This window comes from Haliotis rubra, unplaced genomic scaffold (assembly GCF_003918875.1).
Source record: "Haliotis rubra isolate DU_JTF1 unplaced genomic scaffold, ASM391887v1 Scf1978, whole genome shotgun sequence".
Taxonomy (NCBI): Eukaryota; Metazoa; Mollusca; class Gastropoda; order Lepetellida; family Haliotidae; genus Haliotis; species Haliotis rubra.
The window spans coordinates 659-72747 of record NW_025765978.1 but is presented as its reverse complement, the minus strand read 5'-3'; the positions used below and the strand labels follow the sequence as shown (position 1 = coordinate 72747).

Genomic DNA, 72089 nt, shown 5'->3' with positions numbered 1-72089 from the left:
TTTGCGTCCGCACTAACCAATATTCCAGCTATATGGCGGGCTGTCTGTAAAATAATCGAGTCTGGACCAGACAATACAGTGACCAACAGCATGAGCATCGATCGCGCAATTGGAACCGATGATATAAAATAACCAAGTCATGAGCCTGACCACCCGATCCCGTTAGTCGCCTCTACGACAAGCATGGGTTACTGAAGATCAATTTTCAACCCGATCTTCACGGGTATTACATGGATAAACATGATCGAAGAGGTTAAAGGATTCTATAACCCACAAAGAATATCTTTTGAATACGAAAGGTACGCTTTTGAACTCAAACGACTGAACGTTGAAACAGTGACTGATCACCTCATGTTTTGAAACTCCACCACACTAAATAATCCAATCTGACCAGACAACCCAGTGATCAAATACATGAGCATTGATCCACGCTAACATTGCGATACGATGACACGTGTCAACCAAATCTTACAAGAAGTTTGGGTTGGGAACCTGCTATAACCCGGATCTTCACAGGTTAGCTATGCTGGAGAACACCCTGGACCAGACCCGGAAATGTTTGACTTCGAGTTAGATACGAAGACGCAAAGTTCAGCTGTGTTTAGTAGCATATATAGAGACATTCACAAAATATCGACAATTCCCAAACAGCTTTGTCTTCATGGCGAAAATACAGTTTCATACTGACCCGTGAAGATCCAGGTTATAATTGATCTTCAGTAACCCATGCTTGTCGTAAGAGCCGACTAACGGATCGGGAGGTCAGGCTCGCTGACTTGGTTTTCGGACACATGTCACCGTATCCCAATTGCGTAGATCGATACTCATGTTGTTGATCACTGGATTGCCTGATCCAGACTCGATTATTTATATCTGGAATATTGACTGAGTGCGGCGTAAAGCTAAACTCCCTTTCATTTTGATATGACACAAACATGACACAATTAAACTCTTACCAAAACATAATGTTATGTCAGTGCTTGAGGGCAGTGACAAATCCCATTTGGGATCAAATTTGAACATGTTTTAAACTAATACGACTCACATAATCACCCCAGTGCATTCCCAGTCCGCCATAACGTGACACTTTGATATTAGGATCGAAATACGGTGTGAATCGCCGTTCACTAACCACTTCTACCTTTTATCCCAATGGATTTTACAAACCTAGCAAAAGTACCAATGGTCTTTATCTGCGTCAGAAAGATATTTCTGAATTCAATTCTCTGGATACCACATTAAAACGTAAGACTTAATTAATTTCTACCGAGAAACAATCATGTAGAGGAGGAAACTTCCCGGGCCAGCTTTTGACATGCCAAGCAGGTAGTTACACGATGCGAGTAATTGCCTTTGATAACATGGTTACATCATAAACGCTGTGCACTCTATATATACTCGTACCAAGGAATAGAACTCCTCTAGTTTTTATAAAGCAACAGTGTCGATATTAACATTCCTCGTGACATCAAAATGTCACGAATACGTGCACACAAGCACACGTTTCTTTATTAGTTAAAAACGCAAACATCGGCAAATGGAAACGTTTATTGGCCAACAAATCTTGATATGAAAGTGGTCTCGTCTTCGCTTTTGCCATTATGCACATATATACTGAGTCAAAAAGAAACTTCACATTCTTCTTCAGGGCACTATAAAAGAACAAGAGATGGTAATATGGTTAAACTGTTATTATTTCATTGCTGAGATCTGTGTGATGTACTCCGATAACAATTGACAGTGCCATAATCAGCTCCATTAGGCTACACCGCCGTTCCAAATGTCAAGTTAAGTCACAAGAATAAAAAATGCGAAATTCTCTCTCAGTTCAATATCGTGTATGTATCGCCCCGCGCATTCACCACCGCAAAATACCGTCTCCTCATCGACCGCCTGATGCTTGTGAACACGTGGGATTCTGTGCCATTGCTCTTGCAAGGCAGCGCCAAGTTCCTGCAAAATTTGAGGTTGGTTCTTAAGACTACTTCAGCCTTCTCCCAAGTGCATCCCAAACGTGCTCTATTGATTAATGTCAGGGGACCTCGATGGCCAGTCCATGACGTTGATTCCAGCGCTCAGCTGGAAATTTCGTGTCAACATCGCGGTATATGCGGCTGAAAGATATCATGCTGGACATGTAGACCTGGGCTATATGTCCAGCAGAAGTGGTGCCAGTTTGTTGTAGACGACCTCGCAAGTCATACACAGTACGACGGCTGCATCCCATTGCCTTTTGCGACGTCAATAACTGATCTTCCCGCTTGTAAAATGCCAACGGCACGTTCACGTTGCACATTTGACAATCGTGGCATTTCAAGTACCGTTAGAACTGTGGTTTAAAAGTGTTTTTCAATTCTTGAGGCCAATGCATACACGTGCATATGAAGAAAACTTCGATGCGAAGATCACGTGGATCGACTGTACGTGCACGTGGCACTAACGTCATTTGCACGACGAATCGATGGGTTTGAGTGGGTTTTGCTAACGTTTTTCTAGAGTCGAAAGATAGGATCCCATTTCCTTGATACATAGATGTATCATCAGGAGAAAAATTATTCATTATTTTAAAATTACATTTTGGCGAAGTTTCTTTTTGACTCAGTATATAAAAAAAAGCTTGACCGGATTCACTACGTCGATTGTACTTCGATAGAAAATCTCGAACATGTTATAAGAAACTGAAGCATATAATCCAAAAGCCATTTCCATAACATGGGTGCGTTTGGAAGCCGATGCGCGTTCGCTCGTCGCGCCGAAAACCTGGGTTCGATTCCCCACATGGGTACAATGTGTGAAGTCCATTTCCCTTCCATATAGACAAGGAAACTCTGATTAAAGAAAATCAATTGAACGAAGCCGACTAGATAATGAATTATGTCCTCGTGAATGGCTATCAGAATGTGAGGGTTGTGAAGACCTTCTCTCTCTAACCCGGATCTTCTTCACGGGCATAAAATCCGTGACTCAAGTGGGGATCGTATGAAAACACCCCTCTGAACAAGGAAGTAACGCGGACTTTTTAACCACCTTAATTGACCCTCATTCTTATCATGTATTTCTTGGACGTTTTCGGAAAACAATTCGTAGTGGTTATGATGAAGGCAACCCGATTGTTCATCGTATACGTAAGTAGGAAAATGACAGTTTAAGCTTAACGAGCGCCTTTAGGAGGTTTGTTTGCTTGCTTGCTTGCTTGATTGATTGATTGCTTCAACTTGTATACATCACGACCCGGGGTAATTTTCATACAGAGGTAAATAGGAATCAGTTACACATGGAACAAACATGATAATGCCCCGGCACTCACAATTACATTACACTACCCTGAGCAATAACATCTCTTCTTCATCTAAAACGTTAATTCACCAGAAAAATAGTCTGGCGTGAATCTAGTTATGGCAATTAAATAAATAGATTATCTAAAAATAAGTGATGACACCAAGAGTTAAACATGTCCTTCCGCTCTTAATAATAATAATAACAATGATAATAATTCATTTACATAACGCCAAGCACAGCTCAAAACGGTAACGTGCGTAAAATATGTGTGTGTTGTCGATTGGCTATCGCTTACATCACGTAAGTACTGTTGTATGAATAACACCCTCCTGCTGTAAGGCCATAAATATTAACGTGTAACCTTTGACAGAATATATAAGAACACATATTAAATGATATATTGCCCAGTCCAGGGCGGAAACCTCCAGTGGACTGTTTTATACCCGTATTGCCATATCATTTACCTTGATGGGGAGATCGATATACGCATTACAGGCTCCATCTGTGGCAAACTGTGTCTAACTGGTCTAACACCTGCTCACTGATCCAATACCTGACGACAGAGTTGTTGTCAGAAGGTAAGAACAACGTTATCTTTGATGGTACATATTGCTAGTAGAACACCAGTGCCAATCGATCTACTGCTGGGTTGTCAGTTATATTTGAAAATATTCAACACTGTCTCAAAATTCATGAATCGAGTAACCATGGTCCGGAAATTTATCATCCTGTTAGATTAATTATCCGTTTTGGTAAATAATTGATGGTATTCTATGGTGTAGAATAACAGTTTCCCTAAAAATGAAAACAGTCTTGGTAGAGGTACAAACGGATTTAGTAAATATTCTACCACTTTCGATCACGGTTCACACTCTACAGGACCCGTGAAGATCCGGCTAGAATACTGATCTTCAGTAACCCATGCTTGTCGTAAGAGGCTAACGGACGATGCTCATGCTGTTGATCACTGGATTGTCTGGTCCAGACTCGATTATTTCCAGACCGCCGATATATAGCGGGAATATTGCCGAGTGCGGCGTTAAACTAAAGTCACCACACCTCTACAGCCCAATCGAGTTGTTCAAAGCAATGAAAGAGGCAATTGTTGGAGTTGTTTTATAGATTATAAAAGTTTTTTATTGTGTACGGAGAAATGGTCTTTGGTGTAAATCATCGGCCGGGGATTACCGGGAAATGAATTAATAGATCAATGCATGATGATATCGTATGCGACTGAGACGTAGAATCGTTGTTATTTTAACGTTGGAGTTAGACATAAAGGCAGTTTATCGCCAGTCCTTTTTCCTTGCACTTGAATGATGTAGAATCATACACAATGCCTTGGTAGATATTGCCATAGTTTTATTTATACTTCTGCATGCAGACTATAATGGTTCTTTAATCCCGATATGTTAGACCTACAAGCATCAGTTAATCATTTTAAAAACATATTGTTAATTTGTGCAAAATTAAAGATGAAACGAAGATTCCTATTTTCGGTGGTGCCAAAATTCGATAAAAAAGAAGCAAATGCATTTTGAATGAAAACTATGTGGACTTTGTGGATACATTATAGATATCTTGGTTTTGATATCCAAAACCACAAAACAATTTCTAAATCTGTTAATACTCTGTGCTACTAAGCAACAAAACATGTATATTATCTCAGGTAATTCTGCAATCTCTCAATTTTAAAATGCCAACTCTATCTCTTTGATGCTATGGTAAAACCATCACTACTGAATGCATGTGAACTAAAATGAAAAAATGTAAGGTTAATGTACAGTTTCTCAGATTGGGTTTTTACTGTTAAAGAAAAGCACACCTTTAACAATGTTCGAATTCCCATTATGAACTTGGTAGAACCCAATTTGCCTAAAAATGTTAAGTAAAGTTCTAAAACCTATGGTCAAATCTTATGTCTGGAAAATGTTGCAAACAATCGTTTGTCAACGGACTGATAAATGGTTGTTTTTATTCAAATTATATGTCTCAAAACCTGTAACTGATAAGCATACTCGACAATATTGGAATGCAGATATTTCCAAATTCTAGTAAGTGCTAGAAACATTATTAATAAACGTGTTCACAATTTTAGTGAGACCTATGATGACGAATATGGTGCTGACAAATCTAGAACCACAAACCAGAGCAAGCAGGGATTCGAACTCACGATCACAGGTTTCTACTACGCCGTAGGGCAGCAGGGGAACCTAGTGGTTAAAGCGCTTTGTCGTCACGCCGAAGACCTGGTCTGAGTACCCAAATTCACATGGGTACAATGTTGTGAAGCTAATTTCATGGTGGCCCCTGATATTGCTGGAATATAGCCAAAAGCGGCGTAAAACTAAACTCACTCACTCACTCTTACTGCCCCTTAGGAGACTTGCAACTCCCCAGACTACTGGGCCAGACGTGGGAAACATTAATCTCTTTGATCAAAATTACTGTTTTAAACAGACAGTTCCTACATTTTCACCCAAACCGTACATTCGATGTAACTTCAAGAAAACCACATTTAGAAAACATTTTGCAGTTCTGTTAGTCAAAGATGCCGTTATCTTATCGTGTGTGTTTTAACGTCTAAGTGTCAACATGACCCCCACTGACATTGTAACACTTTATTTATAGTAAACTGGGTGAAGTAACTATCAGTTTAAGGTTTAAAATATTTCACTCAGTTTGCTTTGGTTCCAGAAAGATCTGCAATGCTCGGTTACAAGGATCTGTGTTTCTGTGCTTCTGGTGTGGTTGTTCAATAGGTAAACTGTTCACTATTCACTGTGTCCTATTCAGGATTATACTGCCTCACAGTCACTGAACCATATTATTTTCCATACAGCCTGAGCCTCTCTTTGCAATGCTAAAGCTCTAAATTAAGCAAGTCTAGATTTCTTCAGGTTCAGGAATCTCTGGGTCTCCCTGGGCTCCTTTTCAATTTGAATGGTTTATTTGTTACTATGAAAGTTATATATATTCAGAGACTAAGCGTTAGTCTATATTCAGGATATACCATTCACTTTACACTCTGCCCTGTTTCATCATTACCCTTCTGTTCCCTCATTTACTGTTAGCATAAATGTTGTTTGTGTTCGTTGTTGCTGTAAAATGGTAGACTTCCCTAATGGCACACCACCTCCACTCCACTCCACTCCACTCCACTCCGCCCACCCACCCACCACACTACACCCCACTCCACTCCACTCCACTACACTACACCCCACTCCACTCCACTCTAGCTCTACAGGTTTAGTTATTAATAAGGCGTGCTTAACAACTACCTATCTGCATTGAATATTCATAATTTTCAGCACGAAAAGCGGCATTACATCTAACGCACTCACAATACCCTCCCCTTTTCGAATCAGGGCGGTGGGGTAGCCTATAGTGGTTAAGGTGTTCGTCGTCACGCCGAAGGTCTTCGATTCCCCACATTGGCACAATGTGTGACGTCTACTTCTAGCGTCCCCGCCGCGATGTTGATGGAATATTGCTAAAAGCGGCGTGAAACTTAATTTATTCGCTCACCTACCCCTGAATCAGTTGGCATGTATTACCGTATATTTCCAAGCTTCACTCAGGGCCGTTCGACCTTACCTATAGCTATTCAATCAGAATATATATAGTCAGTTCCTTAGGCTTTTGGTCTGTATATAATTTTAGTGATTTCAAATGGAGTCGTATGATGATGCAGATCCGCCAGGATGATATGCTGATGTAACATGTACTATTATGCATTTTGTGGTCATTTCATAGATTCTTCCCAAATCGTCAAATATCGACGGTTATCAATTATTCATCTAGTTATATGGATAACTCCGGTAACCGAGTCCTTACCGGTTGGGGACAGCGACGCTCGTTATCGATTCCTCAACAGTTCCGGTGGAGACTTCGGTAAACTGATTCCTTATCGGTAAGCGACAACGACGTCGGTTATCGATTCTCAACAGTTCCGGTGGAGACCTCGGTAACCGATTCCTTATCGCTTAGGACAGCGACGCCGGTTGTCGATTCCTCAACAATTCCGCTGGTGGAGACTTCAGTAACTGATTCTTTATCGGTGGGGACAGCCATGCCGGTGATTGATTCCTCAACAGTTTCGCGGGAGACTTTGTTAACCGATTCCATAACAGCGTCGCCGGTAGTCGATTCGCATCAAAATAGTCCAACGCCATCCTCGGTAACCGATTCCCTCAACTAGGACAACGGAACCAGAGACAACTCAGCGTATGTTTTGTTTCCTTTGTTTGGGTTTTGTCTTTATTTGTTTTGTATTTGTTATTAATACCTGGTGTTATCTGACTGAGATATGTAATACTCTAAGTCTTGACCGTTTAATCAAGTGATCGATGTCATGAGCCCATATTTTACAATAGTGGAGATAAGCATTTATTGAATCAACCAATCAGCAAACCTGACCCACTGATCACTTCAGTCGCCTCTATTACAACAAGCATGGGCTGTTGCAGACCTACACGGGTCTAGGAAGACCAACATCGGTCAAGCTGCGCCAGACCTACACGGGTCTAGGAAATATAAATATATAATAGACTTGTCTTTATCAAGCTATTACTGTCGGGGGCGTAGGGTAGCCTAGTGGTCAAAGCGTTGGCTCGTCACGCTGAAGAGCTGGGTTCAAATCACATACATGGGTACACGTTTGAAGCTCCATTTCTGGTGTTCTCCGTCGTGATGTTGCTGGAATATTGCTAAAAGCGGCGTAAAACCGATTCTCCAGTCAGTCAGTCAGAAAGTATTACTATCATTGTTTCTTTACACTTCTTTCCGGCCGATTACTAATGAAACATATATCCATGTCGTGATGTGAGAACACGATATCATTGGTTGTCATCATGATTCAACAAAGAGTCACATGACCTTCGTAAGTACAGCACCGCCAACAACGCGACCACCGCAGTGACATCTCTACTCCAAACCCAATCTGGGTAAGTGTTTCACCAGAGAGTTAGGACTTGGTTGTTGTTTAACGTCGCACTCAGCAATATTCCAGCTATATGGCGGCGGTCTGTAAATAATCGAGTCTGGACCAGACAATCCAGTGATGAACAGCATGAGCATCGATCTACACAACTGGGATACGATGACATCATGTCAACCCAGTCAGCGAGCCCGACCACCTGATCCCGGTAGTCGCCTCTGTACGACAAGCATGGGTTACTGAAGATCAATATTCTAACCCTGATTTTACGAGTCAGAAAGTAAGGAGTATATGATATACTCTTCAAAAAGACTTGACATGCTGTTTTGAGCTTACTTACTGAGTGCATATAAACTGATTCAAACATGACATCATTGCTCAGTTACGCAGTAAAGTCATCACTTTACACATTTCCAAAACATGATTATCCAGAAAGTGTTTGGTAAAACTACCGAGGGCTATTAAAGCCGCTTGGTAAAGAATAAAATGTCCGTCAAGTAACTGGTGTGACCACCATGAGCATCGATAACAGCTTGGCAGCGGTGACCCATAGAAGAAAGGGATGCCGAATGCCGTCTTGAGGATTGTTTTTGAAGTGTTGTGTGCAGTTCTGTAGTGTCTGGAGGGAGGTGGCGGGTTACTGGCGCAAGCGTCGGTCAAGAGTATCTCATAAATGTTCAATGGGGACAAATCCGGTGATCGAGAAAGCCAACAACTGAACATTGCTGGAGGAAAAACCTGTGAAACACGTGCAATTGAGGTCGAGCATTGTCATGCTTCAAAGATCAACCGTTGACGTTGAACTGGTCTTCGGGCAAAAAGTATGGCTCCCATAACCACCGTTGCGCACTATTTGGTCGGAGATTCGGCGCAGTCCAGGGATTTGGATTGTTGTGGATGATGCGGCCGTGGTGTTTGAACGAAATGTTTTTAACCGGATGTAGCGATCCTGGAGCGGCGGTGGTAACTCCAGGTCGACCTGACCTGGGTCTGTCATTAACACACCAAGTATTTTGTATCGGGTCCATAGGGTTGAGATGGTCTGTCTGGACACGCTGAAGTGCCTTGTCACATCATGCTACGATGTCCGTCCTTGTAAACGGCCGATGGGGTTGTGTCGTTCAGCTTCTGTCGGTCTGTTCATTCTCTTGTCGTCTTTAGTGGCTTAAAAGCAATGCATGTGGGGTATCATTGATGTAGCTTTTTATAGCCTACAGTCATAGGCTTCAGCTCAGGGTGATACATAATTTCATGATGCTCGTGCATTTCATGTAAGGCGCGTTTTAGCGATTCACTACAGACGTGAGTGTAGCGTTGCGTTTTTGTTAAACGTTTCTGTTTTTAAACGTTTTGTCGTCGGCACCCATTCACCCACATGCTGGGATTCAGCATGCATTGGTTTGTATCACATTTTCTACAATTCAAATTTGTCCTATGTCACGTTTGTTTTTTTGAAGAGTATATATGGACTTTATCGCCCAGCAATAGTCCCTATGTAACTTGTACCCTGTTTTATGTCCTTCACAGATACGGCATTGTTCGAATTAGATATGAAAGTAGAAGTGGATGCGGATTTCCCCAGAGCTGATGAACAACACATCGCAAGAGTATGAGAAATGGAATCGCGAGCTTATAATTAAGGTAAAGATCCCAGGTAAGGTGCGAGGAATACAGAATTTTGTATGTTTTATTCCGCGGTAATATTGAACATCCTATATGATCTCCGAACTTTTGGTTATCACTGGACCTGTGGAGGATCCGGGTTAGAATTGGTCTTCAGCAAGCCCATGCTTGTCGTAAGAGGCGACAAGGGATCGGGTGGTCAGACTCGCTGACTTGGTTGACATGTCATCGTATCCCAATTGCGTAAATCGATGCTCATGCTGTTGATCATTGGATCGTCTGGTCCAGACTCGATTATTTACGGACTGAGTGCAGCGAATAGTGCTGTGCGGCGTAAAACTATACTCACCTTTCACTCACTGTTATCACTGAAAACCAACTGTACATATGTCTGCAATATAGGAACGTGTTAAGCATGAACTTGTGCACTCGTTTATACATACGTTATTATGATGAATTTATTACCTTTTTCTGTACACGCATACATTCTTTATTATATCTTTTCAAACTTTCATTTTGTCTCCCTGTGCACATCCGGAAACCTTGCGCTCGGGCGCATTTATTATATGCAATCTCCCTACACCAATTTTGCCTCGCAATTACCTAAGTTAAATGAGTTAATTTCACTTGTTATCCGATTATTTGTAACGCGTATGGGAAGTTAGACAAGCTTAACTCGTAGTGTTTATATGTAGCATATAAAAATGTTGTACAGGGTTCCACACAACCGACACAGTCTTAAAGATACAAAATACACAATACCATTCATGTCGACCATGAATGTATCTTTTATCACTTTATCCTAGATTTAGCAGATATTCCCATTAACATCATTTCAGTGTGAGAATAACATGCGTAGACCCGAAACGTCCTGCTAAATATAAATCATGAATCTCCTTTCCCGATGAAGATCCGGGCTTGAGTTTCTGCAATCCATTCCAGTCGTAAGAGCGAGTAACTGGATTGGGTTGTCAGGTACTTTGATGGTGGATCACTAACTGCAACTCAATCATAGGTGAGGTGAGGTGAGGTGAAATTGTCAACGTCGTGCTTGAGAATATTTCGCCTCATATGACGATCGTGCATGCGTGTATGTGAACAAGGCTGCTTGTACTAGCCAGACCGAAGCTGGTTTTGTAGTGTTAGCCCACTGAGATACCATGCCGCAGTGAAGCATGAATACCCAACTCAGACACATTATACTGACTCCGAGCCGACCAGTCCTTGTTGTACCCATTAATGCCGAGCGCCAGACAGGGACAAACAAGTACCATATTTTAACGTCTTTTGGTATGACGCGGTCGGGGATCGAACTCCCATGACCTTCCGTTCTGTAGGCGGATGCTCTAACTGTTTCATCCAGGTTTCATCCTGAACAACCCCATATACCCAACAGGTGCCGCTAAACCCGCATCTTTGCCAAAGTTAACACCTTTCACTTAATGCATCCTCTTTGGCTCTCGGAAATGCATTGAATTCCATGGAAGGGGAAATGTTTCATTCGCATAGACCTTGCGATGCAGCAACAGCTTATTAGCTTTTCAAATTGCGCTGTTTGTATGAATGATACTTGTTCCCACTAAAACCTCTATATCTGATTTTGGCCAGAAAACGGTTAAACGGAGGGTGGGTTTCGGCTGAACGGAAGTCACGTTACGCAGTTCGCTGCCACGATAGCTCTACGCCCACTGACCGTTTCGCCTTTGCCATTCCAAGCGCCATCGCAGTACGCAGCGTTAACATGAACCATCCCAGCCCGGCAATAGTTTCACCGTTAACCACGAAGCCGTCCATTTCAATGTTCGCCCAGCCCAGTTCCGCAGCAATGTCATTCCGGCACGCATCAAACGCGGCATATCGCCGCCCCGGTAGTTATAGTCAGTTTCCGAAAGTAGGTAGTCGGGTTGTTACGCTGGCCAGTTCGAATGGCAGCTTGGGTTCGGTTACTGGGCCCGGCAAATACCGTCAGCCCGGCACCAGTCAGCCCCAGCAACAGCCAGTCTCGCTTAAAACGACAGAGCCCAGTTCCCAGCAACACGTCTGCGGTACATTTGGGTCGGTGAAGATTGCTGGTCTGGAACATAGCCAGTCTTAGTATATAGTCAGTTCGTACGAACAATACAGCCAGTTCTAGTAATACAGCTTCAGTTCCAGGAACATTTTCGTCAAGTAACATCGTCGGTTCCAGGAAATACAGTCAGTTCTAGTAATACAGTCAGTTCCAGGAACACAGTCAGTTTTAGTAATACAGCTCGCCCTTCTAGGAACACAGTCAGTTCTAGTAATACAGCCAGTTCAAGGAACATTGTTCAAGTGACACAGTTGAAACCAGGAACATTTGGTTCAAGCGTAACATTGCCGTTCCAGGAACAGCCAGTCAGTTCTAGTAATACAGTCAGTTCCAGGAACACAGTCAGTTGCCTAGTAATACAGCCATAGCTTCCAGAACACAGCTAGCCAGGCAATAACAGTCATTATTCCAGAAACGGTACAGTTATTGGCCACCATCAAGTCAACATCCGTAAAACGAACCGGCCGATGATGTGTTGATGCCTTCAATGGTACCTTCTGCAACCGAGAGATGAACAACCCGACAATATTAAAACCAAGTTGGGAACCGTTTACAGGGACAAACGATATCTCACAAAGTAATTAACCTATTTAGTTAGATACTCTTTAGAACATTCCATTTAGTGAAACTGTTCCAGATTGTGTATCTAATAGTCCACTGTTTGGTTTTTCGTGTGAATCACACGAAAAGCGATTGAATCAGAGAGACGTACATTTGCCAGACAGTGTATACTTCATCACGATAGGGCGTGGGGTAGTCCAGTTGTTAATACGTTAGCTCGTCCAACAGAAGGTCCGGGGTCAATTCCGTACCCTGAGTGTCCCGTCCTGATATATTGCTGAAATATTGCCTAAAGCTGCGTAAACCATTATTTACTTTCACAAAAGTACTCGCAGAATTGTAACCATAGATACGTCAGGAACTATCATGTGAGTCGTTATGCTAAATTGGGATATGTATCATTGGGCTCCCAACAGGGTCAGGAGAATAGAAACAAGGTGCAACATGTCAGAATGACTACTGCAGGTAATAAATAATGGGAAAATTTATGGATGTCAAAATTTCTAACCTCATCAGGTGAATGGCAGCTGATGATGATTTTTTAGATTTTACGTTCTCTTTCCAGTATGATTCACCATTTCTGTTTGCCTTCGAAAGTAGGATGATTATGTGATCATGTTTCAGTTCAGGGAAACCATTGGGGACAAATGCCAAGCGACAGGAATATGCCAGAGAGGTTTTAACTGTTCTGGTGGTAAAAGTGAACAGGTAACGTGCCTGTCAACGTGCCCAGGTGATGCATGTCAACATGGGCAGTGCCACATAAATTCGGACGGAGATCACGTGTGCAAGTGTTGCTGAGAAAGAAATCTTTGCTTGTCCGTGCAGCTGGCAATGATAGAAACATCAGCTGACGTGGCTCTCTCGTTAATATGAATATTATTTAAATATGATTTTCATTTTGGTGTACAACGCCGCACTCAGCAATATTCCAGCTATATGATGGCAGTCTGTAAACAATCAAATCTGGACCACACAATCACGTCATTGACTTCAAACGATCAACAGAGTTGGGATAAGTTGACATGCATCAACCAAATCAGCCAGCCTGGTCCTGTTAGTCGCCTTTTATGACAAACATGGGTTGCTGAAACCAAAATTGCTGGTATCTATTCATTTAACATCTGTCCGCACTAACAGCCTGGTTTTTAGATTCTATTTCATCATTCCGCATGTAGACGCTATATTTTACAGGTGTGATATATCGGAGGATTTCGTATACAGCGGTGAAAATGCGATATAAAGACAGAAAAGCTGTCAATGGAGATAGGCGCCATCGCTGGTATAGCTGGAGGTCTTGGAGGGGAATAATCCTGCTGCTAGTGGTTGCACTACTGCTGACGTGTTGTTCCAGAAGAAAGAACAAGAACCGAAAGAGGTAGGAACACGTTTTCTTTTGCATATAACAAATGTTTTCGAGCATCCAGTTGTTTGTTGTTCCATCTTTGTATGTCATTCATATGGATAATGAGTGAGTGAGTTTAGTTTTACGCCGCTTTTAGCAATATTCCATTATTATCACTGAAACTGGCTATGTTACTTGAACCCAATGTTCCTGGAACTGACTGTATTACTAGAATCTGTTCCTGGAACTGCCTGTATTACTAAAACTGACTGTGTTCCTGGAACTGACTGTATTACTACAACTGCCGGTGTTACTGGAACTGACTATGTTACTTGAACCCAATGTTCCTGGAACTGACTGTATTACTAGAATGTGTTCCTGGAACTGACTGTAATACTAAAACTGACTGTGTTCCTGGAACTGACTGTATTACTAAAACTGCTAGTGTTACTGGAACTGACGATGTTACTAGAATGAGTGAGTGAGTATGTTCTAACGTCGATTTTAGCAATATTACAGCAATATCACGACGAGGGACACCAGAAATGGGCTTCACACATTGTACTCATGTGGGAATCAAACCCGGGTCTTCGGCGTGACGAGCGAACGCTTTAACTACTAGGCTACCCCATCGGCCCTCAAATCTGAATAACTGATATTATGGAACTGGCAAGGGTTACGTAAACAGTCCTGTCATAAAAATACAATAGGTGATTGAAAAATATGCGACTGTATCATGGGTTATTATTTGCTTACGTCGCTCAACACCGATTCATACGTCTATCTGACCCAACCAAACCAGGGTCCACATAACTCTACTCTATCGAATCCTTTCCCAACCCAACCGACCCATATCAACTCTGCACTATTGAATCCCTACCTATCCCAACCCAACCGATCCTCATAACTCCTACTCCAAACTTAATCCGTACACAACCCACCCGCTGACACACACTCTCTCACTCATCGCACGAAAACAGCTTTCAGCAGAGCTGCTGATGAGAACGCTCACAAAAGATCTTGACCATATTGTGTATTTAAATCATTTTTATAGAATCTTTTGTCTTCCGAAAACATATATGGAGTGTTTAATATCAAAATAGCCACAGAAACGTCAGTTATAATGTATCGAAATGTTCACATAAGGGGGTATTATAAATGTAAAGAATGCAAATACTATCTAAACATTAATAAAGGCTGTTCATCAATCCTAGCTCTGATTTTCCTCCTGCATACACCATAGTGAGGATGAAATCCACCTGACTAGTTAGAAGGATGTTTGGGGCAGGGACGTGGGGAGGTCAACCCTGCCGCCGACACGAAGAAGGGGGTACGGCTACCGGGGTGTACTTGGTGAACACCAGAGCTACCTCAATCAGTAAGTATTCACAACGGAACATCTGTTGTATCCAGTTCTTTCTTACAACAATGTTTTGGTAGTCAAAGATTTTATACTTCCTTCGAAAATAGCTACCGAAATACCGGATTTAATAGGAATATAATTAATCTGTAATGGCGGGATAAGGTGATGAAAAATTCGGGATTTTAATAGTATTATAGTTTCTTTTAATCCTTTAATAGTCCGTGTCCGAATTGGTCCAAAATCGTTCGTATGCGGTATTGTGACCAGCGTATTAATTAATAGGATTCCGGATGAAGAGACTTCCCGAACTTACGCAGGTTCAAGATATGTAATGACCCATCACCACGGGTATGATAAAAACAAAAGATCATAAAGAAGAGTCTGGGATTAGAAACCAAGACCAACGCATCCTGGCAATATACATTTATCTTCACCTTAGACAGCTGGTCCATCCGTTCCCAACATGATGGGGAAGACCAACAAGAAACTACAATATGCGAGACTATACTAGATTTCGCCACCTACGGACGTTGACAGGTTACAGATGATTGGTTTGGTTGAAATGTAGGACTAACTCACGCGTAATCTCGATATAACAGTGGCTGATGCAGCAAGAAAACCAGAACATAGTTCAAAGGGACAAAGCAGAGCAGACGACTTCCGGCAGGCTAATAATGGCGGCTATCCGCAACCGGTACCATGGTAATGAGAGAAAGAGTGGAGCAGATGGAGCCTGCAGCCTTATTTAGTAAGTTTCATGCTGTTAGTAAGTAACATAACTATGTTTGGAATGTGTATTACGTCACGAAAAGTTTAAATACGTCTTGTCGTACAGGGCGCGGCAGAGGTCCTCCTTCCTTACACAATAACCGTGTCCGTAAACATGCTGCGATTGTCCAGAAACGGACTGACAAGAAACAATCAGTCAGAACGACATAATAATAAACGAGACAATATGTTTGAAATTTGTGAAGTGTACACAACCATGAAACGTGTCTCTAAACATGTTTACAGGTCGCCCCGTCGAAGGGTCATCTGGCTTGGGGACTGGTCACTACCACGACGACATTTCTCCCGATTATGACAACGATGACGATGACGGATATCAGTTTGTGGATGGTGGACAAACATAAGGACAATTGGTAAATGTTCAGCATAGCTTAGTAGTCCACTGTGCATTTGTCGCTAATTGATGTACGTTTTCCTAAAGTTGAAATATGTCTTAATAGTCACACATTATTGTAACTTCTTTGACGACATTAGACGCTGACGCTGAAGAAGAAAACATGTTTATGGATTAGCAACTTCTTGATTGCAATAGAGACCCGAGAAGATCTAGGCTAGAATCCGGCCTTCAGCAACCTATGCTTGGTCGTAAGAGGCGAATTAAAGGAATCGGTGGTCAGGCTCGCTGACGTGGTTGACACATGTCATCATGTATCCCAGTTGCGTAGATCGATACCATGCCGTTAATCACTGGATGTCTGTTACAGACTCGATTATTTACGGACCGCCGCCATAAAGCTGAATATTGCTGGAGCGGTGTTAACCAACAACCAAATACTAACTCTCTGGTAGAGCAAGCCGAGATGCCCTTGACCTCTATAAAGAAAGTTTTACTTTGGTCTACATTCAGCAATAAATCATGAAATTAACAAGGCCTTTAATGCCTTAGGTATTGCATTTTGTTCCTTTTTGATGAAAAATGAATCATACTATTCCACACATATTCAGAATAAGAAACAAAATTAAACATACATCAAATCACACACATCATCTAGCTTCCCATGTTTCTCTTTTCAAATTTGAAAAATAACTGACATTTTTTAAGCAGGTTTTACCTCAGGTAAAAAAATCAATACCCCCAAATAAACACATTTATTTGTGAGACAAAAACTTCATCTTTTCTCTTCATATTTCCTCAAAACAAATCCAACGATCTGAAATCCTGTCTCCGGATCACTCCCTATTTCGAACATTACGCTGCATAACACTTGATGACTAATTGTCACACACGTAGTTTAAGACAGGCCAAGTACTTGCACGAGCAGTTAACATCTCCATCATCAACTTGAAAACGCCTCCTAATTTAAAGTCAGGTGCTGGCACCCCATTAGGGGTCAAAGGACTTGTAAAAAAAACAGACTTGTCTTCTCATTACACATCTTAACGAAGAGGTGGGATATTCGACAAAGCGTGACACAAGTAGACGCCGTAGCCCCAACGCTCTTCGACCCCTTTACAATGTACAATGCCCCAATGACTCATCAACATGCAGATGCTGGAATTACTACATTAGTCTTAACTCTGGTTCTCCTCACCCGACAGGTATTTCCTCAGCTAAGGTTACATGGCTACAGGTAATATATAAACAATTTTCCTGAAGCTTTGAATTTGAATTACTTAAAACGTAGTTTCACAACTTTCAGTTGGTTGTTTTTCAAAATATTTAAATTCAAACAATGAGCTGTACTGGTCATGTAAATATAATATCTTCTGACACTTCAACAACATATTTAATCTGTTTCTGTCATAGATTTTCAGTAGAACTGTCTAGCTGATTTTACATTTCTAAAATCTACTTCAGGTTTCATGCATTGCTCTTTTGGAGAGATTTCGCCTACAAAATTAGAACATCATCTAAGATCCAAAAAATATTTACAATCTGACATTTTATGTCCAAATGAGAATTTATGACAAAAAACGATCACCCTGTTTCTTTCTAAGAACAGCGCTTTGGGTAAACAGGTAAGCCTATTTGATCAATGCATTTCAGCCTTCTCTCATGAAAATTCAAATCAGTAAAACCAGCTTAAGTGTGCACAAACAAGATTATGTGAAAACTAAATATAACACTATAATAAAAGGCCATAAACAAACACGTAACCTAAATAAGCCTATATTAAAAACTATCACCCATAAGACTACATAACACATAGGTATAATCGTGATGAATCCTCTATCTTTATCACGATAAGAACACACCTAATATTGTCAAGAAACTCACTACTAAATATTAATTCTTCACATCTCAACTGCAACCAGACAACAAATATGCCACAATCTCCCCAGTACACATTTAAACCAAGAAAAAGCCAAATAAATGTAACAACATTTTCAAGTGAAACGGAACAATTTGCTTTTGTCTTCCTGTTGAAAAATTCTCAGCTGAAACTATAAATGCAACATTAATACAGTATCGTTATCACCTACCTGCATTCACCAAATAAAATTCGTAATATGTCAGTTTTCCATCCCTCTTCTATAAATCCATGCCGGTGTATGTCACAGCATAATAACTATGTACCGTTATTTGCAGGACAACGTGACCTAAGGGATTAACTTGCAGGTGAGGGGGTTCGCGAAAATCGAGATAATCGCAAAGCAGTGAATCACGACCCGTCCCCCCCAGCGTCTATCGGAAAGTTGGACAGAATAATGTCCTATTGTGAAAATCAGGATTTTATTGTCTGCTTGCGAATCCCAGACTGTATGACAAACGGCTGTTGTTTTCTTTTCAGTCTTGTGTGCGAAAACCAAAGCAAATATTACATTATCACCAAGCGTAGAAGTCAGCGCATGTGGCAAGGGTACATTGGCTTCTAGGTGGTAGGAATTGCATCACATGTTGGATATAAAGTTTATTACACGTTTTATGTAGGTGTTAACTGTCGTATAACACAGGGGGTAGGTAGTTTGCATGCTACAACTGCTAATACTGTTGTCAGTTTTAACAGGGAAGCTGGTAAGGTCCCTGATAAAACACTTTTCACAGATTCTGCTGAATAATCAGTTTTTGCTACTCACAAGATGAATACAGTTTTAGTTAGATTTCCAGACAACAAACCATCCTTACATTTACTTTCAACTACAAAACAAATATCATGATCAAAAACAGTACTTCATCTTCAAAATCAAGACTTTAAGCTGTAAGATTCTCAATTTAGTACAGTTCAGTATTTCATATTTGTAATTTAAAGATCACAGTTCTTTTCCAGTTGGGTTAAAAGACTTGATCACTATATTTAGTTGACATAAGAATTAATTTGGTAAACTTTATATGATCTAAATATCTGTACACTCATTGGTAAAGAAAAAATTAGAACGTTTTTTAAGCAGGATTAACAAACACCACTCCACTGTGTCACCTGACATGCCATGATGGAGTTGGAAACATTTGTACCAATATGTACTGTATTTCATTTTATATCAATTTGAAAAGTTATGTGAGATTTTATGTGTAGGTTTTAAACGAGCTGGAGTGATACTGCTCCAAAAATTTATCATGACAACATATTTTTTATATGCCATTGTAAAACAATAAACATGAAATTGAAAACTGATAGAAAAAAACAGCTGTTCAATTGAGCTAAGGTTAACTCATGCTGTCATTGACTTTCATTGACTCATGAACAATATGCAGATTTTTTAACAACGGCCTGGTGCAAGAGATTTATTGTCCCTGTTTAGAAATCCGTTTGCATAATGATCTTGATAGAGAATTAAAAATACTTGTCAATTTTAGCTTTGTAAGGGAAATAACAAACGTATATATCAAAATAAGTTTGAGAATCTTAAAGTGTAGCAAAGAAACCCATAGAAACTTACGGCAAGAATACCTGTTTGTTAAATAACCATACTGGTGAAAGTCACAGAGGCAATCACCAAGTCAACCACAGAAAAATATTTGAAAGGATATCTTGAAACATTGTGTTGCGTAATATGTACCGTATCGCCCACCCAGTGTATAAATGACACCTGTAAATCTGCCAGAGTTGTTCCATTGAGATGATCTTCTATATTTGCTTCTGTATGTTTAAACATCAAACAAGTCCTACCATTAGCCTCTGAGAGTGGGTGGAAGCACACATTAACATAAAACATCTTGACAAAAGGCACTGTAGCTTGCTGGAATATGTACCAAAGTCGATGTACACAGAATTAAGCTGTATCAACCTTCTATTTGATTTCTATTCAAAACATCAACAGGTGAGGGTCAATCTGAGTCTGAGGTTGCTTTATTGAGCTATCGTTACATCGACACTTGTCTTGATGGTGTCACCCACGACATGGAGTGGGATGTGGGATATAAGGATGTACCTTGGCAAAAAATGCTGAGCGAAAAAATATAGGTCCAATTTCACCATTTGGTCACTGAAATAACGATACTTTGTGAATCTTTTCCTTAAATAGTCTGGTTCAGTTATGGCTTTTTATATACAAAAGGATCTGGATCAAGTGAACCAGAGACTGTAAGCATCAGAAGCAACTAGCTCCATCATGGTACAGTCAGTCAAGTCATACATCTTCTTTTTATTCTTGAGCACAACGTTTCAGGGCTTGTTTCTGGCCGCAGTCTGTTCAGTTTTACCTGATGATGGGGCCAGAACAAGCCCTGAAATGTTGTACTCAAGAATAAAAAGAAGATGTAACCTAGAAAAAATCTCTATGTTCATCAAAATTTCTTGTATGTTAACATTTTTGGCCAATATATACATTAGGATTTTTGTTTTTGAGAAGGGAAAATTGATTTTTATTATTTTTTATTATTCTTGAAAAATACGCACAGACGGATCCGTAAAACAAAGAAATAAAAATTGGTCTGGCCTTAAAAACGTTCCAATACATGCTGACTTGGTGTCACCGTGTCCCAGTAGCAAAGATCAGTGTTCATGATGTCAATCAATGGATTGTCTGGTCCAGTGTCAATTTAAATACAGAATACAGAACAGTTATCTGGACAAAAAACAATATGGTTAACGAAAATTTCAAACAACATCCACCTGTATAGAACTCTCCATCTGGCACAAACCATGTCATATACAGTCACAACATATCTATGCTTGATATTCCCTCAAGCACAAAGATAATATGAGCTATTTATGAACACATTATGGTAATCACACCATGCTATTGCCTTGTGATGATATAGCCCATACTGCCCAGTGTGCTCGATGAGCTTTAATGGGATAGTGTATTGCCTGTCTGGCCTTTCTACTGAATTGATTGGTCCTAACAGTTTTATTATGACCCAATCACCTTGGGAAACAAAACCGACTTATGGAGGTTTCAAATGTCCCCGAGTCAGGATAGAGACTTGAAAGGGTCATATAGGTTCATGACAGCTATTGTAGATCGTGCTCGATTTGTGAACAGACATAACCATGAAATTACAAAATGGAGATAAACTTTCATTGCAAGGATTCATCACCAGTTCCGAGAATCTGGGGTGAGGTATGGAATCGGGGGGGATTTCAAGTGATCACAATTTTGCACTTTTATAGTGATGTACATGAATGTGTGTTTCTGAATACAGAATTACTGTTTAACATGGATATTGAAATCAGAAGCAATGTACTGACTATGGTGAGCCCAGTCCCTACATTACAACAGCCAGAGATGACATGGCCAAGGCACAAACCACATCTGACCCTCTCTGAGCCTGTTTTCAGCCATATTCCAGCTATGAGGTGTTATCTATGGCTGTCAATAATGTCAGTCTGAAGGTTTATCAAACGAAAGTATTTACAAACACGATCAATATGAGAAAGGTTTTACAAAGACTTTCAAATTTATGTAATCATTTCCAGCAAAATAAGCTAATGGATTGCAATAGTCTTTCGGCATCTCAATGCATGTGGAGTTGTTTGTTTTCCACTGTTGCCACATTTCTTCTGATCCACCGAATCAGTGATTTTAAGATTCAGATTGTTTTTTTGGTTACAATAGGTTCCCAGCAATCTTTAACTGTTGTCATAGATAACAACATAAACTAGGTGGTCAGACTTAGTGACTTTGTCATTGCAATCCATCAGCATACACCCATGAAGGTCCAGGTTAGAATTGATCTTCAGTACCCCATGCTTGTTGTAAGAGGCGACTAACACGATCGGGTGGTCAGGCTCACTTACTTAGTTGACACATGTCATCGGTTCACAATTGCGCAGATTGATGCTCATACTGTTGATCACTGGATTGTCTGGTCCAGATTCGCTTTTTTTTTTACAGACCGCCGCCATATAGCTGGAATACTGCTGAGTGCAGCATAAAACTAAACTCACTCACCCATCAGCATAAGATTTTGCACATCTTATCAAATCATTGGTTGGTATGGTCCAGACTTGATCATTAACAAGCGACCATCATATTACAGCAATGATCCTGAGCATCAAATAAGATCATAGCAAAGTCATTTCCAAAATAAACTGTTAAACATAAGGATCACTAACCTGAAGCACATATGTCTGTACCCTGGAGAAGCATGTAAAAGAGTGAGAACAAGTGCACGTTCCTACTTCACTCATTAAGCGAGTACACACACTGTGAAAGACAAAACTGCCCTATTTGACTCAAATGCCTGCATGTGCCCACTTCACATTTCACAAGTTGCCACAGGTGTTTCTTGCAAGAAATTTCTGTTTTCTGCCACTTTAATCAGGAACACATCACCGCGATCACATGGGACGTATCAGGCATATCAAAGTGTAGCACATGCTCACTGGTGACATTCACCTACTTGAGATTCATGAAGGATGGGTGGGACGAAATAAACACTTTCACAGCATGAAAGATGGCATTTTGTGAAAAATATGTGGATATGTATAAAAAGGTGAAGAATTGTTGTATTGTTTTCATATTAAGATCAACAGGAGAAGTTATCCCATAATGAATTACTGAATGTGAAACACAGGCAATAGAAACAAAAATATCTACTTGAAGAAAGATTTGGAATGTACACTTAACACCAAAAGGTTCTGTATATACGACTGAATGAGTACAGTTTTATGTTGGATTAAGTAATGTAAAAGTAATATAAAGGGAATGGAGACTAAAAAGGGTTTCTTACACAGATCCATAGGGAATTGAACCCGTGCTGTCAGTGTGACAAACAAACACATTAACCACCTGGCTACCCTTATGTTAATGTGAGAAAATGAGTGAGTTGTATTTTACGCCGCTTTTAGCAATATTCCTCAATATCAAGGCAGGGAACACCAGAAATTGGCTTCACACATTGTACCCGTGTGGGGAATTGAACCCGGGCCTTCGGCGTGACGAGCGAACGCTTTAACCACTAGGCTACCTCCTGAACATCGTTTTATTACCAAAGACCATCATCAAACACAAACAGCTGTGAAAGGGAAGCTTCACTGTAAACATAAAGAAACAATTTGGTATGATCGTGAAAGAAAGAGCCATTAGCAATATTCAGTTTACATCTGACACTATAAATACTGGACCAGACAAACCACTGAAAGTATACACAATTATCAACACCACCTCTGTAGAATGACAATCAGTCATGCTATTGGGATTGTCAGCTGACAATGCCTACACCTCATATCAAGCTTGTAGTACCACATACAGCTGACAAGCTAACACCTCATCCACAAGCTTAACAACTGACACTAAAGCCTAACAAACAATACAAAGCTCTTACCATACTTACATGCCTAAAAAAGTGCCTTTTATTCATACTGAGCTAGTCATACCATGAAGGGAATAAAACACAGGTCTCCAGACAAGTGAACAGATTAGCTACTGGCCAACCTACTGGGCTACCTACTGGCTCTAAAGCCAAACGAACAATACAAAGCTCTTAAAACACCTAAACAGTTCCTATCCCTGAGCTGAGGTAATTGTAACACAAAGCTCATTACTCAAACCAACCATGAGCAGCAAGTCACAAGCCACTTCAAACAAGTCACATGTACAATTCTGCCAACATAACAGCCAACTAGCATGAAGGTGTCATACACAGTAACCCATAGACATTCAAAATCCAGGTCAAAACCTGTAAAACATCAAGGCATCTCACCTTACAATGATAATGGCAATCAAACTTGACAGCTCCGTAAACAAAAATATACCTGACACTAAAACAGCTGAGTTTGACCTCTCTGAAGGAGCATGATCAGTTTTCCACAGATTATAGCTCAATAACTGAAAGCACCTGTTTGTCCACTCAAAGGTCAGGGAACACATTGCCCAGGTGAAAATTGTCAGTAGCCACAGGTGTGGGTTGGGGAGAAAGGTCAATATAACGTAAGATCTTGCCATTCCTTGAGCAAGGATACATGGCTGTGTGTTGACCAAGGGATTAATTCCTGAAATTTGTAGCTTCATTATGCCATAAGGACAGTCAATATTGCTGAAGAAATATGTTCCTATGTCAATACTGGTCAGTGAGAACATTGCCAGTATACATGGGCAAAATTGCTTGGAAACTGGTCAAAGGTTTCCGAAAAATGAAAATCTTAAAAAAATGTTGACATAAAAGTATGTGTGAATGAAGTCTTTTGGATGTATATTATTTTAAAGAAGCAGAGACAATTATGAGAAAACTTAAAATTAATAATGTGGTATCATCTCAGAAACTAAAAATACGGCAAAATGAAAGAATATGTCACTGACTTACTAGCAATTCTAGAAGTTACCACTACTTTGTTAACATGACAACTTTCAAAGTGACATTGCTTGTAGCAGTCCTCTTCCTTTGCCTGCTACAGTCTCAAATCCCAAGGGAAAAAGAAAACTGTACTTTCAGAATAGCCAGAAGTCATTCTGCACATGCCACAAAATTGAGATTGTGTTGTTTTTTTAAAATGAATTAAATAGTTAATATATAACACCTTGATTCAGTGATTATGAAATTGTTACTGCATTATCAGGTTTCAATAATAAGATGTAATAAATACTAAGACTGACTGACTGAGTTAAGTTATACGCCGCTTTTAGCAATATTCCAGCAATATCATGGCGGGGGACACCAGAAATGGGCTTCACACATTGTGCCCATGTGGGGACTCGAACCCGGGTCTTCGGCTAAATATTAAGAGCCACATGTAGATGATGACGGACAGAAAATGCACTATAATGAGAAGAATAGTAAGCCGAGATGCAATCTGTCTGAACACCAGCCAAAGATAGGATAGGGAATACACCACAATTGATTAGGGAATATTCCAGTGCTCATGAATACCTCAGTGGTAGTGACTATACCATGATGATTAAGAGAATATATACCACAGTGACAAGGAAAATATTATACTGAATATACCAGAGTCACAGGGTTTAAATGAATAAATAAATAAATAAGGGTTAGGAAATAGCTATAATACCACGAATGCGCACACACACGTGCACATTCAAACACACACAGTGAAAGTGAGAAAAAGTCTTCTCAGGACATGTGTGTACTTATGCACAGGCATGTACTTTTCACATTTAAATATTTATACTTCAGCTGTGTCCTATTTGGTGTTGTGTAAGTCATAAGATTCTGATGAACTACGCAATGTTCGAATTCCAAAGGGAAAACAATTTATCTACACCACAGTGATTGGCAATATACATATCCACAATGATAGGGAATACCACTGTGGAAAGGAATAAAACAGTGATATGGAGGTGAGGTGAAAGTGGGTTTTACGTCATGCTTGAGAATATTTCGCTCATATGACGACGTGCATGCGTGTGTATGTGTATGACGTGCGCCTGCTTGTACTAGCCCAGACTTAGGCTGGTTTTATAGTGCTAGCCCACTGAGATACCATGCCGCAGTGAAGCATGAATACCCCACTCAGACACATTATACTGACTCGAAATGCCGACCAGTCCTTGTTGTACCCATTAATGCCGAAATTTCAGGCAGGGACCAACAAGTACCATATTTTAACGTCTTTTGGTATGACGCCGGGATCGAACCCGCGACCTTCCGCTCTCCGGCAGCCTAACCCCTACACCACGGAGGCGGTCCAGTTTTATGGAAATAATATGCATGCCTTTCCTCCACACTCTCATGTCCTATCATCACTAGATGACAGCGCCTTCAGCCAACTACCTCAGAGTGGGAGACAATTTAATTGTAATGAGGAACAGGAATGTGCATAACCTGGTGAGAAAACTGTTGATATTCTGAGAGGAACTCATAAAATAAAAGTAAAACTTAAGTTTGAATCACTTATAAATGCATTCACTAACTTTAATTACTCAAGAAATTATTCTCTAAGGTATAAAAAATCTAGTTTCTTTTCATATTGAACAAAAATGCCAGTAATAGTCTATGATACACTTTCCCCTTTGAAACTATTCCTAGCCACAGGCTAGTGAGCATATGTAACATTTTAACTGCCCAAGAATCTTGGATAGATGTCAAGAACTCTGGAGCAAGTCCTCAGGAGTTACCTCCCTTTCATATGTTGGCATGACATCTGTCTTGATGCATGGAAAACAGGTAATGATTGTAAAAATGGATCAAATGCAATCAGGATCCGGAATTGAAGATTCAATGATTTTGCATCACATTACACATGTTAGAGACCTCATCAACAATGTCACAGAAACATACATGTGATCATAAAATCACATAGCGTGCATCAACATGGTGAACATATCCCACAGCATCAAAATATACTGTAGATGCAGTCATTCATTTTCTCCATGAATATATAAACATATGAAGATTAGGGATAATCATAAGTTATCATTGGTTCTTTTCTTCCTATGACTAAAACAGAGTTTGTTGAATTGGTTATTGTTTAACGCTGCACTCAGCAATATACCAGCTATATGCTGGGAGTTTGTTGGAGCTGACCATGGCTACTTATATATATGACTCTTACATTAGCAAGAACCATGCTTCCTTTAAGTGCTTTTAACAGCTTAATGTAATGGTATCGAATAACACAAATATTCGGAAATAAATATGACATAATTGGTTTATACTGCAAATTCCTTTCAAGCTCTCTATGAACACCATCATAAACATCTGCACTGTTCAACATAATTTGTGAAATGAATTATGGAAAACTTGGTGATAATTTAAAGGTCATCTGTTCAACTGTTGAGTTTCTATTGTAATGTTATACCTATCAATGTCAGGATTTACAAATGAACATGGCTGTATGTATAGGCACTTAGTCAAGGCACTTAACTACCTCTACTAAAGTACTGTCGGAAATTGAAAAAAAATGTTTTAGGCTGTTACTCTGTATCCCTAAACTTTACACGATTGCAAATAGCATATGTCGAAATAACCCACATCGGCAAGTGGGCGTTCAGTGGGATGCGTAACAGGATATCCAGAAAAGCATGTTTACTCTCGTGAAAATCGGGCAAAACTTAGAAAAAATATGAATAGCTGCTGAAAACAATAGATCAGACTATAGATGGCAATTAGGTCGCTCAGCCAGGTATGACGACGGACCGTCGACTTGCATGGCATATCTGTTAAATACTTAGTTTAACAGATATTTCACACTTTCACATATTAACTACATAAACTGTAGGTATAAATGTGAAAAAAAAAGGTTTTTTTCTATTTCTGACAGTACTTTAATCAAATCACCTCCAAATATATGCATGTATGCTGGACCTGAGACCATATAATAGTATATATAATCTGGCAGTATAGGCAGCTACTGACGAGGCTACAAGTTGACAAAGGTTCATTAAGATTTACCACGATCTGACACTGGCTCAGTACCCATGTACTGTGCATTAGTTGAACATAACCTCTAATGACTCTGATGTGTTAGACATTTACAATGCTTGTTCATTTCAACAAATTATTAAATGGCCAGGTTTGAAGGGAACAATTTTTCAATAACAATGTCAGTGTGTATATATATTTTAACTGTCAATGTCAACACAAACCTTCAAAGGATAAAACCGGTAATTTTACAGCTGATGAAAATGACTGGTGTGATAATGTATTCAAGGTGCTATTTTCAGCCCACCTTTGAATGGAGAAAAGTGCACGATACTGATGAAAACAGAGATGTCATCTTTAACACTACCGTGTTGTGGACAAAACGACAACATGAGGTGTTTGAACGACATGGTTGCCGCTCGTTCGGCGCAATCAGATGAAAATCGAAAATTCTTCGTCATCTTTTCAGACAAGAATCGCTCGTGATTGCAGACGATCCGTCACACTTGAATGGCCGTGGTGGGCACCGTGGTTTATCTTCTCATTCACATCTGGTTACATACAGTATGTGACAACTTACCATTATAACAATGCCATAAAGCTCCAGTTACTCGAAAACTCGCACCATACACCAACCCACCACACTCGGCACACACGCTTGTTGTCGGTATTACGTGGTTGCAATATCGATTTTTGTACTCGGCTGACTCATTTGGCTTGTGAGGGGACGTAGGAATTCCCTACAGCGGCAAAACGTCGCATAAGGTATATCTTTTGATGTTTCAAGTTGTTTTGACACAAATATTTATTGCTACACATGAGTGACCAAGGTATTTTACAAGTATTTGTTTATTTTTACACACAATATTTAATAATACTTTCTATTGACATTCCAACACCCGTATAGATAAGTAGACTCGACTATATGCAACACGTGGGTTAATGCGTCTTTGAAGTGTAAGATGTGTGTGTGACATTTTCGGGGGCTTGCGCAGCCCAGTCCTGTGCCAACTACTTCAGTTTCTTTCATACCTATTTTGAAATATAAGATATTGATGCTTTCATATTAGTTTCGTCTGTACACATTGTGACATAACCAACAAAGGTGAGTCAAGGTGAATTCTCAAACGATAAAGGTACGCGAGGTATGCACAAATACCCTTCCAAGTACTTTGTTGCCAAAAATATATTTCCAAATTAAGACTCGGAACATCACATCGTTGTAAGAATATGTCGATACGAAATTACTACAATAAGAAATAATGTTCTGACTTTGTTTCTGGAAACAAAATTTAGAATGTACTTGTTTCAGTATTTACATATTTAGTAAGTTACCAATTCGGCCGTTGATGCCTCCCATGATAATATGAGAACATGCCATCTATGTTATCTCTACAGGAAGCCGATATATAGTTTGGCCTTAATATAATCAATATATCATAATACCTTTGTTGAAACGTTCATTCTCTATTATAAATGGTAGGGCTAGGCACTTATACATGTATATATTTTCCAGAATAGATATTGCGATATTTTCCATTATATTGTAGATAAATAGACGCTATTGTGAAATGAAAAGAATATACTTTAGTTTTCAGTGTCGGTTTCATATTGAAAGTCCTGATGAGATAAATATTGACGCTTCTAACGTTTTGCAGGGTGAAACATGACACGTAGGTCTGACCGATCCCTTTTTGCCAATACACCCGACGCCCGACGCCCAGCCTGTCACTACAAAGTGTTTGTTCGTTTTCTTGTTTTCATATCTGAAACGAATTAAGTTTCACTTTTTTAAATATTGTTTCTACTTATGACCAGCATTGTTAAAATAATCTACATCAATAAAAGTGCACCAGACAGATTCACTATCAGCTGAGGCTAAAACCTCTTTTCGTAAGAGCGAGTAGGCCTATCCTATATTTAGCAACGCTTTTAATTCAGTCACACTGACCGGTGTACATATGGATATATATCACACGGAAAAAGCCGATTTGGCATCAATGGGATAAACGCTAGTCTGAATGGCTACCGTCGCTATCGATAATGCTGATTTGTTCTATCAAGTGTGAAATATCATGCGTTATCGCTATAAGGAAAATCCTAATGTCAGAAATAGCCCTTGTTTGTTTGTACACAAACACCGCCTGTTATTACAGTATTGTAGGTACAAAGGCACCTGCAGCATTAGGACTATGAACAACATGACCCATGCTGTTTTCTTCAAGAAACGCACGACTCGTTCGTACACAACTTAGAAGACGCTTGATTATACATATCCGTTCATATCCTACAAATGGCAACACTATATATGTTACAACTGTTGGTTGGGGGAAATGATGTGGGAAGGTTGGGGGTGACGGGGAACAGGAGATATAGGCTTTGTTAAAAAATTGAAGCGAGTTGGATTGCCTGCTTCTTGGATGTCTGTGTGCCTCAACTAGCTAAACAGTTTTGGGTAACGAACGATCGGCGTCTGGGTATAAGATGACTGATTCATATAGTTGTCTGACCACCCGATTCTCTTTATTTCGTCTGTTCTTACATCAAACATGCGATACTGCGGGTCAATTCTTCCATGAGGTGAGGTGAGGTGAGGTGAAAGTGAGTTTAACGTCGTGCTTGAGAATATTTCGCTCATGTGACGACGTGCATATGTGTGTATGTGTATGCGCGGCTGCTTGTACTAGCCCAGACTTAAGCTGGTTTTATAGTGCTTGCCCACTGAGATACCATGCCGCAGTGAAGCATGAATAGCCCACTCAGACACATTATACTGACTCCGAGCCGACCAGTCCTTGTTGTACCCATTAATGCCGAGCGCCAGGCAGGGACCAACGAGTACCATATTTAAACATCTTTTGGTATGACGCGGTCGGGAATTCTTCCATGATTTAAATGCTACATATGTGTGACCAGAAATTATTGAGAATTTTAGGAATATGTTTAATTGGATTTCTAGTATAAACAACCTTGACCAGCTATCAAGTGCTTGGTTTCATTCAAGAGAGACAACTCCGTTAATCCTTTTTCATTAGTTTGTGAAGAGTTATCCCCCCTTCGTTAATTACTTGCTAGCAGACGACATTTGCAATAGTTTTCAAAACACGATAAACAGTGGACAAAGGGATGGACATGGCATTGAGCACCAGGGAGGCGCAAGTAGGCCCAGAAAATTGACTGTCGGTGACAGGAGGCGGCTTGGAATTCTTGTTTCTAAAAGCAAACGAAGGGGTTTAGAAAACTTAAGGCTGGATATGATTGATAGAGGAACTGTGGCTGTCTGTAAGGAGACAATTAGAACTGAGCTGCATGCAATGGGTTGGCAGAAAAGTCGAGGAATTCCATCACCGATCATGAAACCTGAACAAAAGGAGCGAAGGTTGAACTGGGGCTTACAGCATAGAAATGTTAACCGGGGACAATGTGATTTTCTCAGGTAGAAAGTTCTATGTGGCTGTTTCCTAATACACTGAAATTCTGGACCAAAACAAACTGAAAACCTTGGTATCAGCACCCAAAGTACAGTCTGAAATTTAATGTGTGGGGTGGCATATCTGTGTTAGGGGCAACGCCCCTCTGTGTATTTGAATGGAATATGAACAGTGAGCGGTACTCAGATATTCTCGAGGGACATTTACTTCCATCTGCTCACGTGTTCTATGGAAACTTTTGGATTTCTCCAGCAGGACAACGACCAAAACATCGTTCGAAGCATTCACAGGCCTGGTTTCGGACCCAAAATATGACATTATTAGATTGGCCAAGCTTTAGCCCTGACCCTAAATCCAATAGAAAATGTTTGGGGACTTATGAAGGAAAGTGTCAATAAGAAAAATCTGACAATTATTGAAATGAAAGAAGAGGTGGTCCGATATTGGGACAGCATGGACCACGACTTTGATCAGTAGATCTGGTACATGCCCCGACGCATTGAAGCCTGCGCATTTGCTGCCCATGGTGACTTGACAAAAATACTAACTGTTCACCTGTCTTTGAATCTGGAGTTATGTTCTGCTAATATTTCACATTTAATAAGTGAGTAATGAGTGAAAAAAATCTTTAAATTCTCAAATAATTTCTGGTTGTACTGTATATATAACAAAGGCTCTTCTTCTATGTGCGGAGAGTGTAAAATAATCGAGGCAGCTCGTCTGACTTGTTTTATTTCCTCTAGTTGGTTCCAGTATATAATCCTAAAGTCCATGTCAAATGATGTTGATTTGGAAATAGCGAAGCAAATTTGAAAACGATACTTCTTGTTATTTAGCTGTGGGTAACGTACACCGGTTCTGCAAGTGATGTAAACCAGTTTGATGTTGACTCAGATTGTAGTTTTAAGCTTGCTTAAACTTGAAATGTTTCCTCCGAGATGCCTTTGTGTTCTGTGGGATAAAAAAGACGTGGCTACTTAAAATGAGACATGGGCTAATGATATGGAATCTACCCTCACATGTAGCCAATTGTATACCCTGATTGGTTGTATTTCTGGTTGTTTTTCACCTATATCACGTTCTGGATTGGTTCTACCCAATACTATGGACTATAGTGTCAAGTGGTATCCAAAACGTCGTCTCAAATACGGTGATGCATGGTGCTTCTGAAAACCACTTTCATGCTATAATTGTGCAGATATGACCTGGCCCTGAAGAACCCGTGCATGGTGAACTGAATGTGGCGGAAATGATACCTATAACTTATAATAACGTAATATAAAAGCCAGGAAGCTAAAAATATATACATAAAAATGATAGATGCAGTTAAATTCTACCTTCACGTGTGAGTCACCTTGCAATATCCAATTCAGCCTAAACAGGTACATGCAGTTTATCATTTTCACAAGTTCCAGGTTCAAGTAATGTTTACCGTATATGCCTAAAATAAACCTGTTTCACGTGCTTGTTTCACCATGGCTTAAGTCGTCAGAATTACATGGTTTTAAAGTCAGTGTTGTTGATTTTTCTTAATAATGTATTCTTCATAACACCAACTGTGTATACTATAGAGTGAAAATAACATTCTTTTGAAGCGACATATCTTTATAAGATTTATCTCTATGCACAAGGTTTTAAGCCCCGCGATCATAATGCCCACAAAGCAAAATATACATACTCTTGAAAACTGAGTTCGACCAAAAGATGACAAATGTTATCAAAACGTTACTATACCGAAACACAGGTGTCCTCCCATTTGTGAGAACTCCCAGTTGTGAGACACATTAATTAATGGTTGAGTGCACCTGGGTGGTGTTTCCACATCCCTACAATGAAAGTGGGAACAGCCCTGTTATTGAAGAAAACCCATGGTTCATTAATGAGTTAATTAACACAGAAGACATTGTTCATTAAAGAGCATTTATTGTTTTCAATAAAGAACATTTATTGTTTTCAATAAAGAACATTAATAGACACAGAAATAATGAAATAGATTATCAAAGATATGAAGCAGCCAGGTCGACATCGGTACTTGCTGATCGAAAAGAGCAGACACAGGTTAATAAGTACATTTATATCAATTATAATTAAAACAGTTGTTCCATTAATTAAACACGTAAATTTGAGTAGGTAAATTTATTTCTCTTTCAAACAAATGATCACGTGACCTACAGAAAGTTTTGATCTTTTAAAGACATTTATTTGAGTAGGTTAATTGATTTATCTTTTAAAGTTTCATTAAGTTACCTCCAGATGAGCTTGGCAGGGAGGTTCTGGTACCCAGCTCTGAAGAATCTTGAAGTGATCAGATTCTTAAGACATCTACGCGAATTAGGCAGATAAGCATAATATACATCAAACCACAATTTTAGAACTTCAAACCACAGGTTGCCCATTGAAACTTATGACGTTGGTACGGCATCGAAAGATGTAGCGGTAAATTCTACCAACATTGTACATCATCTGTCCAGCACTGTAAAATGTCCTTAGACATCAATTTTCTTCCCCAATATTATTGCAAACATCTCAATATTGAAAATAATGCTTCTATCTAATGGAATGTGATTATTCACCATTTAACTCTAAAGTTGCCAAATTGATAAAAAATTGTTCAATGCTTTAGTATGCATGAATGTGCCATATATAAAGCTGTCTGGTGTCACTTTACGGATTTATAAAGTGTACGTCATGCGATACCATGTGAGAATAAAATGTTCCCAATTCACCGTTCGCAAGTCTGTGCCACATAGCTTATCTCTAATTAGCTTCTGGGTTGATCCATTTCTGCATCGAATAGGGGACATGTTGTGTTTTCTTTGATAATTACCTACTCTACTCTGTCTCACAAATGGGAGTATACCAGAAACACACCGTGTAAGCCTACGAGGTCAAAGCAAACACAATGGTCTGTATCAAAAACATCACTGCATTCTTAAACAACACTAGTTATTGTTTGCTTCATTTGTAGCTACCACCAAACAAGTATGGGATTGTATATACGCTTTTCGTTAATCCCTGTAGTGTACCTGCGATCTTCAGCCAGATATTTCCATGAATTAAGGCGTTTAGATGAACACACATTACCGTCTCAACCGGTGAGTTATTTTGCTGACGATCGACCTCATCCCCGTACTTGGATTGACAAACTCACACTCAACCCTTGCACGCCCGTTGAACTGAGCTGATAATTAGTGCATTTGGCTAATCTTCGTGTGTTTTAAAAAAATATCACTGTTTGTACATTCGTAAGTTAAGCAAGCAAAAGGAAGAGGCAGTTAGGCGTGGCGGTAGTAAGCTTCAGTTTAATTTTCTTTTGAATTCAATGACCGGAATGACTACGGGATTGAAAATTTCCACTGGCAGATTTTTAAAAACTTTGAAAGATCGCCGTTTGACACCTGGCCCAGTTTACAAAGTATCACCTCTGTTTTGGAGTGCAGCATCCTGATTTTGTGAGCACGATTTATTCCACTTCCATTAGAAGTAAGTACCCGAACCGTTACGTATAATTAATAATATTTCCTTCGCGGGAATCTTTAAACTGAAGGTTATGTGAGGGCAGGTAATTCTTGGTGGACACCGACATCAGCAATATTTAAACAAATTCTGGCATTTGTCATTAACTGGAGTCTGACCAGTTACCTTGTGTGTTTGTTGTTTTACGCCGCACTCAGCAATATTCCAGCTATAGGGTATCGGTCTGTAAATAATCGAGTCTGGACTAGACAATCCAGTGATCAACAGCATAGAGCATCGATCTACGCAACTGGGATGCGATGACATGTGTCAACCATTTTAAGTCAGAGATCGTGACCACCCTCTTACGACAACCATGGGTTTGCTGAAGATAACTTAACCCGATCTTCAGGGGTCGCCATTTCCGAAAAGTGTATGTTGCTGGGGTCGTTTTCAACTGGAATCACAACGGGGAAAGGGAAAAGTCAACATATATAACTTAACTTTTGATATTTCTGTGCCATTATCTTTTGCAATCTTTGGCTTTTGATCAACAGCCAGTCGAGTAGTGATGTGGAACTACGATGATATAACCGAGAACATGACCACCCACACCGAATCGTCATCGTCACATATGTTATAACCACCAAATTTTCATTTTGACCTTAATGCTGATGTCATGGCACGCACCCTGGTATAGCTTCACGCGTTGGATCGTAGGCCAGGCGCTGGTAGCAGAATTATGGATTACCCAACAGATGACATTCTTATTATCTTTTCAGTTTTCTGACATTCGTCCGGTCTCAGGTCAGAGGCCACTAGTTCACACTTCTATCATGGGACACGGTTGGAGTGAGTTGGGTTTAATGCCCCTATGTACAGCATTCTGGTTGTATCAGGGGCATGTTCTGGTGCTGATAAATCGCACAAATCATCGTGTGTTTGTTGTTTAACGTCGCCTTAGCATTATGCCAAACTAGTTGAAGGCGGTAAATATTCGAGTCTGGAACGGGCACTCTTGTGAGCAGGTGTACAATAATGTAACATGATTTTAAAATTATTTATTACATGCCTGAAAGTAACGTATTGTACGTTATATCAGGGGTCATTGATGCTGCAGACGCGGGCGATGGAAACATGCTTCAAGGGGTCAATATGAAATCCAGTGCTGCTGTGATGGGAGGGACATGTTGGACATGATGATCTTATTTGTTAGTGTGTAAGATATTCCGACAGATCTCCGATCTGTTTATTCACATCTGCTCTACGAATAAATGTGTTTGAAACACAGCTAATTAAATTGTCACCGAGACTCTTATATTTCGTATGGTTATGGAAAGTATTGTGACACTTTTATTTCCAGATACCGGTACATCTGGTTCCTGAAACTGATATAGAAGACACACTCTTGCTGTCATGTTCTGGATTTGTTCTCTCATACTTACTTTATACAGGGCGCTGGGGTAACGTAGTGGTTAAAACGTTCGCTCGTCACGCCAAAATCCGGGTTCAATTCCCCTCATGGGTACAACGTGTGAATCCCATTTCTGGTGTACCCGCCGTAATATTGCAGAATATTGCTAGAATCGGCGTAAACTAAACTCCTCTCACTCACTGTTGCTAATACATCTGGAACTTGCAACTGGTATATAAAGCGTTTGGCGTGTTGTGTGGTTTTACTCCCCACGCCTCGCAGACGTTGCCCAATACCACAGCAGGAGAATAAGCAATACATGCTGCAAAGGATACATGTTATTCTGAGGTGAGGTGAGGTGAAATGAAGTGGGTTTAACGTCGTGCTTGAGAATATTTCGCTCATATGACGACGATGCATACGTGTTTATGTGTACGTGCGTCAGCGTACTAGCCCAGACTTAGGCTGGTTTTATAGTGCTAGCCCACTGAGATACCATGCCGCAGTGAAGCATGACCACCGCACTCCGGACACATTATACTGACTCCGAGCCGACCAGTCCTTGTTGTACTCATTAATGCCGAGCGCCAGGCAGGAACCAACAAGTACCATATTATAACGTCTTTTGGTATGACGCGGTCGGGGATCGAACCCGCGACCTTCCAGCTCTCCGGGCGGACGCTCTAACCACTACACCACGGAGGCGGTCTGTTATTATGAATATCATGCTGCAGTTGTCATGCTGCGGGAACAGCATGATATACCTTATGACTTTCTTTGAACTGCGGATGGCGAAGGCGTTTCAAGTTGAGAATCAACTTGACATCATAAGACTATTAAAGACTATGACATTTCATCCAGAAATGGAAAAATGTTGTCCTAAATTTGTTTTCCATGTCTTTTGCAAATTAATGAAACGCTCGTAAAATATCGACTACAGGTTATCAGGAAGCGTCGACTTGGAGTGTTGCCTCTCTTGGTTGTTTGGCAAACATGAGCAGTTTGATTGTTCGAGAAGTTTCGTGATGTTTGTTTGTTTCTCCGTTATTTTTACTATTATTTCTGCTATATGGCGGGGTCTGTAAAATAATGCGGCCAGACAATACAGTGATCAACAGCATAGATCGATCCCGTCAGTCACCTCTTAAAACAAGCATGGGTTACTGAAGACAAATTCCACTACACATCATAATTAGTCGATTGTAACATACTATATTATGAGCAAGTGTTTTATTTTGTGTGAGTCTTTTTAACGCCCTAACTGGAGCAATGTGACATCTGTATGGCGGAGGTCTGTACAGAAACGCATATCTGGACCTGACAATCCAGTGACTGACAAAGACGAGATCACGATGACAGAGCATGTGTCTATGAATCACTATAAAATTGTGATGATACCGGGTGTTAAGCCAAAGGCGAGAGTGTATCCTGCATAAACGGTGGCACCCATCATAAACGTAATACAAAGGGTAGTCAACTGTTCCACACCCCAAAATGGTAAATCCATCCATGCCATTATCTCAATATCACTTTGTTTATGGCGGGTCAAATGATCTTATCTGTGCGTACTGTATATGCATTTCATCATCCATTGACATTTTGTCCTCGCAGTCTGTAGATGCAATATAGGAACGGAGTTACCAACACCATTATTAGGTATGTTTATCATTTCTGTGTTGTGAAAGCACACCGCGTTTAATTAAATATTGGTTTTGCCTTGCGATTGTGGACTGAAATACATTTCTTCACCATTGCTAATGGCGGATGCTACAGGAGGGACAGAAAATGATTACCCTTTTTCATGAACACCTGGGATTGTTATCGGCTGAATTTTAGCGATTCATTCACATGATTTTCACGGTTTCCATGTCCTTTCCACTGAGTGGAGTCCATTACAAGGATAGTCAAGACTGAGTATTTGAAGCTGGCACTGATGTTTTATATTTGCCAAAACAGTTGCAGACATTGTCACATGCACAACTTTCATTTAGAATTTAGCGGTAAAATGCTTCACTCTTCTGAAGCTTCTCAAAACACAAAATGGCTTCAAAGAAAATTGTGATCCCTCGTGGAAAAAGCAACAAGATTTAATCAGTATCAATTAAATCAGTCTTATTTACTGTTCTGCTACAGTTGGCACATAGTCTTGAGGTATATTGGTATATCATTATAAATCACATTGGTCACCACTGATTTTGGTCCAGCCTATCACTCATCTTATACTATTATTACAACATTCTGTTGTACCTCTTCCCCTTCTACCACACACTGGGTTCTCCTTCCTGTTCAATGACAATACAATCATCTACAGCATCCTGAACCACAACCTTTTCAGCTCTTTTCCTTAACCACATTGTGTCCTTCAATTTCCTGATCTACCACTATACAATCTTTCTTCTTCCTCCTGTATCCAAATATGTTCTGCTTTCTTTATCACATTCTGTTCTTGAACTTCCTTGTTTACCATAATCAGCTTTCTTCATCCATTACAATCTTTTTCTTCTTCCCCATTTACCAACAACTGTTCTACTTCTGTCCCTGTAAACTCAAACTTTTCTTCTTCCACTTCTCTTGTCGACTGTTCCTCTTCCGCAGTACTACAACCCAATCTTCTTCCATGTGCACAACATACTGTTCTGCCTTTTCCTGTCCTTTATCTTTCTTCTGTACAACAGATGTTTCTCCAAACCTCTGCTCAAGAGACTGTTGTTCATCTTTCCCACTTTCCACAAACTGGTCTTCATCAGGTTTTATTTACCACCAAATCTGATCTACTTCCTTCTTTACAACATTCTGTTTTACCAAAGCTTTAGATGAGACAATCTTATCTACATCTTTCATTATCTGGTCTTCATCTACCTCCTGTAAAACAAATTGTCCTTCATCTGGCAGAAAATTTACAATCCACTTGTGCACCCATTACCACATTCTGTTCCTATTCACAACCCTGTCTTTGCATTTATTGCTTACCACAATCTGATCTACTTCTTCGCTACAACATTCTGTTCTAGTACCTCTTTATTTACCACAATCTGATCTACTTCTTCCTTGGCAACATTCTGTTCTAGTACCTCCGTGTTACCACAATCTGATCTCACTTCTTCGCCGAAGACAACATTCTGCTCTTAGTACCTCCTTATTTACCACAATCTGATCCTACTTCTTCCTTGGCAACATTCTGTTTCTAGTACCTCTTTATTTACTCAATATCTGATCTACTTCTTCCTTGACAACATTCTGTTCTAGTACCTCTTTATTTACCACAATCTCCGATCTACTTCTTCCTTGGCAACATTCTGTTCTGAGTAGCACCGTGTTTACCAATAATCTGATCTACTTTTCCTGGGCAACATTCTGCTCTAGTACCTCCTTATTTTACCACAATCTGATCTACTTCTTCCTTGGCAACATTCTGTTCTAGTACCTCTTTATTTACCACAATCTGATCTACTTCTTCCTTGGATTGGCATTCTGCTCCTATAGTACCTCCTTATTTACCACAATCTGGATCTACTTCTTCCTTGGCAACATTCTGTTCTAGTACCTCTTTATTTACCACAATCTGATCTACTTCTTCCTTGGCAACATTCTGTTCTAGTACCTCTTTATTTACCACAATCTGATCTACTTCTTCCTTGGCAACATTCTGTTCTAGTAATGCTCGCATTTACCACAATCTGATCTACTTCTTCCTTCATGGCAACATTCTGTTCTAGTACCCTTTATTTCTACCACAATCTGATCTACTTCTTCCTTGGCAACATTCCGTTCTAGTACTCTCCTGATTTACCCCACCACAATCTGATCTACTTCTTCCTTGACAACATTCTGCTCTAGTACCTCCTTATTTACCACAATCTGATCTACTTCTTCCCGTGGCAACATTCTGTTCCTGAGTACCTCTTTATTTACCACAATCTGATCTACTTCTTCCTTGACAACATTCTGCCCTAGGTACCTCTATATTTACCACAATCTGATCTACTTCTTTTTGGCAACATTCTGTTCTACTACCTCTATATTTACCACAATCTGATCTACTTCTTCCTTTTCAACATTCTGCTCTTCTACCTCCGTATTTACCACAATCTGATCTACTTCTTCATTTTCAACATTCTGTTCTACTACCCCTTTATTTACCACAATCTGATCTACCTCTTCCTTTTCAACATTCTCTAGTACTTCCTTATTTACTCACAATCTGATCTACTTCTTCCTTTTCAACATTCTCTCTAGTACTTCCCTGTTTACTACAATTTGTTCTTTTACCACCAAATGTTCATCTTCCTTCTGTTCTACAAACTCATCGTCATCTTCCTGACATTCTTCAGTCCAATCTTCATCAATGTACTGTTCTTCATCAATGTACACCTGTTCTTCATCTACTACTTCTGTCTTGTTGTGTCCATCAGCTTGTTCTATTTCTTCGCCCTGTTCACCTGTTCCTAAGCTTTCTTCAGGAGTCACAACCTTTCTTCTCTTCCTGCCATTCTTTCCTGGAGCTGGCTCTTGTTCCTTATCCATCTTTTCAGAAGGATCGGTGCGCACAAATCAGCCTTTAAGTGTAATTTAGTCATTGTCTTTGTAAAATGTCCAATTCTAGTATCCATTGAACCAGATATGTTCTGATTTCCAATCTTTTTGGCCCATGGCACATTTTTCTTAGCTTTTGCAACAATTTTACACTGTAAACCTGTATGGATTGGAGCCATATTTCCTCCAGGTTTACTGGACAGACAAGCTCTTGCCTCACTAGGAGACAGATAAACTGGCTTTCGTTTATATACAAAGGTGCTGGTGTCTGTTCCTTATCCTTTTGTTAAACTTTGGTTCATAATCAATACACTTCTTTCCTTTAATTCTTTTTGGACAACAAAATTCTATTGGATTCCTTATTCCCACAATTTGCCTGTAAAGATACTCATTCACTTCATCACGACATATGTACCCTTGGTTTCAGAATCATGTTAGTGAGAGAAGCTTTTCGGCTACTTCCCATTTCACTTTCTGTTATGAATACTCCATTTGGCATGTTCCAATGCGATTACTGTGGTTGGTGGATTCTCTACACTGCGCTCTGCCGACTGAAGGTGAATTAAACACTGTACTGGCTCTCTCCATCTTTCTCTCCCAAGTCTAAACTGGTCATCAATACTTGATGTTTCCTCTGTTAGATTTCATCCCTGTGTCCATCTTCACTTCGTGATCTTCATCTACAATCAAGTTGTAAATACAAATAACAATTCTGTTACTCTAACAAGTAATTAAATCCCTTTTTAACAAAAATTTACAATACAAAATCTGTAAAGATAACAACATGTATTATAAGTCATATATTACATGGGTGGGTTATAAGTTATATATTACATGGGTGGGTAAGGCGTTTATGATCATGTTGATTCCAAAATGTACTGATATTTATTACTGTTTGTTTTGCTACTAATTTTCCAACTATATGGCAGCAGTCTGTAAATATGTAAGCTTTATGTAAACAGAAAATAAGTACTTTTGAAAACAATATGGCAGAGGAAATTGTAAATACAGCCTAAGGTAAAACATGCAAAGAGTTGAGGAAGTCGTCAAGACGGATTGTAACACTACCAGCCTACAAACAAACATCACCCCAGATAAGTGGCATAAACACTTGTTAACCTCTTCCACCCTCTAACAGATTGCACACAGTTTGATATACATGTACGAATGTTTCTTGAAAATCATGATGTTGTTAATTGTGTGAACAATGCAGAGATTGTGACAATATCTTAGATGACAAACATCTCAAATGATGACATTTTGAATGCAGATAAGAATCTGAAAAGTGGTAAATCTCTTGGGGCTGATGTTATTCTATATAAACGTCTTTTCAAAGAGATTCTCAACGCTGGTAATTTTTCAGATTCTTTGAACCTTGGTCTTATTGTTCTGTTACATAAAGCGGGAGATAGAGAGGATCCCAATAACAACTTGATATAATTAGCAAAGAATTCACAAGTATTCTAAATGCACGTATAAAACTTTACACAGGATATAATTTCTGGGTCTCAAGCAGGGTTTAGAGAGACTACAGTACTGTTGACCAAATATTTGTATTAAATTCCATTATCCACAAGTACATAAGGAAAAGCGTGGAAAAATTTATAGTATTTTAGAGTTGATTTATAAAAAGCTTTTGATATGTTGACAGATACTGCGCTCCTATATATACCTGTGTAGTAGGCCATTTCTTCCCGGTCAAAACTTTCCCCGGCAGAATTTGGCCTAGGCCAAACTTTCCCTGGGGAAGTTTTGTCCTAGGATATTCTTACCCCCACCTTGGAAGTTTTGTCCCTAGGATATTCTTACCCTGGGAAAGTTTGGGCTAGGCTAAAGCCCCCCAAGTTTCTCCCTTGTTCAAACTAGGATATTTTGTCCGTAAAGGGGCAGATTCTGGCCCAGCTTGGCCACTGCTTCCCCACCCTTGTTCTTACATCAAAGGGAGATTCTGGCCTAGCTAGAATACTTCTTCCCACTCTTGTTCTTATATCAAAGGGAGATTCTGGCCTAGCTAGGCTACTTCTTCCCCACCTTGTTCTTATATCAAAGCGAGGGAGATTCTGGCCCTCTGGCCTAGCTAGGATGCTTCTTCCCCACTCTTGTTCTTATATCAAAGGGATTCTGGCCTAGCTATTTCTTCCCCACCCTTGCTCTTATATCAAAAGGGAGATTCTGGCTCAGCTAGGCTACTTCTTCCCCACCCTTGCTCTTATATCAAGGGGGAGATTCTGGCTTGGCTTAGGATGCTTCTTCCCCACCCTTTTGTTCTGAAATCAAAGTGTGGAGATTCTGGCCCTAGCTAGGATACTTCTTCCCCACTCTTGTTCTTATATCAAAAGGGGGAGATTCTGGCCTAGCTAGGCTACTTCTTCCCCACCCTTGTTCTTATATCAAAAGGGGGAGATTCTGGCCTAGCTAGGCTACTTCTTCCCCACCCTTGTTCTTATATCAAAAGGGGGATATTCTGGCCTAGCTAGGCTACTTCTTTCCTACCCTTGCCTTTATATCAAAAGGGGAAGAACAAGTTATTATAAACATCAAACCGAAAGTAGTTTTGACTCACACACCGAACAAGGCAGTTTTAGCCGAATATGGGAGATACCTTTTACATGTAAATTATATGACACAAGTTGTTTTAGTTCTGTATGCACTCTCGACCTGACACACACGTCCACTCGTATGATGTGTTAAAATGTTTAGAGCGACAATGGAGATAATAACTGGGCTTCGCAGTAATGATCAATATTATTTCAACATGGCTTTGCTTATGTATGGATATATCAAAGTTGGAAACTAGGGGAATTGTTTTAAATCTTTTCAAACAACGTTGTAAAGACATGTACTACCAAGAATGGACACAAGACAAAAAGAAACTCAAAATCATTACATATATATTCTGCCTTTATATCTGATACTGTTCGAATTGTACTTGATTCCACTCTCTCTTACGTTAAATCAGAGCAGAGTCTTAACAAAATTCAGATGCGGCTCCACCAATTCGAAAATAGTTTCCTATAGAAGATCTAAAGACAATGACATTAGTGTAGCTATGTGCGATTATTGTAAAAGTGTACTAGAGTGAGTGAGTGAGTTGAGTTTAACGCAGCACTCAGCAATATTCCAGCTATATGGCGGCGGTCTGTAAATAATCGAGTCTGGACCAGACAATCCAGTGATCAACAGCATGAGCATCGATCTGCGCAATTGGGAACCGATGACATGTGTCAACCAAGTCGGCGAGCCTGACCACCCGATCCTGTTAGTCGCCTCTTACGACAAGCATAGTCGAAAAGTGTACTAGAAGATGAGTATGATGTGTAAAAATGTCCTTTTTATGCAGCGATAAGAACTCACTACATACCAAGTACCTATATTATGAACCCAAATAAACAAAAAATTGTACATCTTCTAAATACTAAGAACCATAATATGATACTCCGTCTAGCATTTTTTGTAAACAAAATCATGTCCAGGTGCTCTTAAAAAGTTTAATCTAAGTTGTCATTTTGTACTATTGGCCTCATGGCCACATTTATGAAATAAACCTGTCTGTCTGTAGTTTTGACATAAATTTTGGTAATTTTATTTTGCCAATTGAGTAGAAGTCATTTTATTCTGACATTTTGCAAACAATCTTGGAAATCAGCTTCAGCTACGTGTTCATAATTTTCTTTCATCTTTCCGTTGAATAGTTATCGAGATGAAACCTGATTAAGCACAATAAGTACAACTTGATCTTAATCTATCAGATAGACAGCCATGTTAAACCTGATTGGTATGTCTAATATATCTTGTTTAAATGGTTGCAGTTTTCTTAACAATCATGGGAAAATTGAATCGAAATTATGTGTATGTAAATCACCATGAAGCTGATTTCGAACTTTCACTCACTGCACGTCACTGTAATATAAGAGTAATAATTACCATCATATGACATGAGGGGGTCATACTTAGGAGGACCAACTCTCGCTCTTCCTGCAGAGGCCATATTTGTTTTGTGTTCACAAGGTGTACTTCTTTCTCTCCCTGAAACATCCACAATTGACTCGTGTTCAGAAGGTCTATGTCTTTGTCTCACTTCGACAGCCAAACATGAATGACATTTAGGAGGTCTGTCTCTTGGTAATATGAATACACAATGCCATTTAGAAAGTTGTCAATTATCATGCTTGGTATATTTCGGTCTCTTTGGGATAACACTGTCTCAGTAAAGGACAGATTGTAGTACTTTTATTGGGTTAAGTCCCATCTGGGATTTAAACCCGCACCCTCAGAGTCTGGCTCCTAACTGTCAGCACACAAAGTGAGCCGACTAACCCACTCAGCCATCGCGGCTTCCACAATTACACAGGTGGTTGAGTGGGTCAGGTTAGTCAGCTGACAACTATTAGACAACTGTACTTTACTGAGAAAGTGTAATCCCAAATATAACATCTCTTATGTTTACAATACATCATGATATATATACTCGAAGTTAAACCAACATGATTGACATAATTCTCATCAAAAAGAGAGTGATACATAATCCACTAGGTATTAAACCTATTCATAGAATTGCTATTATGATTAATTGTCTGTTCACTTTTATATGTAATTTGATGCTCCCTCTTAAAATGCTGAAAGTCAGGAACCTTGCATCTATATGCAAAATACTTGGGCAGGATTAGGAAAAGATCAAATACAGAGTCAGTGATAATGTTCTCTTTACATCGCATAATAACCAGTTCATGTTATAAGTTCAAGTTATGTATATGAATTCATTCTAAAAGATGGGATATAATTTCTCTATGTTCATTTCATAATGAGTGAGTGATTGAGTTTTAGTTTTATGCTGCTTTAGAAATATTCCAACAATATCACACCAGAAATGGGCTTCATACAATATGCCCATGTGAGGAATTGAACCCAGATCTTCAGCGTGACAAGTGAACACTTAAACCACTAGGATACCCCACCGCCTCCTGTTTCACTATGAGCAGCCTTCCCAATCCTGAACCTTGATAATATACAAGAAGATATTAGTTGTTAATATTCTGTGCAAAATTCTGTACTGGAACCACCTTAACTTTGTTTCTTTTTGCTTAGAAAATAAATGAAGAACCAAATATGTTTGCCCACTTAGACATTGAAACTTCAACATTTAGGATGTTATAACAAACTTTCTTAACAGAGCATATCAACTGTTTCCATGGAGATGCCTCCATGCCATTTGCCATTTCTTTTTGACAATGTTCAAAAGTTTCAAGTATTTTTGAATTGATATTGTAATTCAATAATACTCTTGAAAGGAAGTGTTCAGATTAGACATATTATAATCTCATCATGGTCTATACACTCTCCAAGTTCCTTTACAATACCACAAATTTGTCACACACCTTTATTGAACAAGTTTTTTCTGTAAACAACTTTTTTATCCACTGATATTTTCTGGATGGGCACATGCAGGTAGGCATCCTGAAGGTCGAGACTGGCCAACCAAACCCCGGGCGTAAGCTTGGCTCGTAGCTGTCCCAGGGACACCATGCGGAAGTGAGGCGGTTCCGAAGATAAAGGTGGTTGAAAACTGCCATGTTGTGAATCATGCGTTACTTTCACTGAGTCCTTCTTGGGAACCAGGAAGATGGGTGAGTAGAGTCCCGGGACTGTTGGGGGTCTAGCACTGTCTCTATAGCTTGTTTGCATAGCAGAGTGTGAATGCTGTCTGCTAGCAGTAACTGTTGGTCTGGAGCATACACCTGCAGCGCCCACTGGGGCGTTGTAGTCAGAGGCGGCGACATTACGGCGATTGGCAGCTTGTAACCGGGTCTTGAGAATGTTGGTCACAAACGGGTCTTCCAGGATTATCTAGTTGGGCCAGAAGATCCCCAGTCTCCCGCCTACTGGAATAGGGACGAACCGCACGGCTGGGGCGGGAGGTCACAGTCGTGTTGGGTCAAAACTTCAGCGACGGAGTAAGGGTGCTTCCCCTACCTTGCCGGGCGTCGAAGGGGGTCCCGGGGCGCTCCTGCTGGCGGCACTGAAAAACTGGTTCGATCTGCCACGGCCACGCCCTTGTAGGCGACCTGCCACGAAGGCCGAGCTCAAGGTTTTCAACGTGAACACAGAAACCTCAGTATTGGTAAGCTCTGCGTGTTCCTTATAAACCTCCGAATCCTGTCATCAAAGAGGAAATGAGATGCAAAAGGGTCTCTTAACAGCTTCCTTTAAACTCTTCCTGCCAAGAACAGGGCTCAAGGAATCCCATCCGCCTAACAACTGTCGTCATGGCCAAATCCGTCCCGAGGTGTGCCAGCAAATCATGTAACATCTTACCCTGCCATTGAAACAGGGTGGTAAGATGTTCTAACCTTGATGTGTTGTCTTCCGTCAGATCCCCAACCTGCAGCCCGAGGGTTGTCGAGGCCAACGCTGAAAACAGGCTTCAACATCCGGCTTTGAGAGCTCTGCATCAATAGCCAACATCTTGGAGTCCTGCACTTAAGATGCCTGTGGGGAACCCGATAAGCGCTTGAGGGATTCATCATGAGCCGCCTCAATCAGCGAAATCCAAACTATGTATCTTATAGTCCCCTTTATGCTGACTTAGGGCTTAATAGTAGTATTAAGAGACAGTGTAGCAAAGTCAGCGTCCAAAGAAGCCACAGCATCGCCACCATCAGGTGAGGTGGCGGGAGGAGTAACTCAGGAGAAGACCGAATAGCTCGGGTTGGCTGATCCTGAAGAGGGAGAAGGACAATCCGGCAGTCTGTCGGCAATCCATTCGAACACAGCAGAGGGGGAGGTAAGTGCCCCCATCATCATCCTCTTTGCAACATCGCCTCGTTATAATCGGGAGAAAAGTAGCGTTCCTCAGTGTCCTCCCAGGACATGGTAGGTGTATTAAACCGTTGACCAAAAGCAGCAGGCGTTGGGCGCTCAGATGACAACTGAGAAGCAGCACTAAAAGTAACTGTAGGGGAACGTGGTTCGTCACGGCGAGCGGTGAACAGGAGGTGACCTTGAACGGGACCGACGATATCGCCTCCCACGCATCGGTGACCGTGAACGCCTCTCCCTATCATTGGAATGTCTGGGAGAGGGAGACCTTGATGCAGACCGACGACGGCGATGAGAAAAAGCAGAACTATGACGGGGACTCCTAGACCAATGATGCTGACGAGAAGACCGGGAACGAGATCACCGAGAACGACGGGAGCTCTCGGCGTCCTGACGTCGGGAACGCTCTTCCCATAACTGACGCTGTAATTCCTCCTCTCTAGACACAGTAGCCTTCCTGGGGATACGATAGACTGCAAAAGGCGTCAGCGTTGGCGCTGGCGTCGGCAAGGGCATAGGCGTCGGCAAAGGTGTTGGCATAGGCGCCGGCATCGGGGGAGGCGCTGATTGATGCAATAAGCTAGCAACAGTAGAACAGGTCCACAGGCTTCGGTGCAGGGACAATGCTAGGCAGCGGCGCTGGAACGGTGCTAGCTTGGACACCAACAGCTGCAGGCAAGAGGAGCATCCGAAGCAGCTTCTGTACCTCCGGATGAGACAAGGCGTCCGGCTGAGATAAGTCAACACAGGCGTCAGACGGCGCTTGGCTTCAGGCATCAGCATACGCGGCGCAGGGGTAGTCGGCTTATCTATCAAAGGAGAGGAGTGTCCATGCGGCATTCGAAGAAGAGAAGACCGAGAGTCCACAGAAGAAACAGGAGAAGACATCTTCCTCTTCCATTGCGACAAGCATTTCTTCTTGGCGCTGATGTAAGCCTTGAAAGCTGCGACGCACAGCGGTGTGCAGAAATGAAAACGCTCGGCAAGGGAACAGGCAACTGTAGCTAAGTCTGGGCACCAGGGGTGGGGATCCTTGTGCCATTTGTGCCAAATATTTTGTCATGATTAAAAAGTTTGATTTTGTTGTGTTTTTGCTTTATAAATCAAGCATCCACTCGATTATAATAAGTAGTTTTCTTGTTAAAAATACCTTCTTGCAATATATTGTGCATCGCAATATATCGCAGTATGAAAATTCTCTGCTATACCCACCCCAAGTAATCAAACAGGATTTTATATCATTAGCCAGTTTTGTATATTACGTCCAAAACTGAGGAAAGAAAGAGATTTCAAGTCAGTCAAAGGTTTTAGCAAAAGACGCAGTAGCATTCCAGGGATATTATTTGATTCTGTGTACAGGAGAGTATCATACAAAACTCATACACTGTCCTCTATATCTGTTGGCCATAAAAAAAACAGTTCAATCCTCATTAGTGAGGAAAGGAAGAACAAAGAACCTTTTCCAGTTTTTCAGCAATGCAATGAAGCTGGTGAGTAAACAACATCAAGACAGTATGTAGGTCTCCAATTGTGACAATACGTTTAGGCTTATCTCCCTTTGGTAAACATGTGCCTGACAAGTCAAAATGTTTGTGCGACTGGGAGTTCGCTAATCTTAAATGGACGATAAGAGATCTTAAAATAAGGTATCACAAAACTAATACTAATACTGAAGATTAAAATTAAAACAAAAAATTCACCAATAAACATGTCTTTGGATACTTGTACTTGACACAGCAATACTTACTTCTTCCTTTGTGACCCACAGACAGGTGAATCTCATCTTCCTCTTCGTCAGTTCTGGATGAGGTCTCTGACAGGTCTATCGTTTCAGCAGGCTTTTTCTGGGCATTAAGAATATAGATTGATGGCATCATGTCTACCTTCTCATTTCTTAAGTCATCTCTTGAAGTTTGTGTTTCCATCACTTCAATTACTGATTTTGCAGCTTCTTTGGTGGCAGAAGATACAAGCATTGATGTAGGTTGAGTAGAACTTGATACAGTTGTAACTGTGAAATTTCTATTCTGGTCAGTTGAAATACAACCTTTCCTTATGTCTCTTCTTGGGATTGCTTGTAGTGTCATCACTCCACCTGCCAGTCCACCGAACTTCTGGGTTATGTCTATCTTCTCACTTCCTATTCCACTTTCTGCAGTAATATCTAGTTCCATCGCTTCAGCTAATGGTTTGGCAAACTGTTTATGGGAAGTAGAAATAAAACTGAATCCCTGACGATTACCTGGTTGCCTCACACCAGGCGCTGGTCCGTCTTCTCTTTTACGAGCACACAGAATAAAACGTGATGAAGTCACTTGAGGATTCTCTCCGTCTAATCCCTGACTATTACATGGTTGCCTCACTCCTGGTGCTGGTTCAGCTAACTTTTTCTGTGCGCACAGAATAAAACGTGATGAATGGACTGCAGCCTCCTCTAGGGCACTCATTTTCTTCCTGTCATCCTCTATGGCGGGTTGATCATCTTTATCTATGTATTAACAAAACATAAATGACATGGTAATAACAAATAGACTTATCATTACATTTAAAGGTCACATAAACCTTAGGGGGTACAAATACATAAATCACTAACTGGCATCGTTATAAATGAAACCCCGTCATTAAAACTACTCATTTCGACCTTTAATTGACTTAAATCAACCTTTTTGACAACAGTGCACAATTCTCAACCGCGAACGAAATTTCAACCAATCAGAGCGGCGCGCCTCTGTGACGTCATATGAAGAATAGCTTTGAGGGCCGATGCAGAATTCATCTACATTTTAGGGGTTAAATAATCTTGTTTACAGGCTTGTATAAACCTGAAATCGTGACAATTGTTGTGGAAAATGAAAGCTATATGTTCTCACAATCTACTGTCATTTAATTTTGTCTCCTGCTTTGCCTAGTTTCCGAGTTAAAACTTGTTTTCATAGACGATTCTGTCAAAATCGATTGGTGTCGTTAGGCACTATTTGTATAAAGACTGATCCAAATTGATCCCATTTCTGTGTTTTTTTTTACCTCGATATTTAATCATGTCATGTAAAAATCTGTTTGTATTCTCAAAACAGTGTCAGACCATAAGTTTTCACATGCAATACAGCAATTAATACCCCCTTGTTGTAACCCGTGTTAGGTGGTATAAACCTACACATGTTATTTGTCATTATTCACTTGATGGTCAGTTAATGAATTTATAACAGGTATAATTAGTGGTAACACACTTAGATTACCCGACAAAGGTTCCCATTTGGCATTTCTTGTGTCTGGAGTAAATATTCAACATTATAAACATCGATCAAAGGATTAACCGATAACACGCTGATTGATTAATTACTTTTATCTTACACAGCGGAATTGTCAAAAGGTAGTGTTTATGCATGTAGATTTACTAATCTATACTGAATACACTCTGTCGTGGTTAGTGTGTTCATGCGTAAAATCAACGTCCTTCTTTCAAAGGATTAACCCGGCAATACATTGATTGATTGCCCATTATTGGCTAACTAAATTACTGTTTTTAAAGAAAGGCGGACATTATGCAATTAGTTGCCAGGTGTGTTATCTTGGGTGACCAATGAGACTATACACCAATACCTGAAAAGATTTATCACTTTTTCAGAGTATATTAAACTGTTAAGACACATCATTTGGAACAGTTTTGTGGATATTGATGGATACATTCCTCGAACAAGGTAATGGCCTGATATTGTTCCTATAACTTTAATCTGTTTTAATTTTAATATTTGCATTTTGTTTTTATTCATTTGTCGTAGCATTCAACAGAATCATTGTTTTCGCCGTGAAGTGTAATGAGACAGACAACATGCACTAGGGTGTGTGTGCGAATTATGATTCACATTGGCAAACTATAAAATGTCTAGATATTACAGTTCTGTTATAAATTCACTACAAGTATCAGCAGATCGTCAGCTTTTTATTAAGTTTCAAAATGCATACAAGTATGATAATAAACTAATTAGGATTATAAGACCAAACATAAAGACGCACATTGACTAGTATCTACATACTGGTGAGTGGACATTAACCATGGGAATGTAGCAAGAAATTTATCGCGCAGAATTGTGACTTCGACCCCCACCTCGCTTCCGTGGAAGAAATCGTTATGTTATAAGTTGTGTCATGCAAAATCTGTTTGGTTATGATTCAAATACATATTTAACTACGAGTAGAAAGTAGTCTTGATTTTCTAACTTGATGAAAACAAACTATAATCTCTTTAATTCTAACAGATTTTTTTATTTTAAAAATGGCGCCCCTATCGGAACATCCATCCAGTCTGAGGATAAATGGTATTTAGGTTTGTTTTCACGAGTTCTAAAATCAAAACTACTTTCTACTGGTAGTAAAATATGTATTTTATTGATGGCCAATAGGATTTTGCATGACATAGCGTATAACATAACAATTTCTCTCGTGGCAGTGGGTGTCAATATAATACTACTTACAATATTATTGTTACTTCGACCACAACCTCGCTTCCGAGGAAGAAATCGTTATGTTACAAGTTGTGTCATGGAAAATCTTTATGGTCATCAATCATATGCATATTTTACTACAACTAATAAGTAGTTTTGATTTTTAACTTCCATTGAAGCCGATCTGAACACAAGTAAGATATCGTTTCAGGCTTCCACAACGCCGCCGCGCACTCACAAACATAACCCATTTAGCACAATTAGCGGGTCCTGTGGAAATCTGTGCATGGGGACACCATCGCCTACGACCCTAGGAGCAATTGACGACAAAGCAACTTATTGACATGTAAAATGCGTTGATGTCGAGAAATCATCAAAATGATGAGCGTGCTACACATTTTCTATACAACTAACTGTAAATCGTTCCTCATATGATGTCACTGCAGTGGTCTGGCGACAGAGTTACGTAACCTGTCTGTGGTTTCGTTGGCGGGCGAGAGGGAAGCAGGCGACTTTTTGGCCACTTTTTGGCCACTTTTAATCGCTCGGTATTAATTAACCACAAGTTTTTAAAGAAAAAATTTGGTGTTCCGCATAAGACTAACCACAAATCTTTCATATGTAATCATTAAAAGAGTAACAAAAAACAAAGTTTATTGGTTCTTTAACACTTCCACAGAGTGCTATAAATTCAGTGTCATCAGCATACGGAAAAATTACATATTTTCTTTCATTTATTTGTAAGCCATATTTTTTTATTCTTTTGCAACCAACCAAGCAAGAATTTCAACACACAGTATGACAGTGCATGGAGATAATGAATACAACCCAAAAAAGGACCGTTTGTCATTAGTAATTATGTCAAAGGCTTTAGCAAAAACAGCACATAGTAGCATTCCTGGGTTATTATTTGATTCTGTGTACAGGAAGGTTCAGAGGGTACAGGGGGTACTAAACACGATTCATACATTGTCTTCTATATCTGCGAGCCAAAAAAACAGGTTGATCATTATTAGTGACAAATGGAAGAACCATTTTCAGTCTTTCAGCAATGCAAGAAGAAGCAAGTGTGTAATCAACATTAAGAAGGGATATACACAAATGGCAATACACTTCCTAACACCAACAAGTCACCTGCAGCCCCTAGGCGCTGGGATTATCCATCAATCAAGGCTTACTACAGGAGACATCAGCTCACTCAGCTTGTTGATTGCATAGAAAAGGTCCTACCTCAAAGGTCCTCTCACTATCCTAACTGGTTATAATGATTGCCTGACAAAAGACCCGCAGGACCGAAGCCCCTCGGACAAAAGCACTTTTGGGCAAAAGCTCCAGACATCTCAGACAAAAGCCCCATATGATAATTTATATGACTGCAATGCGTTGGGTAGAATCTGACCAGGTTTACCATTGGAAGTTAAAGCTTGTTCCTTGAGTTTGGTGCGGAACTTCACTGCTTCTACTGCTGTTGGGTCTGCAGGGTGATTGTGCTCACTTGTCAGCCGTGGGTTCTCCATCTAAAAATTAACAAGAAGACAAAGTCATCAAATACTCTACATGATTATGTCTACGAGTTATGATTATGTCAAATATTTAGGTGTGTACATAGAAAAGTGGAAGGAGAGTATTGAAAGGTTTTTAAAGTTCTGCTTCAGAAAGGAGCACTATCACCTATTTCAGTCTATGTCAAACTTGTTGCCACGGAAACGCCAAAAATATTTTATTCAGAATTCCAAAACTACCAAAAGGCACCAGTACACCACCAGATCTATCTATGTGCCAAGTTTGGTAAAGAAATAGTGAATGGTTTTAGAGTTCAGCTCCGGAAAAGTGTACTACCACCAATTTCATGCTAAGTCAAACTTGTTGCCACGGAAAGGCCAAAAATATTTTATTCAGAATTCCAAAACTACCAAAAGGCACCAGTACACCACCAGATCTATCTATGTGCCAATTTTAGTGAAAAAATATTGAACGGTTTTAGAGTTCTGCTCCGGAAAAGAGCACTACCACCAATTTCAGGCTAAGTCAACTTGTTGCCACGGAAACGCCAAAAATATTTTATTCAGAATTCCAAAACTACCAAAAGGCACCAGTACACCACCAGATCTATCTATGTGCCAAGTTTGGTGAAGAAATATTGAACGGTTTTAGAGTTCAGCTCCGGAAAAGAGCACAACCACCAATTTCAGGCTAAGTCAAACTTGTTGCCATGGAAAGGCCAAAAATATTTTATTTAGAATTCCAAAACTACCTAAAGGCACCAGTACACCACCAGATCTATCTATGTGCCAAGTTTGGTGAAGAAATATTGAACGGTTTTAGAGTTCTGCTCCGGAAAAGAGCACAACCACCAATTTCAGGCTAAGTCAAACTTGTTGCCATGGAAATGCCAAAAATATTTTACTCAGAATTCCAAAACTACCTAAAGGCACCAGTACACCACCAGATCTATCTATGTGCCAAGTTTGGTGAAGAAATAGTGAACGGTTTTAGAGTTCTGATCCGGAAAACACAAATGTGCACGGACGGACGGACCATTTTAATACCCCCTGCAAAACGTGTTGCGGGGGATAATTACATATTATATCAATATTATTAATAAAAGACATAATTAAGGTCATTAATATGAATATTTTATATGTTTATAATTATGTGAAAAAGTGTATACAGCACTGTAACCTTAAGTCGTGGATAACCTTGATTCGTGGATCGCGGTAATTATCATGCCAGCTCGTCAATTAAGTCTCATATGACGTCATGACTGACTGACTGAGTTTAGTTTTACGCCGCTTTTAGCAATATTCCAGCAATATCACAGCGGGGGACACCAGAAATGGGCTTAACACATTGTGCCCATGTGGGGAATCGAACCCGGGTCTTCGGCGTGACGAGCCAACGCTTTAACCACTAGGCTACCCCACCGCCCTATGACGTCATGAAGCGGTACTGTTGATGTACATACAATGCCATGCCTCGCTGACAAAAAAAAAAAAATCCGAATCTCTGCATTACGATAAATCTAATTGTCCGGCATTGAGATAAATAGCCCCAGATCAATAATGCCACTATTACCAAATTTTATTTTTACAAAATGTCAAGTAAAAAAGATACCGTTAGCTCAAACTTTCTCACTTCTCGTTGTCTGCTTTCCTTCGTGTCAATACTTACTGCAGTGGGGGCTAGAATGCAATTTACCGGGCACAGCCCTCACTGCTCGCTGAGGGGCAATTATCGCCAGTGCTGTCTCGTAATTACTCTGTCTCCCTTCTTTTGCATCTATAGAGTCAAACAACCCTTTCCAATCCTTAGGGTTAGGGTATGGCACCCTTCATGATCCCAGGGTTAGGGTTTAGGGGTAGGCACCCTTTACGATCCTTAGGGTTAGGCACCCTTTACGATCCTTAGGGTTAGGCACCCTTGACGATCCTTAGGGTTAGGGTTAGGGAACCTTTACGATCCTCAGGGTTTAGGGTTAGCACCCTTTCCGATCCTTAGGGTTAGGGTTTTGGGTAAGAGTATGACACTCTGTCCGATCCTTAGGGTTAGAGTTGGGAGAGGGGTAGGGTTAGGGACCCTTTCCAACTCTTATTTAGGGTTTGACTTTACCTTAGGGCAGTATGATCCTATCATATCCAATTGAAACACATTTCAATCCATCAGGTACTCGTCAGTCTAAGAAATAATGGCGAGAAAAACAAGAGTCATCAGAAGATGACATATCCCCCCGGCCCCCACATCTTTGAAAGAACAAATCATCTGACAGTTACTTAAAGTCCAGCTTGATTTTAGACTAAGTGCAAATCGTTTCCATGGAAATCATGAAAAAAATAAATGACAAAAATCTGCAAATAGCAAAAGGCACCACTTCAAGATCTGACTCACATATCTGCCAAGTTTTGCTGAAAGATATTAAGAAGTTTTCCAGTTGTGCTCCGGAAACGAAACCCACCCCTTCCTTTTGAGACTAAGTCCGAATCATTTCCAGGGAAACCGAGACAATAATAAGTCACAAATATCTGCAAATAGCAAAAGGCACCACTTTGGGATCTGCCTCACATATCTGCCAAGTTTTGCTGAAAGATATTGAGAAGTTTTCGAGTTGTGCTCCGGAAACGAAGCCCACCCCTCACTTTTGGGACTAAGTCTGAATCGTTTCCATGGAAACCGGGAAAAATAAAAATGCCAAAAATCTGCAAATAGCAAAAGGCACAACTGTAGGATCTGTTTGATATATCTACCAAGTTTTGTTGAAAAATATTGAACGGTTCTTGAGTTATGCTCCGGAAACGAAAGCAATCCTTATATTTTGAGACTAAGTCCAAAATGTTTCCATGGAAACCGGGAAAAATAAAAATGACAAAAATCTGCAAATACCAAAAGGCACCACTCATGGTTCTGTTTGATATATCTACCAACTTTTGTTGAAAAATATAGAACGGTTCTTGAGTTATGCTCCGGAAACGAAGCCCACCCCTCACTTTTGGGACTAAGTCTGAATCGTTTCCATGGAAACCGGGAAAAATAAAAATGCCAAAAATCTGCAAATAGCAGAAGGCACAACATTAGGATGTGTTTGATATATCTACCAAGTTTTGTTGAAAAATATTGAACGGTTCTTGAGTTATGTCTTGAGCGAAGCAAGCAATCCTTATTTTTGAGACTAAGTCCAAAATGTTTCCCATGGAAACCGGGAAAATAAAAATGACAAAATCTGCAAATAGCAAAAGGCACCACTCATGGTTCTGTTTGATATATCTACCAACTTTGTTGAAAAATATTATACTGGTTCTTGAGTTATGCTCCGAGCTTGAAGCCCACCCCTCACTTTTGGGACTTAGTCGGAATTGTTTCCATGGAAACCGGAAAAATAAAAATGCCAAAAATCTGTAAATGGGCCAGCAAAAGGCACCACTTTAGGATCTGTTTGATATATCTACCAAGTTTTGTTGAAAAATATTGAATGGTTCTTGAGTTATGCTCCGGAAACGAAGCCCACCCTTCTTTAAGACTAAGTCCAAAACGTTTCCATGGAAACCGAGAAAAATAAAAATGACAATTATCTGTAAAGAGCAAAAGGCACCACCTTAGGTTATGTTTGACATATCTACCAATTTTGGTTAAAAAATATCGAACGGTCTTTGAGTTATGGTCCGGAAACAAAATGATTACGGACGGACGGACGGACGGACGAGGCGACGACTATATCCCACCGCATTATATGCCGGTGGGATAAAAATGAATGGGGAGGGTGTGGCACAGTACAGCGGAAGCGCGAGAGATGTTACAAACCATTGCGCGTGCACAGTGGTTTGTTTTCATTTCCAGCACTTCCGCCTCACTTCTGTGCAAATGACCCGTTAAACGAGCACACATTAACTGTGATGGTGCTCGTGTTCCCGAGGTACAGCGTCCGCCAATTACGTCACTTATTAACAAAGTCAGTAATCCGACGAAGTGCAGTACCCCCCGCAGTGGGGTATTAGGTAACCGACTATGTAATCCATGAAACAAGGTGACGTCAAATTTTGTGGCCACACTAATAGGTGATGATTGCAAATGGCTTCTGTAAACAAACGTTCCATTCATGAGTGGAATATTAGGCATTTTCAATTTGCTGAATCAATGAATAAAATAATCAGTGCGTATACAATATAAAATCATGCATTTAAAAAAGGAATTTTGCCGCACTTCCCTTATATCCACGAATCAAGGCTACGCGAGTGTAGATATTTTAAAGTTAACCTTGCGTAATCGATATTCGCGCACCTAACACGTTTTCGGCACGGCATGCCAAATTAACAAGCCACTGAAAATCAACAATTATACAAACCTTTATAAAATGTTTATAAAAACATAAGTTTCAGCCTTTGACACTTCGCTATCGTAGCGGGACGAAGCCATCATGCCCACTACGGTATCAAGGTCAGTTGTGCACTACGTCATCAATATTCCTGATAGCTAAAATCCGGACTAACAGAATGGCTAATAGTTAATGTCAGCAGCTGATAACGATGTAACATTGAAGTTCATGTCTCACAATGCTGATAAGAAAGTTTTGTCAAGAAATGTTCAAAATTTGTCTACTTTTATCTATCTAACAATAATAATAAACAAAACACTTTTAAACAAGTAAAAGTTCCTGTAATCTTGAACGAAAGTTAAAAAACATTCTTCATCACTTCGGAGACATTTACTGAATAAACACAACATAGTTTCGTAATTCATTAATTATAACTATTTGATTTCATCTTACAAAGTCGTCATAATTGCTTTTCTTGGTAACTTTTCATGAAAATTTGTTGTAAAGTTATAAGGGATGTGTCTGAAAGGGGTTTCCATACTTCTTTTTCCTGGGCCACACCCCACCTACTGGGGTCATGACCTTTTAGCGTTACCAGTTACCAATGCAGATGACCGGTAGTAGTATAAACAATAGGGGTACGAGATATTTATCAAATAAAGTTTTTATCAGGCCCTTATCTCTTTCCGCTAGTGTGCATACCACATTTTGTTCGCCCCCAAAACTTCCTGGTAACTATGACTGCAAACCAACACTTTCCTGGTCACGTGACACTATTGTGATCACTCAACAGGGAGGTAAGTGTTAAATATTTTGAATCGCTACTTCTTGGGTGGGGGTAACATTGTGTCAAGTGAGGTATGATCAATAATTCCTCTCTGGCCTAAAACCTCTCGAGGCCCATCTTTCAAACAGTACAAGTTCGGGTTCGTCGGCTTTCATGTCCACTTTATCTATGTTGTAAGTTTTGACTGACCATGTCGGGTCGGCTGGCTCGCTCGAAGTGTCTCCTTCGAAGTTCTCCCGGCTGGTAGAGGTACCTCCACGAGAACCCAGTTGGGTATTTGTTTCTCTTTTTCCACGACATGCGATGGTGCAGCTGCTTCAGCGTTCACTGATTTCAATTTAATAGCGTCTTTTTATCGGTGAGACGAGTGATTTCGTTGATTGATAGCCGACACCACTTTGAAGTGACATTATATATACCGTGATATATCAGTAGATAAGCCCTGACCCATAGCTTGACCCTTGAAATGAGTGTCAAAATGGTATGTTTCGTATTATGTCCGACCCCAGCGAAGAAGTCGCGTCCAACTCACACCACTAGACATCTGGCAGTCGGATGTAAAACGCATTACTGCGACCCCACGCTATGGCCAACTCACACCACAAGACATCTGGCAGTTGGATGTAAAACGTAAGTATGTTTAGAGTGAAAATAGTATCTAATAAAGATCATACTGACCATTATTCTAGAAACCTGTGTTTGTTTTCTTTCTTATAATCCCAACGATCACTGTTTGTATGCATCAACAACAAAGGCGCCATTTTGTGAAGTCGGTGCATGTAGAAATATGAACCCATGAGAAAAGTACCCACAGTAAATAAAACTGAAGTCATTTTTCATTCAAAACACTATATTACACATACAGCTTTCCACAATAATACAGAATGAATACAGTGATGAAAAATAATTTGTACATTCATTGAACATTCACATCTACCGGTAATTTATATATATCGTCCGCTGTGAAACCATCGAACTCTGTGTTATTGTCTTCTCCAGCCAGTGCCTGCCAGGTCAATTCATCTGTGTTGTCATCATAATAGTCATCTAAGTTTTCACATCCAAGGACGCCATCTTCATCAGCTCTAGGATCATTGGTGATAAAATCTTCAAACAGGGCCTCGATCCTCTGATCCATCCATTGCATTCGAATGCCACACTTTAGGAATGATTTTGAAACCATGTCCTTTGGGATCTCATCCCAGGATTCCTTCACCCATTTGGCAAATTCAGGAGAGGCTCTCCTCATGGCGCTTGATTTCATGAAGGTATGATCCCCATCCATCATCCATTCAGCCCACTTCTTGCGAATGTTCATCTTAAAGGGTTTATCGAGTGAAGCGCCTAGTGGCTGTAAGAGCGATGCAACCATGCAGGTATAACCGCCAGGTATAACCCTGGTGTGTTTTATTGTCTACCAATCTCTTTTCACAGACGCCGCACAAATGGGCCCGAACATGTCCCATACCAGGAGCAACTTGCATCCTCTGAGGCTACCTGGTCTTGCACACCACACATCCTCGATCCATCTGTTAACCAACGCCATCCATCCATCCCTTTGGGATCTACGGCCACAATAACCCGGTCGGAATCTGTCCTTTCGGCATTGTTTTCCTTTGAATACTATCATGGGTTTAAGTTTGGTGCCATCCGCCATACATGCCAGCACTACCGTGAAAATGTTGCTTTTCATTTCCAGTAGTTTCTGCTTTACAGAAATTGTCTTTGATCCTTTCTTTACATCCACGGTCTTATAGCCTGGCATATCAAAGTTCAGCGGCGCTTTGGGTCCATGTTTCCAATTTGTGATAGATCGTAGTTGATCGCCTTCCGCTCTTTAATCACTTAATGCGGAATAAATCCACCTTAGTATTCACCTGATCCGAAGTTTCTGGGCAATATGTGTCCTCTGCCTTAGTACCAGATTTCTCCTGTTCATGGAAATGTGAACACCATGTTGAAGACGCTTTAAATGGCGGTAAGGCAAACTGCATCCCATTTAATAGTGCCTTTTCTTTCTCAGTTGCTCACTTGCTTCCTCATTATTGTCAAATTCGCAGTAGCAGCACTATTGTTGGTTGTCTATCTCGCTTGTCGCTATCATCCACCACCAATATTTGTTTGAGCAGTTCCTTGCACTCCATTTTATAATGTAACAAACGATTTTTAATTCTAATAAAATAATATCCAATGCACGTGAAACAGCGAGATGAGAATTTCCAAAGTCGACATTTAATCTCAAACTATAAACTTTCATTTGCTAAGAATTTGCTAGAATTTGCTGAACTAAAACACTTGACAAAACACGGGTTACCGGTTTTCAACACACGAAGTTTGGCGGTTTCGCTTCAGCGAGCTGTTTTTTCACTTGTTCCCCGCTTCTAGTTTGCTAGGAATCACGCCGCTTTCTCTCAAGCATTCCTCGAACGTAATCCCTGTCCTTGCAGTGAAATAAGGCTACCCATCGCTACTCCTGTTCCTGAGGTTTTCCAACAATGAGTTGAATTTCTGCTTAGCACTCCAAACGCTTCGCTTTGGCGTTAATCGGCCAGAAAACGCTTAAATACGCACAGCATGTCTCTTTTTTGTGATCTCTTTTATTAGCTGCAGTCGCCCAGGATGAACAGCGTCAACTCCCTTTAAATTTGTTGTGATAAGCTTTCAAGAAATCCTGCAGACGTGTCCCCGGATCGACTTTGTGCACGTCCGGGTCTGTCATCACCCAAGATCTCTCTGTGTACATTTTGTTGATGTGTAAAGTAAGGCAAATAATAACGATGTTATCGAACATCGCCCCGAGATAGTATCCTTCCAGAATGTTCAACACAAAACGGTCTTCCAACAGCCCGCCTGACCAGGCAATTCCATTAGCGCAGATCTTGAGGCAAATCAATAGATGGCTTGCAATTTAATCTTCCATTGTGTATATTAAGTTGCACGCCCATAATCACGCATAAATATATTGTTTGATTTGCCTTTGTTTGGGGATTTTTGGTGATTTGATGGTTATCCCTCGCTGCCGCTATCGACGCCGGGCGTCCGCTACCATGCAACCAATCATCGCCCTGTGGATCGTGATAGTCCAACCACAGCGCATACTTGGTGGTCAGGTAATCCCTCTAATCTGCACGGGTTCTTTCACGCTATTGGTTTTTCATCTCATCCCACTGCTGGTGTGTGCCCTCATACCTTGGCTGAACAGTTGGTTGGACACGCCCTCGATGTTTACTTCCACTTTCGTGGATTTCGCTTGAAAACCTTTCGCCGCCTATTCAAACGGTTCAGAATCCTCCACAGGAACGCATCAAGATGCCTTTCATCGACGCCCGCACGCTCAATTTGATTATCTACAGCTGTCGCGCCGTCCTGTAATGATCGCTCGGGTGCCGCAGGACTCGGGCGACAGGATGGACAGCTTTCCCGGTACTGGTTTTGAACCTGTCGGGCCAGCTCCGGCTCGCTATCATGTTGAACTCCAGCGAGATGTTGTCGATGGCGGCAACCATTATTTCAGCATCCCGCTTTATGCACGCATCACTTTGCTGTAGTTGTTAAACGTGGAGTTCAGATTCCAACCGACGCCCAGCGCTGCCTGGTAAAACGGGTGCATGTCCCGCGGAGCAACTTGAAGTCGAAGCGCACGCGAAACCGTTCCCCCGATACTCTTCGGGCGCATGGCTTTTTCGTCCGCCAGGATTTTGTTGAGCTGATCTTATGCGGAAGACGCACTCGACGCCATCCGAAGTCGCATTTACTGATACCTTTGATACACATCATTATAACGCTCACCCTGGCTTTCCCATAGATCTATATATACAGTAAAACACATCGCTGTCGCCTATACCAACACCTTCGCTGCCGCTGATTTTGATGGTGGTTTTCTTTTGATGATGGTACGGCCGATATTCCACACGATGAAGTTCACGCTTGTCGCTGTCGGAAGTCAATGCCATGTTAAACGCCAGTCCGAACCGCGGACGGAACGATAAGGTCATTCTCGCCCAGGTTGGGGAATCGAACCAACAGCGTTTGGTTTTGGTTTTGGTTTGGTTTTTGCTCGGATTATTGGTGATAGCCACAGACTGACGCTTTGACACCAAGAGGCTCTCTTAATCTTCTAAAAGGATCTAGCTTTTTCCTCAGATAGACATTATATATTTATATAAATATATACATTTAATATAATTAATATAAGGGACAATATCGAAATGACCGATTTCACAGACCCTCAGCTGGACACCTCGTTCATGGGCAATACCGTTAGCAACAAACTTTTAAAGCAGACCGTAAATATATATCACAATGCATTGAGACGAGATAAGAATTACGCGAACCGTTGGGACGAGACTATTCCAAATTTGAAATTGGCAACAACAGGGCGCTGCAATTGAGAGGTCGATCTCACGAGAAATCCACTCGCCTTGTTGACACTCGCCAATCGCTGTTGGGGGAATCAACTGATCCGCAACGAATTAAACATGCGAAATTACAGTGGCGCACAGCCCAAATTTTTTCACAGAAGGTCGTTCAAGATCTGCAAAAGACTCGAACTGAACTCGGTGCCATGGAGCTTCTGCGCTGGCCCTGGCAGTCCCTTTACCCACGCATGCCGAACGCTGCTTTGAGCTGCCGAAAGCACGCCCACATGTACGCCTCAATAGAATTGTTCAATCTGATGACAATTCAGCACAAGTAAACCCTTCGGGCGTCCAGCATGACCATTTTCCAATCGGCCCGCTGGTCTCTGCTCAAACCTCCAAACGCTGTAATCCTTTGCTGTCGCCGAAAGGCATGTAATCGCTGCTCGTCTTGACGTGAATGATACGAATTTGTAACCCCAATCTTTCACTTCAGCTGTTTGCTGGCTTTCGCTTAGAGGCATGTTGTGAACGATGGGAATGCCAAAACCGTGGTTCCCACCTCGCAAATGCCAATTGCCTGGCTCGGATGGATTTCAATTCGGTAAAATCATGGCTTTTTCATCATAATGGATTGTTTACTGCATCCCACCCTTTGTCCTGTGGAAGCTGAGCTGATTTCTTTGACGATACGCCTTATCTGAAAGTACACGGAAACATAAACACAGCCCGGATCACGCCGAAAGTGTCGTGTCGCCAACGCCAAGCCACACCTAGCTGTAGCGCACTACACGGCGTAAATTGAATTGATTTTTAGCCAGGAACCGGCCAATGAAACCCTGTAATTTTAAACACATCAATAAACTGTGCTCTGAAATGTAAACCGCATCGACCCACGGGTCTTCATATGTGTGGAAATCTATATCCATTTTAGGGTAAAAACACTCCCGCCATTCTACATTTTAAAATTATTATATAATGGGTATATATACTTTAATATGTATGTGACACTTCCAGAAATAATGAGTGGTGAGTCCGCTTAACTGATGCACGCGATCGATAACACGCCAGGTCAACTCGGGTCGCGACTCTGCGATATCACCTACCGCCCGCGAATGGACCAACATCAACAGCAGCAACAACAACATAACCACATAACCGCACGGCTACTACAGCAGTGTGTGCTCGCCAGCAATGAACACTTCGAACCCGGTGGAGTCGAACTCAAAATTAACGACTCGAACGCCACGGGCCGTGGTTAACTAACAACGGAAGAAACGCCTTGAGACTCCAGCCGCCGCTGGCGGTGAACACTTGGGTTGCCGCCGAAGCAAAAATACCTCGACAAACACCGGCCACAGGCATGGGATTACCCGACCTAGTTCCATACCGCTGAACTGTGCATTCATCTCGACCAGCTGAGCACTACAGACAGATAAAACATTCAAGGTGTGAATGCCCTTCTAATTACGCTGTTGAGAGCAGTACCAGTGAAAACGAAAAAGTACAACGACGGCAGAACCTAATCGCGGTTCACCACGGCAGTAAGCATACAAGAAATTAACACAAGGTACCATCTCTGAATTAAAAATGTGTATTTTAGATATTAAAAACATCCCATTAATATAGGGTACCTCAGCATAACGCTGCACATACAATAATGACTAGCTTGCGTCATGGTCCAGGAACTTGATTAAGAAAAATGTGCCAACCTAGCCGAGATTCGACCTCGGGACACTGGTGGATTTGACGAACCAGGAATAGATCGGTAAACTGTACCTTTGCAACTGAAAAATAACATTTACAACGCTATTGAAGTCCCCGGCTTCTACGTGGATCCGGCAGTAACTTTAACCCGATATCGCCAATGACCGCAGGAGCCGCAAGAACAGCAACACTCTCGGTATGGTCTAGTCCGCGAATCGACGAGGACCTAATGGACATTTATACCCAGCCGCCGGGTGGCAAACTGTTCGACCTAGACGACGCCGCTGTTACAGGTCATTGGCTCCTCTCTCTGCAAAGCAAGTTTATGCGCTCTGCTGTATATTTTGGATAGATTCTTTAATACAAATGCATAAAATCGGTGATTTACAATGTGATTAGGTTGTCTGACAAAACATCCACTCTGCACAGTTTGAGATCGACTGGAAGTCATTGGATGAAGAGATATTTACAAAAAGCCTCGAGGGGGCTGTATTTTGGACCAAGATGTGCTCTATTGATGTCTCAGGGATTTTCTTTGCATAAAATCTAAGCCTTATAAGCCTCAAATACATTGATAAGAAATTAACTAAACCAATTAAATTTTATCTTATTATATATAATACAATAATATTGCGGATGGGACTGTACCCAGTCGTGAAGTAGCAAAACACTGAAACCTGTAGACGGATTTCGCTTGAACACAGTTATGTGAGATAAAACGCCAACTCAGAAGAATTCATCGCGACATGGCATACAGCATGTAAGAAATACCATAGAGTTTATAATTTCGTGGATGGGGTTGATACCTCCTTATGCAGCAGCCAGTATGGATGATTAGGTGCGTAGGTTGTCGTTATTACACCACCATCGAGCCACACCTATAGTGCTAGGCATTGAAATAACAGCTGGGGTAGTCAGGGTTGGTGGATTGGTGCTTAAGTTTGTATCTCGTGAAATTACATCGTAGCATTGAAACATCTAATTTTAAATTAGAATTCTAGCCAAGCAAAGTTGGGAAACACAATAGCCGATCATATTTCAACGGCACTCAATGGAGTAAAAACCCCGTGGATGAGTTTCGCTGGTAACTGAATTCACAACTCATCACAAATGAAACAAGAATTTGGAACAAGCCCTAACAGCACAACAGACCAGAACAAGGGATACAACAAGCCCAACAAGCTTTCATTACTTAAAACCAAATAAACTTATAGGAGATTCACATTAAATTATTTCGCCAGATCAACATTATATAGGTTGATATGAAACAACATAGCCGAAAGGATCACAAGTGAAACATGCCATGAGTGTTGGCTTCAGGTCATATGACAGGGAAAGCCTAAAATAATGCGTAGGCGCATTAATTCAGCTGAAAGAGATAAGTACCCGATAAAAGCTTTATTTAATAAATAAAGCTTTACAGCAGCTTTTGTCAGACTTTATCTCGCACTCCTAGTATAGGCGGTATACTACGCAGATGGGTGCTGTCATGAACGAAAAACTATTTTAGGCTCATTTTCCTCTCAATGATTTTGCATTAGTGCAGAAGCATTAAATGTTAGCTAGAAAAACTTTTTGATAAAACTCATTTGAAGCTTTTTGATTTCAAATCGCGACAGCAGGAATAATAAGACGACTTCATGTTTACAAACACAAACTCTGACATGACTTCATGTAGTAGTGACCGCATGAACCCGAAATGATAGGTGCAATGCAAAATAGATGTCCTCAAATTTACATTACAAGTGAGTCTGGTAATTCTCGCCAACGTCCGCACTTCATGCGCTGCAAAAGAGTATTCCTCGCATCGAAGGTAAACATCGCCTGCTACCACATTTACGCTTGAAATCGGACATTTCTATTAAAGGGACTGGCTTTCAATCACTAAAGATAAGTAAATTACAGTAATTGACAGATAAATTGACAGTTTTATGAAAATTGCTTTTTAGTGAGTGAGTAGTTTTACGCGACTCAGCAATATTCCAGTTCATTATCTTTCATACTTCGTTTAATATGATTTAAACACTCTTCCTTACATTGATGAAGTGATTTTGAAAATAATGTGGCCCTAATAATGCAACCGTTAAAATCTTATAGCTTCAGGAATAAAACTTATATTTCTAGGTAAATGTGATGCATACCAGTATGTTTAGTCACAAAAAATAGAGAGACGTTAGTTGCAGTGTTGTTGATCGATGCCCAGGTGCGCGGAATTACCGGATTTGCACAGATTATAGGAACATTGAACTAGGCCTCGTTTAGCATCAACATTCCCTGCATTATATAGAAGGTGTTAATACTGGGGCCTAGTTTACCGATTTGACCTGCAAATGCGCCTGTACAGGATATTTAGATACAGAAACTTACCTCCAATGTGGTTCTAAGCTTTCCATTACATGCCGAATGCTGTCCTCCCTGGAACACTCGCAATGGAAACATTACGGCAATCTTCTGAAGTGTACATAAAGCCACCGGCGCCAGTTTAACACGACCTCTGTTTACTTTTTTAGCCCCATTTTCACTGGTGGTCAATTTTCAGCAACATATATCTATGGATACCGTTGTTTCGCTACGCCCTGACAATATGATCATTACATGGCGACATCAGCTCAAACACCTTGTTTATTGCATAGAAAATGCCGTACCCTCACGCGTCCTTTTAACTATCCTTCCTGGTTATACATCGTTGTCACCGGTTTCACCAAATAATATATAAAGCATAAGACCAAACCGGAAATAATAACTATCCACTCTCCTACCCAGAGTTCCATGAGGCCAGCCAGTTAGCATTAAGCTGGTTCCCGGCTCCCTTTGCGCGTTTAACGTTCGACAAAGCTAGATCGGGCCCAGCTTAGAAGTGTCGCATATCGCTTTGGCGAATTTTTAGCGATATGCGAGACGGGGCCCAAGGCTGTCGAAGTGCTGTTGTAAATCTTTTCGCATTCACAACCAAATGCCAGTTATCGCCCCTTCTGAATGGTCAACATGTGACATAAATATGGTAATAAAACTATTGTCTTTCAAACTTTGAGAAATATTGAACAAATTTTACATTTGGAATTTGTTATAAAAATCCGAAATCGTTGAACAAACCCAATCTCACTGTGATATAACCTAATATAAGCTGCTCTTTACATCACCGCCTGTTTAAATACTAAAATGTGTCCGTCGTAACAAAATGAATGTAATGAAATGTATTATGTACATGTCTTAGTGAAAGAAACCAGTTAATATGTCCGATTTTGACATTATTTTAATAGAGAGAAACGTTCCATTATCATTTTCTAATTTATTATTTGCATCAAACGCATTTTGAACAGGAACTGGAAAAAATGCAATTTTAAAATCAGGTTTATTCTATTAATTCGTTCCAAACAAAACAACGTGTTTCCATTTCGTGCATGCCAGATCTCTAATATCTAATGTTCTATTTTCAATAGGTAATTCAGTTTGAAATGCTATTCTCCTATAGTAACGCATTGTTTTCATCAAAAGTATATGCTGTAAATAACTGCGTCCTTCCTCATCTCAAAAGGAAAATGGTTAATAAATATTATTAATATATATTCACACATCTACATTCACGGTTCCAGGAAGCATGGGTTATCTGTTACTCCTCACTGTAGTAGGGCAACACAAAACCGTCACTTTCTGAAGTAAGTTTGCATGCACCCGACATGGAACTCATGACATCTTCGTCTTGCGTGGTCCAATTCAGGTTTTTCTTAATTTTTATGTCAAATCTTGTCGAAAACACCCAAATGCTCTTCCTACAGGTCAAAGGTCAGTTAAGATATTTATTCCATCAGCACATACGTTTTTAGATGTCCATTTAAAAGATCAAAACATAGAAAAAGAATAATTGTCGATAGCACGATAAGATTCACACGTTGGGCCCAATAAGTTGGCAAAACCATTGACAACGCTAGCCAACGTCTGAATGCAATCTGGCATGCTTCCCCAGGCCCCATTCTTCCAGGTTAATTTTTAAAAATATTTGATGTCAATCTTGTCGATAAAATAAAAAAAATAAGTTTTTACTAATAAAGAATATTTCCACCGCGCCTCAGTCCACATCTCTTACAGTGTCTCATGATCACTCACCATCAACAAGACCCCTCTTCCCTCATTCGTTTACTAATCCCTGTGTTTTTTCCTCGCCTTCTTACAGCTGCCAGCTCCGCAGCAACTCTCTTCTCGTCAGTTCCTCATCTGTTCCAATTCTCAGGATCTCCGTCTTTCCCAATATATTTTCACCCTCTCTGTTTTACACTCTCGATCTTCTGGGTTGGTAGGGTAGCTTATCGGTTAAAGCGTCCTCTCGTCACGCTGAGTGCTCCGGGTTCGACTCTCACATGGGTACAACGTGTAAAGCCCATTCCAGGCGTCCCTAGCCGTGATAGCCGCTAAAGCGGTGTTCCATGCTCACTCACTTTCTTTACACCCTCTTCCAACATTCATTTTATCATATCTTCTTTTCTGCCCTCACCACTTTCATCATTTTCCTGCTACGTTTGCTTGGAACAGGGCCTTTGGCGGAACTAGGGATGGCACTTAGATAAGGGGTATCAAACCTGAAGAAACAAGGGTTGGTTAAAACCTTCCCGCACGTTATGATACGATAACTTCCCGAGTAAGCGACCACCCACTATATGGTGAAGACTGATCGTACGTATACCCTGGAGATTATCGAGGATGCGCAGGAGACAACAGACAGAGCTGGCTGTTTATCGGAAGTTGCAGGCGGAGGTGAAGACACGACGGAGAGCAACAAGATGGGATTTGGTGAGGAGAGAACGGAGCGATTCCATTTTCAAACGACCTTTTGAGTCCAGAACGTGAACAACCCTGGTCAATTGAGTAGCCCGCAAACCGGAACCGGTTTCTCACGCCACCGTCGTTTGACAACCGCCTTCTGTAGCAAGTTTCAGCAACCGGCCTCACCATCCAACAATGGACATATTCCGGCAAATGCAAGGGTGCTGAGTGGAGGATGGCCGCAAAGTTTGCGCATGAGACGTTGTCGTATAAATTCGTCGCCCGACCGGCACGGGGCCCTGAATGAAGGCGGCTCTTGATGGTAACAAACGCCCGGTTGAGTACGGAAAAGGTTCAGAATCTGCAAACCCGAACTCTGAGGCCCAGACTGTTTATTTTTTGCCACCGTTAGAGGCTTCAAGTGAACACGTGTTCAGGACTTGAGACACCAATGCTCGCCCAAATGCCACAGTAGGGCGAAATAAGCAATACGCCATTCTGAATATCATACTGCAGTTGTCATAATTGCTGGTCAGCATGATAGGCCTTGACTTTCTTTTGAACTGGTATGGAGGTGAAGGGCGTTTCAAGTTGAGAATCAACTAGATATCATAAGACCCTTAAAACTGAGATTTCATCCGAAATGGAACAATGTTGGCCAAGATTTGTTTTCCAAGTTCTCAGTGTCAGTGGGAGATAATTGATGCCATTTGTAGGGGATTATCAAAGGTTGTGTTTTCTTGCTTCTTCTGGGGTAAGACAGGCCGTATAATTTCGCCAGTACTATTCATAATGTATGTAGATGATCCCGTGAGATATGATTCCTATTCCAGTGACATAACATTTATATTCATCGATGAACTATTCTCAACATATAATTCTATTTGCGGATGATGAAGCGATATTTGGTTACAGTTTCATTATATGGTACGTCTCTGCTATAAACCTACACACAAGAAATTGACATTTTATACGAATATTGTAAAAAAATGGGGATTAACTATTAATATCGAAAACGAAGATAGTAGTCTTAAAAAATGCGGCAAAATATCATAACACGCGAGATGGCAAATAAATGGAAAAATTACTAGAAGTTGCCTTTAATAAATATCAACCTGTTTTAATGAAGAAATGTATTTTCCGCAAGCTAGTGAAACACTATTAGGCGAACAAGCCGACAGTTTTACACAATGTCAAACGCTTCATCTATAAGTTCCGGAACATCTCAATAAAAACTGCGTCCATTATAATTGATAGTAAAATACAACCAATCTTATACTTTACGGTGCCGAAATCGGGGATATACAAGAACGACCTTCCTGATGAGGTGTGCAATATTCAAGTTTTGCAATTCCTTCTTGAATTGGCTATCGCCCCCAATAGAGCACCCTCGATAACTTCAAGGGTATACGTAACGATAAATCTCCACTATATAATGCCAGGATAAAATACATGTCATTATATGCAGGGTGGCATTATAAATCCAGGTAGGCCAGTTAGAGGACCCAGCAATCAACAAGCAGGCTTGGTCGATGTCTCCTGTAATGAGCCTTAATGTGAATGACTGATACCTAAACGTCTAGGGCTGCAGATGACGTGTTGTTGTAGGTGACAGTAAGTGTATTGTGAGTTAGTCCTATCTGGGATTGCAAGACTACTTAAAGCATAATGAGCTTCAACAATTAATTTGAGTCATGTCAATTAACCATGTCTACGTTGCGGCAGTAGCATTCCAGCATGATATTGAAAATAACAAGGAAGGTTATACCTTTTCAATAGTATGTCTGTGAAATGGATTTTGTTACCAAACCAAAAGCTCCTCTAAGCTGTTACTTATTAATGATGAAACTAATATTCAATATTCATATTTTCCTAATATTTGAGTCCTAATATATTGCTTGTAGGTAATAATGTTGATTTCCATTTCACAAAGTCATGTTCACTGGACCATGCAGGTGTTGTATCTCACGCCAAAATCCGGGCATAAACTGGTGTAATCTAATTACTGACTGGACTGAGTTTAGTTTCACGCCGCTTTTAGCAATATTCCAGCAATATCACGGCGGGGACACCCAGTCGCTTAACATGACAGCCCATGTGGGAATCGAACCTGGTCTTCGGCGCGACGAGCCAACGCTTGAACCACTAGGCTACCCACCGCCCCTGTGACCAATTAAGATCAATTGAAATTCTGTCAAGGTGGTAACTAAGGTGCTAATGGGACAATTCACCGCAACGAAGTAATTGAGGAGGTTTGTAAAAGCAAAGAGGTTAGATAGAAAAAGATGAGCCATGGTAGATAACTAATATAGATTTGAAACTGAAAATTCCTCGTTACACTTATGCTCACTATGGAAGAGACAGATCCTGGATGCAGCTATGCCAAGGTGCCGACATGCTGGATGGCTATCGCTATATCTCAGACGGACAGCAAACAAGAATGGCACAATTCCATGGAAAGCCAGGCTGTAAAGGAGAACACCGGCACAAGTGACCAATTACTGATGGCATAGCCATTAGAACATCAGAAATACTTTGCAAATGTAGAATAAAATAATCATGACCAATATCATTCTTACATATTATTCTGCTACGCTTCTTCACTCTACACAGGAGTTGATTAAATCAATTAAGACTCATTAGCGAGGTGTCAAAGGGCTAAGTATGAGGTGTGAATCATAAACGTTACTGCCAAACCGGGACAACTGTTCTAGCCCTTTGACAGGTGTGTGTGTGAGTGCAAAAGTGGGAATAAATCGTAATAATTGATCATGAATTTTAGTATTCCATGATATTGTGATGGGACCCAGTTTGTGCGCTAGTGTTCATACGCATGTAATGTCGGCTGAATAAAATATTTGTATGATAAACAATCTTCATTATTCATTTGGAGCTCTGTGTGTGTGCGTGTGTCTTACATGGTGAGGTTTGTACCGGGGTTTCGCCGAAGGCTTTGTCCACAGGGTTTTG

At 40.5% G+C, this 72089-nt stretch overlaps 1 protein-coding gene across 1 annotated transcript; it reads right to left on the bottom strand.

The window, feature by feature from the left end:
- Positions 1-41063: 41063 nt before the first annotated feature.
- On the bottom strand, positions 41064-66800 carry LOC124275044. The gene is made up of 5 exons (XM_046710518.1): positions 66729-66800; positions 53115-53223; positions 49012-49752; positions 44373-44474; positions 41064-41128 (listed from the first exon to the last, which is right to left on the bottom strand). Exons 1-5 carry the CDS (start codon positions 66798-66800, stop codon positions 41064-41066), a joined length of 1089 nt encoding a protein of 362 aa, XP_046566474.1.
- Between the last annotated feature and the right edge of the window lie 5289 nt (positions 66801-72089).

Bases quoted from the DNA above. Each gene is read 5' to 3' on its own strand.
- LOC124275044 (XM_046710518.1), bottom strand. From the start codon at position 66,800: ATGTTTCCATTGCGAGTGTTCCAGGGAGGACAGCATTCGGCATGTAAT. The intron at 53,224-66,728 runs GTAAGTTTCTGT...GTTAATTTTTAG, and splicing joins AGCTTAGAACCACATTGGAG to ATGGAGAACCCACGGCTGAC. The intron at 44,475-49,011 runs GTAAGTATTGCT...TGGATGTTTCAG, and splicing joins TGTGGGTCACAAAGGAAGAA to GGAGAGAAAGAAGTACACCT.